The sequence below is a fragment of the Suillus paluster genome, assembly GCF_016628075.1.
Source record: "Suillus paluster strain FC165 chromosome Unknown EDB91scaffold_135, whole genome shotgun sequence".
In the NCBI taxonomy this organism is placed as follows: Eukaryota; Fungi; Basidiomycota; class Agaricomycetes; order Boletales; family Suillaceae; genus Suillus; species Suillus paluster.
The window spans coordinates 1-71,915 of record NW_024537695.1 but is presented as its reverse complement, the minus strand read 5'-3'; the positions used below and the strand labels follow the sequence as shown (position 1 = coordinate 71,915).

General features: G+C 43.5%; 12 protein-coding genes across 12 annotated transcripts in view; 8 read left to right on the top strand and 4 right to left on the bottom strand.

Annotated features, from left to right (window-relative positions):
• EDB91DRAFT_1340097 (uncharacterized protein) overlaps positions 1–991 on the bottom strand; it is a gene marked incomplete at its 5' end in the record, with an annotated part of 1,101 nt that extends 110 nt beyond the window's left edge. Inside the window, 4 exons of the mRNA XM_041325701.1 lie at positions 28–184; positions 256–348; positions 677–688; positions 964–991. Coding sequence (XP_041170396.1) covers positions 28–184; positions 256–348; positions 677–688; positions 964–991 — 290 coding nt within the window. The remainder of the gene's footprint in view (positions 1–27; positions 185–255; positions 349–676; positions 689–963) is intronic.
• A 4,988-nt stretch (positions 992–5,979) lies between these two features.
• EDB91DRAFT_1087536 (uncharacterized protein) lies at positions 5,980–9,032 on the top strand (the record flags this gene model as incomplete). Its single annotated transcript, XM_041316235.1, has 11 exons — positions 5,980–6,001; positions 6,071–6,459; positions 6,675–6,707; positions 6,763–6,942; positions 7,011–7,049; positions 7,272–7,471; positions 7,733–7,829; positions 7,880–8,059; positions 8,107–8,304; positions 8,363–8,698; positions 8,751–9,032. The coding sequence occupies 11 exons, from the start codon at positions 5,980–5,982 to the stop codon at positions 9,030–9,032; spliced, it is 1,956 nt and encodes a 651-aa protein (XP_041170395.1).
• A 2,428-nt stretch (positions 9,033–11,460) lies between these two features.
• EDB91DRAFT_1062927 (uncharacterized protein) lies at positions 11,461–12,340 on the top strand (the record flags this gene model as incomplete). The annotated part of the gene is made up of 3 exons (XM_041314573.1): positions 11,461–11,547; positions 11,596–11,730; positions 11,789–12,340. 3 exons carry the CDS (start codon positions 11,461–11,463, stop codon positions 12,338–12,340), a joined length of 774 nt encoding a protein of 257 aa, XP_041170394.1.
• A 3,319-nt stretch (positions 12,341–15,659) lies between these two features.
• On the top strand, positions 15,660–15,899 carry EDB91DRAFT_1062930 (uncharacterized protein; the record flags this gene model as incomplete). Its single annotated transcript, XM_041314574.1, has 2 exons — positions 15,660–15,765; positions 15,811–15,899. Coding segments are annotated over 2 exons (195 nt in total), but the record flags the coding sequence as incomplete, so codon positions are not given.
• An 18,612-nt stretch (positions 15,900–34,511) lies between these two features.
• On the top strand, positions 34,512–34,883 carry EDB91DRAFT_1255324 (uncharacterized protein; the record flags this gene model as incomplete). The annotated part of the gene is made up of 1 exon (XM_041323960.1): positions 34,512–34,883. One exon carries the CDS (start codon positions 34,512–34,514, stop codon positions 34,881–34,883), a length of 372 nt encoding a protein of 123 aa, XP_041170392.1.
• A 12,370-nt stretch (positions 34,884–47,253) lies between these two features.
• On the top strand, positions 47,254–47,583 carry EDB91DRAFT_1062933 (uncharacterized protein; the record flags this gene model as incomplete). The annotated part of the gene is made up of 1 exon (XM_041314575.1): positions 47,254–47,583. The coding sequence occupies one exon, from the start codon at positions 47,254–47,256 to the stop codon at positions 47,581–47,583; it is 330 nt and encodes a 109-aa protein (XP_041170391.1).
• A 5,833-nt stretch (positions 47,584–53,416) lies between these two features.
• On the top strand, positions 53,417–54,356 carry EDB91DRAFT_1087533 (uncharacterized protein; the record flags this gene model as incomplete). Its single annotated transcript, XM_041316234.1, has 3 exons — positions 53,417–53,525; positions 53,737–53,874; positions 53,935–54,356. The coding sequence occupies 3 exons, from the start codon at positions 53,417–53,419 to the stop codon at positions 54,354–54,356; spliced, it is 669 nt and encodes a 222-aa protein (XP_041170390.1).
• A 1,468-nt stretch (positions 54,357–55,824) lies between these two features.
• EDB91DRAFT_1255321 (uncharacterized protein) lies at positions 55,825–56,959 on the top strand (the record flags this gene model as incomplete). Its single annotated transcript, XM_041323959.1, has 3 exons — positions 55,825–55,950; positions 55,997–56,291; positions 56,355–56,959. 3 exons carry the CDS (start codon positions 55,825–55,827, stop codon positions 56,957–56,959), a joined length of 1,026 nt encoding a protein of 341 aa, XP_041170389.1.
• A 42-nt stretch (positions 56,960–57,001) lies between these two features.
• Positions 57,002–57,595, top strand: EDB91DRAFT_1255320 (uncharacterized protein; the record flags this gene model as incomplete). The annotated part of the gene is made up of 1 exon (XM_041323958.1): positions 57,002–57,595. The coding sequence occupies one exon, from the start codon at positions 57,002–57,004 to the stop codon at positions 57,593–57,595; it is 594 nt and encodes a 197-aa protein (XP_041170388.1).
• A 348-nt stretch (positions 57,596–57,943) lies between these two features.
• Positions 57,944–58,528, bottom strand: EDB91DRAFT_1062922 (uncharacterized protein; the record flags this gene model as incomplete). Its single annotated transcript, XM_041314572.1, has 1 exon — positions 57,944–58,528. One exon carries the CDS (start codon positions 58,526–58,528, stop codon positions 57,944–57,946), a length of 585 nt encoding a protein of 194 aa, XP_041170387.1.
• Positions 58,529–63,045: 4,517 nt separating this feature from the next.
• EDB91DRAFT_1087530 (uncharacterized protein) lies at positions 63,046–63,596 on the bottom strand (the record flags this gene model as incomplete). The annotated part of the gene is made up of 3 exons (XM_041316233.1): positions 63,046–63,173; positions 63,207–63,462; positions 63,549–63,596. 3 exons carry the CDS (start codon positions 63,594–63,596, stop codon positions 63,046–63,048), a joined length of 432 nt encoding a protein of 143 aa, XP_041170386.1.
• A 7,030-nt stretch (positions 63,597–70,626) lies between these two features.
• EDB91DRAFT_1087529 (uncharacterized protein) lies at positions 70,627–71,192 on the bottom strand (the record flags this gene model as incomplete). Its single annotated transcript, XM_041316232.1, has 4 exons — positions 70,627–70,686; positions 70,739–70,765; positions 70,830–70,929; positions 70,996–71,192. 4 exons carry the CDS (start codon positions 71,190–71,192, stop codon positions 70,627–70,629), a joined length of 384 nt encoding a protein of 127 aa, XP_041170385.1.
• Positions 71,193–71,915: the final 723 nt, after the last annotated feature.

Below are 71,915 nucleotides of genomic sequence, written 5' to 3'. Positions count from 1 at the left end.
GGAAGAATCAGAGAGGAAAGAACTTACCAAATAGTGAAAATTGCGAAAATTCTTGAGGGAAGAGGAGGGAAGGGAGCTAGAAGGAGAGGATTAGACAGGAGGAAGTGAGAGTCAGAGAAAAGACTTGCCAAATGGTCAAAAATGCGAAAATAGTTGGGGGGAGGAGGAGCAGGAGGGAAGAGAGCTAGAAGGAGAGGGTTAGAAAAAAGATTAGTCAAATAGTCAAAAATGCGAAAATTATGGAGGGAGACTTACCAGAGTTCAAAGCACCAGCACCAGTACCAGCACCAACAACATCAACACCAAGAGAAGGATAGAGAAGCAAGAAGAAGAGAAGAGAGGCAAAAACTCGAAAATTGTAAGAGAAATATGGAAGATAATCTAATGAGGGGGCAGTGGGGGGGAAGGAAAGAGTGGGAAAAGACTTGTTGGTTGACCGCATTTTTGCTTACATAAGCAGTGCCAAACAAAGCCACAACACAAGACTTGGTGAATTTTCGAGTTTTTGCTTATTAGGACTAGGATTATGACAGTAAGAAAAAGACAATGAAATTGACTGTTAGCATTAGGATTTTGAATACACATAAGGTGAATTTTCGCATTTTTGCTTACATAAATAAGGTGTACCTTAACACTTTTGAACCCTTCAATTCCAAGTATTTTCCTTATAACTCACTAAGATCTTGACCTATTGAAGTCATTAGACTATGGATAGACTTCCCTTGACAAGGACTACAACTTTGATTTAATCGAAAAAGGTTCCCACGGTCAAGTTGCTTTCTTGAACCCTTCGATTTCGAGTATTTTCCTTGTAACTCACTAGGATCTTAACCTATTGAAGTCATTAGACTATGGATAGACTTCCCTTGACAAGGACTACAACTTTGGTTTTCATCGAAAAAAGTTCCCACAGTCTACTGGGGTCTATAGTTGTTGAAATGTTTTACTTCTAAATACACTTACCAAACTTTATGGTAATATAGACTTTCATGATGTCTATACTGGTCTATAGTGCTGTGATAGCTTGTGATAGACTGTATAGAGCTGTGGTGTGCTATCGGGGCTATATAGAGGATGGTCCTCTATATAGAGATACAGTTTTTCCTGATGGAGAAGTAGTCCTAAGGTTTAACCCCTAAGACTTGGAGGTGGACAAGAGATGAGACTCAAGTCCGGAGATTGCAGGAATGAGCAGAACTAAGATGATATTCAAACTGAGGAGTTCCGGAGTATTGCAGGGGTTTATATACTGTAGGTATCATGTAAGTAAATCAGTCAGCAAAGGTAAGGGCTATGTACAAAGCATGTGGAAAGTCTATTACTAAGTATAATGGATCAAAGCAGTGAAGTCAGAAATGAAGTAAGAATGGACGGATCAGTAAGCATAGCGGAATAGGACATAACTGGTAACCAGAGCAATAGTTAATCTAAAAGGAGTTAGGGGTGAGTGCGGAGATGAAGGTGGAGCGCCAGGTGGAATAGTAAGACGGAGGAATGGACTTCAATGAAGTAGATCCGGAATTCCGGATCCGGAGGTATGGGATATGACAGTCAGCAAAGTAAAAGCTATGCCCGAAGCATGTGGAAAGTCTATTAGTAAGTGTATAATGGATCAAAGCAATGAAGTCAGAAATGAAGTACAAACAGACAGGTCAGTAAGCAAAGCAGAAAGGTATACAACTGGTAGCCGGAGAGCAGTATGCTAAAAGGAGATAGGAGTAAGTCCAGAGATGAAAGTGGAGTGCTGAACGGAGAATAGCATGAAGACCTGGAGTTTCATAGGGGAGCATCCAGAATTCTGGGTCCAGAGGTGAGGGATATGACAGTGCATTTGTTGGAGAAGGAGGGATGGAGCAGATGGGGAAACAGGGGGTCAGACCAGCAGTAGGGATGTCCACAGGTAGTATTGGAGATGCTTAGACCCGGTATATGACACCATGGATGTCTGAGCATGATGTCTTTACCTCCAAGAGACATAATAAGGAAAGTGGCAGACATGGTGCAGCCACCAGCTGAGAAGAACAGGTTACATGCTTTAGAAATAGTTCTTGCTTTGTTCTTTGTTCCATCCACATTCTGGACTTCAATTTGTGAAGGGAGATTGTGAGTACTGAAATTGTTCTTTCAAATGTACTTCCAGTCAATGAAGGTTCCTGCAGCACCTGAATAGATAAGGGTGGCTGCTTCAGTAGTTTTATTGGCCTTGTAGGATTTAATTGAAATAGGAATGCACATAGAATTTGAATTGCCTACAGAAGATACAATGAGTCCAATAGAAGTACTAGGGGTTTCTGACACTAGTCTGGTCTCCCCATTTAGAAAGGAATCTTTTTCCTAACCAGGATTGCTTCTTGAACTTCCTTTTTCAAATCTTGTTGGAAGCACACTGCTTTGACGTCTTCATCAATTACGGTTGCTTCCACAGAGACTTGTTGGAAGTACAAAATGTATGTCAATATGGAGCCAGTTTGTCTTGCTTTTATAAGCAATTGGATGGCATTGAGAATGTGATTCTTTGGGTAGAACACATTCTTGAATGTGCTTCCAAAGTCTTCCCATTTGCCTAATGGGTCTTCCTCAGTGTACATCTTGCTCAACCATGCAGTTGCCCATTGTAGACCATGTCCTTTCTGCATGAATGTCATATCCCATAGCTCTGTACCTGGAATTCCAGACTCTCCCCTATGAAAGTCCAGGTCTCTGTCCTGTTCTCCATCCGGTGCTCCATTTTTCGTCTCTGGACTCACATCTATCTCCTTTTAGAATACTACTCTCCGGCTACTGGTTGTACACCTTTCTGCCTTACTTACTAATAGACTTTCCATATGCTTCAGGTATAGCTTTTCACTTTGCTGACTGATTACTTACATGATATCTACAGTATATAAACTCTCATAAAACTCTGTACCTCCTTAGTTTGAATATCATCTTAGTTCCTGCTCATTCCTGTTTCTTTGGACTTGAGTCTGATCTCTTGTCCACCTCCAAGTCTTGGGTTTATTCCTTAAGACTATATATCTGGTTCTACCTTAGGGTAGTCTATCTCTGTTCCATTTCTACTCTGGACTTGTCCGAAGTAGCCTTACTCTATTTACTCCTAGCCTTCTGGAGTTCTGCCGAACTCCCCCTGTGTCTGACCTCCAGACTTACCCAGACTGCCATTAGACTCCCCTTCTGCCCCTCAAAAATTAAGGGCACATACTTGGGTAAGGGGTGCAGCACACAAGCTGAAGCCAAGCCCTTTGAGTTACTCTTCCCTTGAGCATGACCTTAACAATGAAGGACATGGCAAAGGCAATGCACTTTGCATTGGTGTTGTAGCTGTTGTTGTTATTGGTGACATAGGTGGTTACTGCCATAAAAAAGGCTTTGGCATTCTTCTGTTTTCTGTTAAACAGAAGTGGTTTATTTAAGTTAAGTTCTCCCATTTCATTGTCTGTGTCTGTGTTGGAAGAGTTATTGGGTGGTAATGGTGTAGCTAGAGCTGAGGGAGTGTCTGGTCTGAATCCAGGTAAAAATTCTGATCTGTTGCTACCTTTGGGGTAGTATTCTGCCAGTTTCCTATAGGCTAGGATGTCTAAAAACTATGGAGGTAGTTGTTAGAGACCATGCTCAGACAGAGAAGTGAAGGGGTTGGGGCTTGGCTTCAGCTCTTCCGCTGTGCCCTTAGCTGAGTATGTGCCCTGAATTTGGAGCAGGTCCAATGATGTCCAACGATAGGACAAGTGGACCGCTTAGGTCTGCTTTGTTGGGTCAGGAAGTAAGTGCTGCTAGTGGTAAGCTGACTAGAAGCAGAGCAGAGGAGATAGAGGAAGTTTACTGGGACGGAGGGGAGTAAGGGGATTGATTCATTGAGTCGGAGAAGTAAGAGTGAATACTTAGAGTGCGGCTCTAAGTCAGAGTGGAGGGTCAGAGGTGACAACAAGGTATACTTGTGTCCGGAGAGGGAGCAAAGTCCTACAGAGAATTCCCACTAGTAGAGACAGTGGGAAGACAAGTAATATTAAGACTGGGGAGTAGCTAAGTACAGGATATGTTTTATATACTTCTATGTAGGAGGCAGTGACTAGTTAGTCCTTGGTATGAGGCTATGTAACAAGTATACAATTTGTAAGTGAACACAGGCGAAAAACATAAGTTGGGGCGGATATTAATATGTACATGTCAGATCAGCTAGTTGAGCAGTTATAGGAAGTACCGGTGATCTGGGAAGTAAGTACTATGTGCAAATGGGGAAAGTATATACCCAGATGGGGAAAGGAGATCTACAGTAGAATGGATGGTGTGGAAGGCAACCGATGAGGCGGTCGAGCAGAGCCATAGGAGCGGATGTGGGAGTCGACTGGGATGAGCAGAGGGCAGACGGAGCGGAGGGGGTAGAAAAGTGGGGGAAGTGTGATTGTTGGGTGGAGTGGATATCAATAAGTGGAGCAGTCAGATCAGGTATATGACAGTAGTGTCAATTGTAAGAGAGCTTAACCTGTTGTTACACCAAGTGTAACACAGACAAAAAATCAATAACAAGACAGTCAGTCTTGTGATACGTTCTAGACAGTAGTCTTTAAGAACATCCAAAGTCAAAGTAATAGCTAAGAACCAAAGAAGTATCTTAGAATCAAGTTATAGATGTCAAAGGAAAATTGGCATAGGTTAAGCTGAAGAATCAGCATTACCCAGCTATGGTTTATATAGTATACAAGGTACAGGGTATGACATAATAATAGGTAATGATTAGTAAGCAACATGTGTAGGCAATGATGTGTCTGAGTCACACCAAACTAAATATAGGCTGATAAGAGACATGCCTAGTAAGCATAGATCAAAGGTAAAAGAAGAAAAGAAGTCCATGTAACACAGCTGTAACAGAATGTCTGTTTGAGTCTGCCCATGACATTGACAAAGCAAATGAGGTGTTGAGTAGCATCTGGGTCAGAGAGGAGATAGGGAAGTGATGATGCTTTCCATCCTAGGGTGCTGTCATATCCATGATCCATACAAGTCCCTTCCACTCTCAGTTATTGTCCTCCACCCTCAGTCATAGTCCTCCACCTTCATCTATACTCTTCTGTCTCTAAATATGGACCTCTGATGTCAGGTACATTCCTCTGCCCATGACTCAATCAAGGTATGAGGTACACGTCAGTCCATTCTAAGTTCCCTTTATATATTCCACTTTCTGTCTAGTCCTAGTACCTTGTATCATCTGACTCTCCATTCCAATTAAGCTTGTTATATACTATGGTTTGTTGTCCCTTTTATTATTACTGTGTACTCCACTACATTGTGCCATATAGCCCAGATTCCTATAGTATATAAACCTCATGTATTCTGGTAGTGTTTCTACAATATGAATATAGACTCTAACCTATCCTAACTACCTCTGACTTGACTTGAGTCTTCCTCATTGTCTACTCCAACCTCAAGACTATGTCAGAAATTTGCGAGATTGGTTGCAATGGGCTGCTGTTAAGATGTTGTTGACATGTATATTGAAATGATATGATAAAATTTTGCGTGGAGTTTCAATGGGTTGCAACACCTTGCAACTGGCCTTTTCCTGCCTGTGCACTGATTCTCAACAATAAGAGGTAGCACTTCACTTTTTTCTGTTCATATCATACCCACAATACCTCTATGTACCCCTTATTCATATCCTTGTATATTTGTGTCTCAAAATGGCCCCAGAGTGGATGAAACTTTGTGATATATGTGGGCAAGAAATCTGACCACACAGCTGGAGCACTCACTGAAAGGCCTGTGAGAGAAACCTAGAAAAAAACTTCGAGACAAAGCTATTGCAAGTGCCATTTGAGCGAAGGGTATGTTGACTTGCATAGAGCTGAATTACTTGCAATAATATCTGCAGCAGGGGCTAATTCTGAATCAGCACTTTGACATGCAACATCTCAGACTGTCCATGCAGCAGGTTCATTGAGGCAGCACCAGCCTGAGCATGAACCATCATCTCGTGAATGGAGCATGCATGACAATGTATTTATTGGTATGTGACAACATCTCATAGTGCTACCTGTCTTGCTACTAATAATGCTGATATGTCATCGGCTTACAGATCCCTCGCACCCAGAACCCAAACCCTCAGTAGACGAAGATCATATGTTTGTGGAGGATGACATCAAGGTCGAACATCACCCAAACAGTGGCATCAAGACCAAGGTTTATGCATTTGAGGAGTTCCAGTGTCGTCCAGTGGTAGCAACTTCTGATCCCCCGCCTAACAAGAAGCCATGGCTTCCATTCAAATCTCGACTAGAATTTGAAGTCACCCAGATAGCTCTCGAGGCTGCGCTGAACAATGAGCAAACCAATCGGCTCATCAAAATCTGCTGCCGGTGTACTTTTGGGAAAGACAAATTCACCTTCAAAAACCACAAGGACATTCACAAGAAATGGGATGCAGCATCTCAACATGTCACAGGGGTGGTTCAATTTCTTCTAATGGTGTCCACGTGTCTGACTTGTGTAGTTTAGTTCACGAAAGAAGTGATTTGATGACATATGAGGATAAATCATGGGATTTTGAAGTACATTATCAGGACCTTTGGGAGTGGGCTGCTGACCTTCTTCGAGACCCGCGTCTTTTCCTGCATATGACATTCAATGCACAGCGCCTATCAAAATTTGATGGCGAAAACTTTGTATGATTTATGGATGAGCCTTACACTGCAGAAGCCTTCTGGGACTTTCAAGTATGTATTTGAGTGGTTTTGACTATGTAATGTTTTCAAATGTCATGTTTACCAGTCGCAACTGCCTGAAGGTGCTAAGCCACTGACTTTCATACTGTATGCCGACAAGACCAAGTTGTCAAGTTCCAGTGCTGCAAAAGCCTATCCTGTCATTGCTCGGTTAGTGAACTTGCCTACAGACATATGCAATGGAGAGGGTATAGGTAGTGGTTATGTTGTTGGCTGGCTACCAATTGTATGCCAGGATCTTTGCCACTATAAGAATGTGCAATGTTGTACTGACATTAGCTTATTTGTTAATAGGTGAAGGAGGACAAAGAATTTGCAAAAAAGCCTGGTTGGGTTAATTTTAAAAATAAAGTTTGGCACGAGGCGTTTTCAAGAATCCTCTCATAATTAACGTCAAAATCAAAAATGGGACAATGGTTTGAATGCTTAGACCGTCTCTCGCACTGGTTCTTCCCATCAATTCTTATTTTGTCAGCTGATTACAAGGAACAGTAGGTATCGATAACTATAGCTATTTCTTTGTCACTGACAGACCATGGTTACTGAAAATTATAGATGTGTGATGTTGTTGATTTGAGGAGTACAAAGTCTGTGGCTATGCCCTATTTGCCTGGTCCCTCGAGACCCGCTCTTGGATGCATCAAAGAGATATCCTCTTTGAACAAGCAAAGGCTCACAGGCAATCGTCAACTTAGCATGAATGAAGCACACTTTGGAGGAGAGAGAGAAAGGAGTATGGACTTTGTGACATGGATGTGAGCATTTCTCAACCTTCCTGAATCTTCCTTTTGACTACATATATTGACAGAACTCACTGTGGCTAATACACCACACAGATGTTCACTGAGCACTGTCATATGATAAGCTTCATTTCCGTGATGGTGGCCTTTTTGATGACCATCTTTGGGTTGAGTTCCAGAAGTTCCTGAATGGCCTTGGGAGAGACACCGTTTCTCAGATTGACAAGAGGTTTGGAATTCATTCTTGCAACTTATTAAAGCTGACATGTCTTGCAGGTTTAAAGAATTTCCGCGCTGGCGTAATCAGAAGCACCCAAATCAGGTCATGGACATTGCATTTACCGACAGCTCCATACCTGAGAACATTTCAAAGGTTTGCGATCTTATGACTGTTCTGTTTGAATGGTGCTGATGACTAGCCAGATGATACCATATGCTGCGCATGATGTCATGACAGAGGAGGACTGTCCGCTTGGTTACCTGCTTCTTCAGTGCATATGTCTGTATATTGAAGTTGACATGTATGCATCGTTAGAAGTTCACACGTCAAATACAATTTGTGAAGGGAGAAATGTAGTTGAGGTACTCTCTGTGTTCTTAAAGGTATGTTTCTGGCATTCTGACATCACATATTATTGACATATATACAGCAATATATTGACAAAACAGTGGATATTGAGGATAAGGGTTGGAACTTCCCAAAACTCGATATGGATGTGCATCTGTTTGATGACATTGAAGCGAAAGGAGTCACATGGAACTACAACATGAAGCCAAATGAGAAGATGCATGGACCATTGAAGGATTCATATTTGCTGCAGACTAACTTCCAAAATGTTGCTGAGCAGGTCATGCTATTTTTTCATTGTACAATGTAACACTCTCTGAACTTGTATTTAATTACAGATTCTGCATGTAAATCACTGGCAACTGGTCACAGACGATATTCATTGTTGTCTTTCAGACTTTGATGAATATCATCGCTCACAAGCACAAAATCAATCCGCTGATGATGCACTTGACGCTGCAGACGACCTGATTCCACTGACAGGTGTTCTCCATGTGAAAGTTGGGTCGAAACAACCCCCACAGACTTTTGACTCGGTTGAGAATGTTTACTGTAGTGACAACACATTTTCAAACTTCCACACCAGACTCAATGACTTTTTGAACGACTTCTTACCTGCTTCCAATATACCTCTACCACAAGGGAAACAGATTCACCTCCGAGCAAGTGATGAGGTACAATTGTTTCGTTCAGCGCTGTTATTTGCTACACTGATTTATGGCAAAGATAACAGAATTTTGCTTTTTGAAAGTCAACTATGAATCAATGGTTGATTGGCGGCAGTACACTGATTATCTTCGCTGCAGTCCACAATTCTTCAGCACACCACATTTTGACTGTGTTTTCATTCAGATGACTCCAAAGAAAGTGATTTTTGGCCGCCTTCTCTTTGTGTTCAAGTGTACAGTTGGGAAACATACTTTTCCTCTTGCCTTGGTGCACCCATTTGACGCTCCTACTAGTGTACACCTTCGCAAGGATAAGAACTTCAATTTATTCAGAGTTTGAGCACACGCACGAGCACAGTCACAATTTTTCTCGGTCAGGTCAATAATATGTGGAGCACTTCTGGTTCCAGATGGACCATTTGACCATCTGGTGGTTGACACCATGGACACTGATATGTTTGTTTGTATGAGGGAGATGCACTTGGAGGCAGGGCATCTGGTGCATGCTTGATGGATTTTGATGATTGGAACAGCGAGGTGCAGCACCTTCACACCAATATCAGTATATTTTCATGTTCATTGACATGACCTCTGTAGGGATCTACCAATTGGTGCTACGAGGCTATGTGACTCCACCATGCTTCTCCATCTGTATTCTGCATCATTGCTTGGTGTTGGTTGTTCTCCTGACAAGCTCCACCAACATATACCTTGCCATCAAACAATTTGGCAATGTTCGCATTGGTCCTTGCCATCAAACAATTTGGTGATGTTCACGCTGATCCCCGCCATCAAACAATTTGGTGATGTTCATGCTGGTTCTCACCATCAAACAATTTGGCGAGATTCATGCTGATCCTCGCCATCAAACAATTTGGTGAGATTCATGCTGGTCCCTGCCATCAAACAATTCAGCAACGTTCACACTGGTCCTCACCATCAAACAATTCAGCCACATTCACGTTGGTCCTTGCCATCAAACAATTTGGTGACATTCACGTACTCTTATGTGACTCCACCGTGCTTCTCCACCCTCCAATGCTTCACTACCTCCAGTGCTTCTTCATCCAACTACACCCTTCAGCACTCCCCATCATGTGGTTGTGCTTTGGTGAACATTGATGTGTTAACAGCGGTCATGTAAGCAGGCCCACCTTAACTGCTTCATCTCAGTGCTTACAACTGCATTCTCATCCTCTAGCACTTCCCCATCAAATACAAAACACTCTGGGCACATGCAGTTGCCAATGATACCCTTTACATGTGAAGGTTTGCGCCCATACCTCTCTTTTTGGTCTAGCCGCTTACTACCAGCATACCTCATTACATGTATGTGATCACTCAAGTTTACCACAATGTAATATGACTGATGGTGTTTGTTATTAGGCGGCACTGGACTCTGTCATAAAAAGTCATGTAGGTGGCTAAATTCTCCTTGCACTCCCCTTCCTGAAACTTATGACAACCTGATGTAGGAAGCCAATTGCTACTGAGCTAGTATCCCCTATCTTTCCAATCCTCTCCGACCCACTTTCCTGTGCTGCCGCTCCACATCGATGTCGGCCAACAATCGGCCCAGTCGGTCATGATCGATCCAAGTCAGACATCATCTGCACACACAATTGGTCACTGTCCATTGTCTCATGTTATTGGCCCGTCGTCTACTGGTACGTATATCTCTGACTTTGATCGCTTTCCATCCCCATTTGCATAATCAGACCACTTATCAGCCTTTTATCTCCCTACCTCACACCTTATTACATGGACACAGAGAAACAAGTATTTAGCGATCCATGGGGCATCTTAAGCGACCCGAAGTTTCCCTTCATCGCTTAGTCTCATTTACTACATATTCCACCCATGTTCTTAGTAGTTTCTCTAGCAAATTCTCACTTGGAATGATTTCTTGTGTGATTTCTCATTGAGTCGTCAGTCAACTCTCTTAAATGTTCGCTCATTGTACTACACATGCACCTCCTCTATTCCACTCATTTACCACTCAGGTCCACTCAGGGCCGCTCTCTCTTTGCTCAACTTCACTCGGCCGAGTTGGCATTGGCATACTGGGACGGTCCCGATGTTGCTTTGATCCCTGGACCTAGTGCATCAAAAGGAGAGCTTTTAGATGTAAGTGATGATCGAATTTGGCGTGCACTGAATGACAGTTATATTTTAGGCCCTCAAAGCACTGCAAATTGATGTTCAGAAGCTCCGTGAAGAAAATAGGGCTCTCAAGGAAGAGAACAAAGTTCTGCTTGCAGAGAAGCCCAAGCGCAAACGGAAGGCTAATGCAGCGCCTCCTGAAGAACTCATTGCCCATGAGACAGTGATTGTCATCAATGCTCGCAAGTATGGAATGATGATGGAGATGTTTCCTTCCAAAGACCTTCTCAATAAGCTTCTGCCTTCATCTCCAACTCCTTTTGACAGTGTAGATCGATACAAGACTGTGCTCACACAAGAATCAGCATTCTTGGATGAGCTGTACCATGGCTTTCCAGTGCAGGTGCACATAGTTATGGAGAGCTCTTATTTTGCTGAGCTGGTGAGTAGTTTTCTTTGCTGGACTTATGTGCTTATTTATACTATGGTAGGTACTTAAAAGTATCATGGACACCCACTCAAGTGAGATCAAGAAGCTACAGAACGTTGCTGGCATGATCTTTGACCTTCCCTCAAAATATTTTACCGACATTAGTTATGATCGTGCTGGTGTCCCTGAAATCCAAGAGTTGCTTGGAGTCATGTCTGCAACCAACCTGACATATATGGCATTCCCACCAGTTCTTTTTCCCGACTTGATCAAAGACAAGTCTCTCAAGACTGTGTTCGGAAATTGGAAACTGTTAGTGCAGGTAAGACAGTTGTTCTCTTCTCATTCGCATGTCTCACAACACACTCAGATATTGAAAGCGGCATTGCATGGTGTTACATCACTTCACCAGGGTAGCAGTCATGGTGGTGACGCTCACACAAATTCGCAGAAGTGGGATATCTACCAAGTCATGCCAGGATTGATTGCATGGGCAGCCGTCATTGTACAACAGAGTTATCTTGTCCTTGCTGTTGGATTCTCTCACTGACATAATGACACAGACAATATTTTTCCTCTCACCTGACACTGAGTTTTCTGGTTCAGGTGTGGGGAAGAAATCCAACATCAACTACAAGGAGCTTTTCTGCAACTATAAGAGAGTTCTTGTCACAAAGTGGAAGAGTAAGCGCATCAAGGAGATCATGACTAAGATCAACAACTATGTTTTCAGCACCACCACACAAACTTCAACCATTAATGCTGATCATGAAGATCATACTGATGCTATCAATCAGGCCATGGTGGCACTTGATGTGGATAGTGACGACAAGTCAGTGGACACACCCACTCATGGCACACCCAATACAGTTGCAGCTGCAGAGCCTGCCTCCGTACCGCAGCTCATTGAGAGTATCTTGGGGATGTCTGCCCTTAGCAACATTGATGAGAGTGGAACTGATATTGGGCCAGACACAGAGATTGATCCTGTCATTCAGGAATTACAGGCTGTGGGAGGAGGTGAAGGCAGGGGAAGGGGAAGGGGAAGAAAGAAGAAGGCTGCTGCTGCATCTTCTGGAATCACAGCGACTCGTGCGACTCATTCTCACAAATAGTACTATTATATCAGTTTCATTTGAATTGTGTCTTGTAATTGTTCCATAGTTACTTTGATTACACCACACTTTTGGTATTACAAGTATTAGGACTCAATTGCTATTCATATACAACCAGGGTTTACCTATATACAAGGCCCTATGGTGTAGCAGAAACTATGCTCAAGGTAAGTACCAAATGTCGCTATAATAAGGAAATATTAACTTGGATAAGTCTTAGGCCTTGAGTTCGAACCTCGATAACAACAAAGTCTAAATGGTCGCAATAGGTCAGGTAACAAGGTAAGCTAGCTAAGATAAGATAATGGTACCCAAGGTAAGATAAGTTAATTGAAAGTTGACTCACCTCCTAACAAGATAACAGTAGAAATTGCAATATTCTATTTTTGTTACAATGCTTGCGGGCTATTTCAAGTCATTTTAAGCCATTTACATCAGCAACCCAAATGAGTGATCCCAAGTTGACTAAGGTCAGTTGCAATACATTGCAACCATTGTAACTGTTATTTACATAAGCATTTCAAGGACAACCTCTGTTAATACAAGTCATTTAAAGGTCCGCTCCCGCTTTAGATGTTGCAAGGCACTGCAAGGCCCTGAAATTCAAATCAGGAATTTGTGACATAGTCTCACTAATCTCCGCCTCTGTCTTCCAATAGTCCTTGTATTACTTTCTACATTGGACTTAGTCCCTCATAGCCTTACCTTTGTTGGAGTGTGTCAGATGTAGTCCCCCACAACTGTACCCCTGTTGGAGCATGTTGGAGTTGACCTTTGGCAAGCCCCTATCCATCCTCTGAAGTTAAGGGCACTGTACTTGCATAAGAAGTGCAGCACATAAGCTGAAGCTAAGCCCCTCTATAACCTCCTTCCTACCCATTAGGCACAGTTATGATAGGCACAATTGAGGATGTGATATTGGTGTCGGTAGTGCTAACAGTCCAGAAGGAAATGAGAGACTGTCTCATCAATATCTGGACAGTGGGGGTAGTGTGGGGATGGGTCTTTGTCAATGCAGTGCAGGTGCTGGCATAGGGGGATATGTTGAGAGCAAAGAGCCATATAGAGGCCAGTGAGATGCTTTGGGAAGTTGGCTGTGAGTTTACCAAAGGAACATTGGAGTAGCTTGAGATCGAGACAATTGATTCTGTTAAATCAAAGGGATTTCCAGCAAATTCTGCCCCATCTAGTGGGTGTTGCTTGAGAGTAAGCTGCTTTGAGATTGCCCCATCTCATTTATCACTTCAAGTCTATTCAAACCCTTGTCTTTGCAGCTATGAGTTTAAATCACAAGAAGTTCATCAACTTCACTGCTTATGCACAATGGCTATGCTAGGAAGAACCTCACTCCAATGCATTACCCAACATTTTAAAGGTCATCATTGTCTACATCGACCTCAAGCTGGTGGACCACCTGCCTGGTGAGCCATTTGTATTATTGTAACCCTCAGGACACTCATCATTATCTAGCTGTTTCTCAATAATTGTTGTCTAGTTCATTAGTTGGGTCCCCACATTTATACTGCACCCACATTTGCACTGGTACTTGCACTTGTGGCTGCACTTGCACTTGCAGCTGTATTTGCACCTACAGCAGGACCTGTACTGGTAGTTGTAATAAACCTTACTACTTGTAAATTTTGATACATATTTCACACAAGCAATTATAAACTGTCATATCATATTAGTATTAGAGATATCCATTATCACATGACAATTTCCCATATTAATATGTCTTTTATGTCTTACTCTGTACTGTAGTTAACTCCTATATGCACTTAACCTTGGGCTGTTGGTTTGCCTTTACATTCATTTTATGCGCTCAAATGCCTCCTTAATGCTATGTTTCATGTGCTCATGTGCCAGACCAAGCAGTAATAGCCAATTTCCTATATTGCCCCCCTCTCAATATTGCACCAGTAGATATGTCCAATTTAAATGCAGAGCAGAAGGGATGGTATGGGCATGTTCATTAGTGGCGATGTTGGTGCATATCCTATTCATTATGGTATACTACACTCTGATGATGTAATTGCAGGCACTGGAGAAACTTACCTTATGCAGTTTATCATTGACAGCCTTCACCTCAAGTACAATAGTTCCAACACTGTAAGTATCATGTCTAACACTAGTGTTTTGGCGTTGAAGATTGGCAGTAAGTCCTTTTGCTACCACCCTGAAAATTCTCATAATACATCAGGGTAAACTTAAGTCTGTCAAAGACATGGTCAAGAAGATAGAGTGCAGAGACATCATTAAGGGGAGGTGGCTGTTAATCAAGGCATTTGTTATAGATGAACGTATGCCCTCCTCTTCTTCACTCATTTAGATTCTCAATCATAAATTAGTTCCCATGATTCCAGCAGAATACATCAACATGTTAGATGTATTAGCACATAAACTTAAAGCTAATGACATACCATTTAGAGGCATGCAGGTTGGTCTTTCTTATGCACTATGATTTACCCTAATGTCATATTAGATCATTAGGGTTAGAGATTTTCTGCAGCTCCCTCCAGTACTATACCCCAGGCTCAAATTAATGTTTCAAGCCAACTGCTAGAACACAATATTTCCTGCTGTGGTTCATCTAGCTACTGTGCAACATTAGTTCAATTATGGTGAGGACCTTCACTACTCTCATATCCATTTCTAATGTCTTTCATAGACTTTGTGAACACCTTGAACAAGTGCTGAACTGGCCAACTGGATGACCAAAGTGTTGCCTTTTTTAGATCCCTGCAAAGACCAATACATTCAATCTTCCTGCCTCACATTGAGCTAATCTACCTATTTCCTACATGCAAGGAAGTCTTCTAGCTGAACACTCATTGCCTCCATGAACTCAGGGGTGCCTCATGGATATTCTCTGCCCTTGACAACTTCCTGAGGGGGATGAATAAGTGAATCTTCAATGACTTTCCTGTTGAAGTGAAGATCCATTTGAAAATGGGAGCACAAGTGATGCTACTATAAAATGTTGGTGATGGTCTGGCCAATGGTTCTACCAGTCATGTGGTTGGGTTCTTTAAACCTGGACAAGCTGACTACCACCATGCTGGTCACAGAATGGGATTTCTCAGAAATATTAGGGTCAATGCCAATGATTACCCTGATGACTGCAACATTGTGTCTCCAGCTGAACTTGCAGACATCAAGAATTTATACCCCTTAGTCAAGTTCTCCACTATGTATGGCCCAGAGTGGGTGCTCATGTTGTCTAGTGAGTTTAGTTTCAAGATCAAGGACAAGACAGTGGCCAGGTGCTTCCAGGTATATGTGGTTTAACTTGTCAGAATTATTGCTAAGATCAACCTAGATACCTTTGTGCCTGGCCTGGGCTCTTACTGTACACAAGAGTCAAAGTCAGAGTCTCAATAAAGTCATCATGGATCTGGACAAAGCTTTCATGAATGGCATGTACAGTCATGTCATCTAACACAAATATTAGTTTTTTTAACTAGGGTAAGTATATGTAACATTGTCTTGGACTAAGTCCAAAGAAGGCCTTGAAATCAGGCACTTCAAGGAAGCTAGAGGAAGTGTAATAGGTCATTGAATCTCATTTTATTCACTATTGGACAGGTCAAAACCAACAAAGAGGTGGCTGATTGGTATTTGACCACCCTATGGGTCCTTTGATTAAGTTCATTCTTTATTATTTTAGTAGCTTTCATGATTTGCCATACACACTAATACCACATTTCCAATAAGGGGTTCATACTACCAAATTATGAATATGCCCCCTATATTGGGTAAGATATAACTCACTTTTGATTAAGGTATGTTCAGTGGTTGTAACTTTGAAGCCCAACTTAAACTGTCATGCCAACATCAACTATGTATGACTTGCACTCCATTGCCACTGAATTTCTGTGTCCCCTGCACAAGACCTTGCCCAACAGCATGTTATCATGCACCCTTAACAGTCCCATCATCCTCAAACTTATTAATGACCCTCTCATCATTCCTAGGTCCTTGTAAACCACAGGTAACTTCAATAAGTGTAAGCATACCCAAGAATCTGATTACTGACTTGCAGCCAGCCCCTGGTACACTTACATTCCAGTTAATGATTCTTTCCCCCAAAATGATGTCAAGTCATGGGTGTTCCAAGGTTCAATCCCCCCTTTGGAGTTGTTGGCTCCCACCTTCAGACCTGGTGGTCACATTATGTCAAGCTTTTTATAGAAAGTGGAAAATGTTATAGGGGACATCATCCACTGGTTACCCATGGTGTACACCATCTGCAGTCCTTCCTGTCCTATCCTGACCCTTCAACCATCTGATGTGGAACCACTCAAGTCTTTTTGCAGCTCCTACAATAATCCATCTATGGTACAATGGACAGTCCACCATTCTATGTTGATTGCTTGGGGGTACATAATCTACAATCTCAGCATCATGTAGGATTGGCAGAAAAATAGCATCCTCAATAAAGATTTCATACCAGAGATCATATTGTCTGAGCTGTTGTATCTACCTCACCAAGGGCTCATCATCAATGCCTAGGATCTGCTGCCTTTTTCAGATGTCCTTCCATATCTCTGGCATAAAGTCCCTATCTTCTATTATTGGAAACCTGGCTGCATATGCTAGCTGAACCCTACAGTCATGCACTCTGTGGGACTCTTTCCAGAGTCCACCAGCAGTGTTCTTGTATATGATGGTGGGGTAGATGAACAGGAAGTCATCCAAGAAGATCATCTACTGTCAAATCATAAGTTTGTTTAGTACATTTCATAAATCTCCCAGCTTACCATATTGACTGCAGCTCTAGAGTCTGCCTCCCCTCATTCTCCTGCCCCAAGCTATCCCTCTTCCCCCATCTCATCATTTCCCTTCAAATTTGTTCCTAGCGTTCATGTCATAGATCATTTCAAAACTATGGTTGCCATTGATGATGACAAGACACAATGGATCCTACAGGCCTTCAACATGCTGCACACATCATTTAATGCAAGCTTTCACACTTCCAGAGTTCCCCTCCCTGACCACCTCACCTTCATCATGAGTGGAAAGCTAGCAGTTTCTAAAAGAACTGAGGTCAGACACCATTTATGATGAACCTAGTATCCTACCATAACAAAGGGTACCTGTTACAGTTCTTCTTTCCCCTATCTTGTTTGCTTACTAAACCTTCCATGACATTCTATATCATTCTATCATACGATTCCTTCATCTCTTTTCTCATTTGCAGTCGTATTATTGTATGACTTTCTTTTCTTTTATCTTATTTGAAGCTCCGCTTCAATACCTCTATTTAAACCATCATCTCTTACCTTGTATACTTAACTTGACCTACGCAGACCAGGGCCTGCAATCTACTGCTTAACTCGCACGACTAGACACTAGGGTGTCTCTAGAACTTTCAACTACTTTTGTTTACTAAAAGACGTCTGACAACGTTGAGCATAACAAAAGGTCAAGTTATCTTTCAGAACCACTGCTCCTAGAGTAGGCGACCCATCAGATCACCACGGATCCCAACAGAAACTTTCCAGGCTTTACCTGGAACGAAGAACGACAAACATTTGTCAAAGCCGCCTCTAATGGTAACGTCTATACCATCCACGAGTGGACAGACTCCTACAGAGCTAACCCTGAACCAGACCATCACTCAGACTTTACCATCAACAGCTGGGTACATAACAACATCCCCAAATCATCCCTAAACACCCCTGTCGTTCCAACCCCACCACTTCCCCCAGTAGAACCAGTTAACCAAGAAGTTGATATCAACTCAGACTCAGACCCAGACTCAGACGACAAAGACAACATGCCTAAAGTCATCGGAAACACCCCCTCCCCTTTCTCTGGCGATACTCGCACTGTACAAGGATGGCTCCTCCAAGTCGAAGCCTACTTGGATATTAACGATGGAGTATACGTCATGAACAAACAGAAGATCGTATTCATACTTTCTTTGATGACGAAGGGCGAGGCTGCCAAATAGGCAGAAGGTGTCTTTAAGAAGGCAGTGGCCAAAGAACCTAACAATTACGGACTGTGCAGCACCTTCTTCCCCAATAATGTTAACAAATCTGCCCTCCGTCGACTCTCCACCCTTAAGCAGACAGGCAGCATTGCTGCTTACACTTCCATCTTCCACACCATCATCGCCGACACAGACGTAGACCAAGAATCAATCAAGATTATGTTCTTCAAGAACGGTCTCAAGAGAGAAATCATCAACACCATCATGGCTTTCCAGACTCTCCCAGATATGTTAGAAAGCTGGCTAACGAACGCCCTTGAAGTAGAATCATGCCGCTTCATCACGAACCCCTCCTCCAACCATCGCTTGCGTGACTCTAACATGATGGATATCGACCGTATTGAGATAGAAGAAGGAGTAGACGAAGAAAGGCAGGTGAAGAAGACTTACCTATCTCCCCAAGAACGGGAATGCAGGCACAAGAACGGCCTCTGCTTCAAATGCGGCAAGAAGGGTCTTATCAAAGACTGCCTGAACCATCCTGCCTTTATGCCAAGGCCGCCACAGACTGCCGCCAAGAAGACAAGCAAAGACGATGAAGACGACTACAAGGAGTTCTTGGAGTGGAAGGCGTTTAAAGCGCGCCAGGCTAAGAAAAGCAAGGATAAGGATTTTGCGTAGAGGAGACTGAACTGGCATCAGCATCTCCTAGAATCGGACTAGTAGTACAATCAATTGGTGACTCAAATTCTATGCGTTTGCCATTAACTTTTGACTCTAGCCCCAATATCGCCAAAGCCGCAGCTCTAATAGACTGTGGAGCAGAGGGGGAATTTATTGACTGGATGTTCATCTGTCGAAATTCCATCCCTACCAAACAACTCCCAAGAAAAATCAAAGTCTGAAATGTAGATGGAATACTTAATAAGCAAGGTCAGATCACACATGCTTGCACTTTATCCTTTTATATCAAAGGAATTCCCATGAAAACACACTTCCTTATCACCTCTCTAGGAGGCGAGGACGTAATTCTGGGAATATCCTGGCTAAAGAAAGAAAACCCTCAGATTAATTGGACGAAAGAAGAAGTAACCCTTAGAGAATGAAGCACCTATATCGAAGACATCAAAGAAGAAGACTCCTTCTTCGATGCACAGGAATCCCTCGAAGACGAATGGGATCCCACTGCAGAAAGTATTCCATATTCCTCCGACATCCCTAAACTCCTTGACCCTGAACCCACTGACGAAACAGAAGAAGAATTAGACCCTGATGAATTTCTGATCACATACTGCAAAGGCGATCACATCATAGGGACTTATGAAACTTTCAAATCCCCTCTTACTAACGAACATATCCCCACTGACCACAGATACTTCTCGATTCATGGAACCTTAGTCAGGAAAACAGACAACATCTCCCAAACCTTAGCCCAAGATGCCACCAAACCGAAGAAAACCTTCAAAGAACTCGTACCTGAGATCTTCCGGAAGTATAAGGACGTATTCGGAGAAGTAGCTAACAGAACTCTCCCACCAGAATGCAAGTTTGATCATAAGATCAATCTCAAAGACACCTTCGAACCATGTAAATGTAAAATTTACCTGCTTAACCCCGCGGAAGAGAAGGCCATGAACGATTTCATTGACGAAAACCTTGCTAAAGGCACCATTATCCCCTCCAAATCACCGCAATCATCCCCATTCTTCTTCGTCGGTAAGAAAGACGGCTCCCTTAGACCCTGCCAAGACTATTGCTATCTGAACGAACACACGGTTAAGAATAACTACCCACTTCTGCTAATCTCAGACCTTATAGATAAGCTAAAGAACGCGAAGATCTTTACCAAAATGGACATCCGATGGGGATACAACAACGTCTGACTCAAGAAAACTGATCAGTGGAAAGCCGCTTTTGTGACAGCTAGAGGACTCTTCGAACCCATGGTAATGTTCTTCGGCATGTGTAATTCACCCGCCACCTTCCAATTTATGATGAACAATATGTTCGGATATATGATCCAAGAAGGGTGGCTTATCATTTATATGGACGATATACTGATCTTCTCAGACAATTACGATACCCACCAGAAGCGTACTCACTGCGTTCTAGAACAACTCCACAAACACCACCTATACCTCAAACCGGAGAAATGCACCTTCAATGTCGAAGAAATCGAATATCTCGGTATGATTATTAAACCAGGATTGGTAGCTATGGACCCAGCTAAACTAAAGGGAATCTCCAAATGGGAAACCCCAAAGAAAGTCAAAGAAATCTGCTCTTTCCTCGGATTTGCTAATTTCTATCACTGTTTTATTGCTGACTATTCCACGATTGCCCGCCCCTTGATAGATCTCACGAAGAAAGATATGCCGTTCGAATGGAACGAAGAACGCGACTCCGCATTTCGGAGATTGAAATCAATCTTTACTTCAGCCCCCATCCTTCAGATTCCTGACTGCCTTTCCCCCTTCACCATAGCCACAGACGCCTCCTTATATGCCACCGGTGCAGTATTCCTCCAAAAATATCCTAATGGTGAATGGCTTCCCTGCTCATATCTTTCCCAATCCTTCACCCCCACCGAATGCAACTACCAGATCTATGACCGAGAACTCCTCGCCGTCATCCGCGCACTCAAAGCATGGCGCCACTATCTTCTCGGCTCCCCCTTCCCGGTCGAAGTTCAAACTGACCATAAGAACCTCACCTACTTCCATGACGTACAAGATCTCAATAGACGCCAAGCACGCTGGCAAACTTTCCTCTCTCAGTTTGATATTCATTTTAAATTTGTACCAGGCAAAGACTTAACTATCCCGGATGCCCTTTCCCGTAGATTGGATCACCTTCCGGACGATAGTGTCAAAAAGGACAACTCTAGTATTCAACTTCTCCCAGATTATATGTTCATCAACTCTGTTTCTCTCTCTGAACAATTATGTATCTCTTCCTCCATTGACCCAGTAGTACAAATAGCACTCAACATGCTCCAGAATCCCTCTATTCCCCCTCCTCTTCATTCTGCTTTATCTGACTGGAAACTCACTGACGGTATTCTTACCTACAAAGGACTTACTTATGTACCCCCAGGTGACCTTTGTCGCAGCATCACCTCCCTTCATCATGACTCACCCACCACCGGCCATCCGGGACACTATAAAACCCAGGAACTTCTCTCACGAGACTACTGGTGGTCGGGCCTTTCTATGTTCATCAAGAACTTTGTTGATGGCTGTAGCATCTGCCAACAGAACAAAGTCAACACGCACCCATCAACCCCTCCTCTCTGCCCTATCCCCACCCCCATCTCTAACCGCCCCTTTGCTCACTGTTCCACTGATCTCATATGTGACCTACCACCATCTAACGGCTATGATAGCATCATGGTTGTGGTAGACCATGGCCTTTTGAAGGGGATAATTCTCACTCCATGTAACAAAACGATAGACGCTGAAGGCATAGCAAACGTTTTCTTTTCCAAAGTATTCTCTAGATACGGACTTTATAATAAGATTATCTCTGACTGTGGACCCCAATTTGCCTCTAGATTCCAGATCAAACTCAGAAAACTCCTCGGATACAAGAACTACCTTTCCACTGTGTTCCATCCCCAGAGTGATGGAGAGACCGAACGAGTTAACCAAGAACTTGAAGTCTACCTCCAGATCTTCTGCGCTAACGACACGACCAGCTGGGCATCCATGCTCCCTCTCGCTGAGTTTGTCTATAACTCACGTCATCATTCTGCTTGTGGCACATTGCCGTTCTACCTCATGATGGGATACCATCCCAAACACCTCCCTGATCTCCATCCAAAGAGCGATATTCCCAACGTCAAACAACAACTCATTATCCTGAACAAGGCACATGATGAAGCCTTAGCCGCTCATGAACTAGTGCGCAATACCATGAGACAACACATCACATCCAAATTTATCCCATTCTCTAAAGGCGATAAGGTTTGGCTCAAATCTAAAAACCTTCATCTTGGATACCCTAATTGTAAACTCGCACCCAAATGAGAAGGACCATTTGTCATCTCTGAGGTCTTATCCCCAGTCACCTATTGCCTTTCCCTACCCGCGCAATGGTGCATTCATCCTGTATTCCACACCGCCCTCCTATCCCCTTTCAAAGAAAACAATACTCATGGTCCTAACTTCGTCGCACCACCACCTGACCTTATTAATGGTGAAGAAGAATAAGAGATAGAGGCCATTGTCAGTCATCGAGGCTCAGCCTCATGCAGATCTTACAACATTAAGTGGAAGGGATTCCCAAGTTCCAAGAACGAGTGGATGACCAAGAAACAAATGGATAACGCTTCTGACATTCTTCTTTCTCACAAACGCACACATCATCTTTAATTTCCCTTTTCTTTTGTAGTATTCGTGGTCTACTACCCTTACAACAGGGGTAATGTTATGGTTCTTCTTTCCCCTATCTTGTTTGCTTACTAAACCTTCCATGACATTCTATATCATTCTATCATATGATTCCTTCATCTCTTTTCTCATTTGCAGTCGTATTATTGTATGACTTTCTTTTCTTTTATCTTATTTGAAGCTCCGCTTCAATACCTCTATTTAAACCATCATCTCTTACCTTGTATACTTAACTTGACCTACGCAGACCAGGGCCTGCAATCTACTGCTTAACTCACACAACTAGACACTAGGGTGTCTCTAGAACTTTTGACTACTTTTGTTTACTAAGAGATGTCTGACAATGCTGAGCGTAACAGTACCTCGCTTCTTGTTGATTATGTCTGTCATGTTCAAACCCTCCTGCAGCAGCCCCACACATGTCACTTCCTCACTATAGGTAGCATTGTCTGGTGCATTACATTATGGACCAGTGGGCTTCTTCACAATGGCAATCTCTGGGTCATCCATCAATACAGTACTGCACCTACATTTTGATGAAGGAGGCAATCACACAATTGTCAATGACTGCATCAGTGAAGGCAAAATCTCCCTCTTACTAGGCATGACTGAGAATAGTAGCATCTGGCCTACCCTTGATGTTTGGGAGAGGAATGAGTACTGGTCTGGGGAATGGAATACAAAAGCTGAGAGATAGTTTCCCTTCTTACGAGGAAGCAATGGAAAGCTATAATTTGACATCACACAGCGGCTATGTTCAGTAACTTCAGAACTGTTGGCACTGAGGCTCATGCACTGTAGGTGTGCCTCAAATTAGATGAGTTATTCCCTCTGCCAGAGCCCATGATATACATTTAACTACCTGTTTGTATATTTGGTGTCTTTTTGAGGCAGGTAGGTGCTGTTGCCCTTGGTACATTGATCACCATATGGCTTGAGAACTTCTTGAATTCGTGTTTAGAACATCATCCCAGAGCAGCACATTTGTTCATTTTTGAAGCTGTAGTCTAACTATTGTTAAGTTTCTTTACTTCACTTAAATGTGTTACATACATATAAACTACTTGAAGTTCATTATCAATCAAAGTTTAGCGTATTTAAGATTATTGAAGTAGAAAGAGGACCTGCAAATGCAAAGGTTAGCATTTTATAGGGATGACCAATTTGGGAAGCTTAGCAAATACCAGTTTTCACAGTGGCTGTTGCTAGTGAATCCTAGTGGGGCTTTAATGGTATTGGTCATCCCTATATTAGCATAATCTGCACACTTCATTACATTTACACACTGTAGTCTTTGCTTTACAGTTTGCACATTATTACTTTTATTGTTATATGTATTGTTACTTACAAAATCTTAGAAAAGATGTTCATTATGCTCTTGACCCATGTCTCAGTCTAAGATCAGCCATTGTGTGTATTCCTTGTAAGTATTTACAGTATTTTTGCTTACCAACTGTGCACCAGGTTCCAAGTGCATGTCTTGTCAGTTACCCCTAGTGTACACTTAGTGTTATATATTCTCATTAGCATACATACATACATTGTTACAGCTGCCTTTGATCTATGCTTACTCATTAGTACCCAACAATTGATACTTAGCACTTCATGGATGTAGGTGTGTTGCAAGTTGAATGCTTGAAACAAATATGCTCCCCAAGGGCAAGTGCTGTGGATGATCTACTTCCAGGCAAGTATATTTTGATAGTGCTTCAAAGCAGATATCAACTAAAGTGTATTACTAGGAACCTCTCCCAGACCTCATAAGGAACAAACCAAGGCCAATGAGGTGTGTTTTCAGTCTGTCATCTCCATACCCACCAACTAACACATATTCTATCATACCACCAGCACTTGTCAGTAGCAACCAACAACCGTCTAAGAAGGGCTATCTTATGACCTGTTTAGGCAGTGTGAGCCCATGGGCGCAAATACATTGTTAGGTTTCATTTGCCTCTATCGGGATATGATCTGTAATTGAGTGTCCAACAAGTCTTCCAAGGAGGTGATCATAGATCTATCTATTGGCCCAAGCTCAAACACTCAGGACAACTATTTTCTCTGTCAATGAGTGCCAACACCTGGGCCACTCTTCATCTCTTGTCAATAAGCATCAATGCTTGTTCATTTGCATTCAATAAGACTGTGCTCAGGGGTAAGGCGGGGTCTGAGGAGCTTGGCTTCAGCTCATGCGTTGTGCCCCTAATGTCGGATGTAGTCTGACAAGATATCTATGAGTTCCAACAGGACATTGGAGTGGAGGCTCTCTGAAGAAGGGCCAATGGACTACTAGATGAGTGTGGTGTGAGAAAGGAATCCTAAGTAGGTACTAGTGAGCTGGTAAGATATTTCTTTGAGAGTGGGTATTGCTAGTCATCCCAAGGGGGTTGCTACTGAGAGGTAATCTTCTGTATATTTGTGCGAAGGGGAATATGAGTGAATGGACTTGTGAATGATGTGGACACTTGCAGCGGAGTTGTGGGTGAGACACAGAATGAGGATGGGTTGCAGGTGAAGATGTGGACACACAGTGCAGTGTAGGCAGCCAATCGCTACTGAGCTAGTATCCCCTATCTTTCTGATCCTCTCTGACCCACTTTCCTGCACTGCTGCTCCACATTGACATCGGCTAATGATCGGCCAAGTCAGTCACAATCAATCCAAGTCAGACATTGTCCACACACACAATCAGCCACCGTCCATTGTCTCATGTCATTGGCCCATCGTCTACTGGTATGTATATCTCTTACTTTGATCGCTTTCCATCCCCATTCACATAATCAGACTGCTTATTGGCCTTTTATTGCCCCATCTCACACCTTATTACATGGACACAGACAAATGAGTATTTAGCAATTCATGAGGCATCTTAAGCGACCTGAATTTTGCCTTCATCGCTTAGTCTCATTTACTATATATTCTGCCCATGTTCTTAGTAGTTTCTCTAGCAAATTCTCACTTGGAACGATTTCTTGTGTGATTTCTCATTGAGTCATTGGCCGACTCTCTTAATGCTTGCTCATTGTACTATGCATGCTCCTCCTCTATCCCGTTCATTCATCTCTCAGGACTGCTCAGGACTGCTCCACTTCGCTTAGTTTCACTCTCCCTTTGCTCCACTTCAATCGGCCAAGTTAGCATCAGCATTGGCATTGACTATTAGGTTGGATAATATGACTTGTTACTAGTGGTTTGCATTGGTCTGCTTCCCCTTAAGGGTCGGACGCACTTGTCTCAAGCATAGCAGCTGGGCATAGCAAGACCCAACATATAGTATTGTTCAGGAGCGGCCGCTCGAGCTGATTCTGCTTAGTGCATTGTTGTACCCACAGCAGTGTGGTAAGACAGGGGAATGGTGTGGATCCGATGTGGGGTGTATATAGTGTGGTATGAGGTAAATGGGGGATGGGTATGACAAGGTAATGGGTTTCAATGAGGTATGCAGGACTATGCAAAGTTCGCTGGGATCTGTTTCAGAACTCACAACAATGTAAAAGCTATAGGAACTACCACGCACTAATCATGCTAAGGGATTCAAATCACTCACACAAGATAAGTGGAATGGGAATCAATTGCACAAAGATAAAGAACAATGTAACTAGTGATAGTGACTCCGGACACCGACTCAGACAGAAAGGATATAGAGAAGTAAGGAATAGTGAGTCTGTGGCAGGTTTATATCATAGTCCATAACATATTGGAACATCATAGGTAGTACCGTAATACAAAAGTGAGAGTGCTGCGGGATAGTATGTAACAAGCCTTTACCGGCCTTGTGTATGTGAATGCATATGTAAAGGACCTGCAGGTGGTCAAAGACAAATGAAACCAAGGTAATAATGCACTAATGGGGATAGATGGATGACAGATGGACATGATAGGATGAGCTGGGCGACCGCAACAGGATGCATACACATTGTGGACCAGAACCAAGTATGTGGAGTGCGCAGGTGCAAGTGAAACTGTCTACAAGGTAGCCAGAACACCTCGGAATGTGAGTAGAGCTTGTCGGACAAGTATGGGAAATAATGGGGATACAGGCCTACAGTGAGAACAATCCTCACAGCAGGAAAGTCAGGTGGGGATTAGACTGCCTGACAGGGAAGAAGCAGGGACTACTACAGTCAGAACCAACAGCAGAAGCAGAGCAGACAAGGCTACTTGGACAAAGTCCAAAGCAGAAAGGAAACAATAGGGACAGAATGACTAGAGCTCTAGGCTCAAGTCTGAAGGATGGGAAAGTTGGCCAACAGGTGGGAAGTCCAACAGGTGGAAAAGGTGGCCAAACTAGGGAGTCAATCCCCAGGCCAAAAAACAGGAGTTGATAAGGGCAAGCCTAAGTTCAAGAACAGAAGAGCAGGGCTTAGGCAAGGTAATATTCAGACTGAGCATCTACAGACAATGTACATATGTTTATATACTCTATGTAAATAGCATAGCATAGCATAGCAGAAGGCTATGTGCTGAGTGTACAGTATTACAAGAAGGATGACTGAGACATATGAGTTGGAGGCTCAGAGAACAATATGTATGTAACAGATCAATAATTGTTTGGGTATAGGAAATACTGGTAATCCGAAAGGAGAAACTATAATACCAAAAGGAGATAGGACCAGTTGAGTGGTTCCTTGTCTAGAAGTGGACCGGTCAGGCTGTCAGGCAGACTGATAGTTGGGTGGGTTAATATGAGGGGAACTAAAGGAACAGAAGGGGTCAGAAGAGCAGAAATGGTGGGGGAAATAGGAGTGGGGTTGGTCAGAGTGACAGAGCGGAGGAGCGGAGCTCTTGGTAGGGTCAAATGGTATGAACATAGAGTTGGATGGATAGGGGTAGAGTCGGAGGTAGGAGCAGAAATTGGGGTAGAGGTAGCAGGGCTAGTCCTGTTGAGATGCACTGCATGCATTGTCAGAGAAGAGGTATGGAGTGGACAGGGAAACAGGGGGTCAGACCAGCAGTGGTGATGTCTATAGATGGTATTGGAGGTGCTTTGATCTGGTATATGACAGTATGTCCATATTTCATTTTCACATCATATTACATTTTCGGTGATCTAACTCATCTACAGCAATCCCAACAATAATGTTGATGTCCTGGCTTTCATTATCAGGCCATCCAATCTGTGTTCACTCATTTCAGGTATGTATCTCATCTATACTTTCCTTTGGTTCAGCTTATACCCAAGTCAGTGTTCCTATACATCAAAAACAATGGGTTTGTACATGTTCTCATCGCCAGCTCTGTCAGTAAATACAGGTTGTTGATTTAACATTTAATTAGGACATATGGTCCATTAGACAATACATCAATGAGAAGGTAGGTAGACTGCCAGAGCTGATATTAGCTAGATGTCATGAATTATCATTGTCAGTATTTACCAGTGTCCTCAACACTAAATGAGAATCAATTAATTTGCATAGGTACAGGTATGCAAAAGTTCTCTCTATGCCTGCACAAATCAATTAATTTACCTAACCCTGGGTGTAGCTACTACTTCTTAAAGTTGTTGACCATTTAAGATAGCATCATGAAGTCCACCATTGTGATGGGTTGCTGTCTATCAATTTTACAAAAGCTGGAGCACACTGACATTGTAAGTTAGGGATTGGGTTAGTTATTAAATTTGTCCACTAAAATTGAGAATACATAGATTGAGAATCACATTGGCAGGGGGTCTGAAGAACAGATGACTGTTTCTGGCACAGGGTCCACAGTGTAAGTGTTCAACCGAAATTAATGAGGAAATGTTCTCTCATACTATGAAAGCCTCCCACTGCTGACACTAGAGCCTACTGCTGATCATACTGAAAATATGGGCCACAGAGATCTACAAAGACCTGTATCACAAACTAAGATTATGTTGCAGGCAGAAGTTTCCATATCATCAAGCAGCATGGGTTGTGATCTTATATGGTAAACATTTCTTATGCTTTTGTGTTCCAGGGTTTGTCAACAACAAAAATAGCAGTGCACCACAGAAAGCAACCTGCTGGAACTGTCATATACCAGATCCGAGCACCTCCAAACACATCCCTACTATTGGTCCAACCCCCTGTTTCCCCATCCGCTCCATCCTTCCTTCTCTGACAATGCACGAAGTGCATTTCAGCAGGACTAGCCCTGCTACTTCCACCCAACTCTGCTCCGCTCCTCCAACACTACCCCTATATCCTCCAACACTATATCCCTACCATCCGACCATACCTGGAGCTCCACTGCTCCACCCTATCAATCTGCCTGACCCTACTCCTACTCCCTCCACCATCTCCACTTTTCCGACACACTTGGTTCCTTCAGTTTCTCTTGTGTTGCTCCACCCGACTATTTGTCTGCCCGACTGCCTCACTGGTCCACTCCTAGACCAGGAACCACTCAACTGGTCCTATCTCCTTTTAGTATCATAGTTCCTCCTTTCAGATCACCGGTAATCCTTATACCCTGAGTGATTATTGATCCATCGTGTATATACTGTTCTCCGAACCCCTTTCTTGTACGTCTCAGTCATCTTTCTAATAATTCTGTACACTCAGCACATAGCCTTCTGCTATGCTATGCTACTTACTTAGAGTATATAAACATATGTACATTTGTCTATAGATCTTTAGTCTGAATATTACCTTTTCTAAGCCCTGCTCTCTTATTCTTGTTCTTGGGCAAAACCCTTGATAACTCCTGTCTGCCGGCCTAGGGGATTGACTTCCTAGGTCAGCCACCTCCTCCGCTCATCTGACTTCCTGCACCTCCGCTGCGTTTCCTGAGTGTTGAACTTATGGCTAATACTCTCATACCTCTGTCCTCTGTGTTTCCATTCTGCCTTGGACTTCGTCCGAGCAGTCTCCTCCACTCCACTCCACTCCTACTGCTAAGTTCCGACTGCAGTAGCCCCCTGACCCTCCCCTGTAGGGCGGACCAATCTCTGCCTGACATTCCCACGCTTACCTAGTAGTCCGTCGGTCCTCCTTTGGAGGACCTCCGCTCCAACGTCCTGTCAGAGCTTGTAGAACTCGAGTTGGACTACAATCCAAAATTAGGGGCATGTACTCAGGTAAGGGGCGTAGCGCACGAGCTGAAGCCAAGCCCCTCAAACTCAGCTTTACCCCTGAGCATGGTCTTAACAGGAACACAGGAAGTGTTATCATAAGTCCAACTTTTTTCATAAATTGCAAATATGAAAATGCAAGATACAGAGTGGCCTTTGAAGTGGATCTGGCTGCAGTTCAATTCACGTCTGTCACAAATTCCTTCACATTTTCCCTAACTTTCCTTCAGTCACTTGCAATTACCAATCTAGTCACATGACTTTGTTACCTTTCACATCTTCACATATCACACCTTCATTCTCTCACAAGTGTCAGAACTGTGCCTAATGGGTAGAAAGGAGTTTATAAAGGGGCTTAGCTTCAGCTTGTGCACTGCACTTCTTATGTGAGTATGGTGCCCTTAACTTCAAAGGATAGATAGGGGCTTGCCAAAGGTCAACTTCAACATGCTCCAACAGGGGTATGGTTGTAAGGGACTACATCTAACACACTCCAACAGAGGTAAGGCTATGAGGGACTAAGTCTAATGTAGAAAGTAATACAAGGACTGTTAGAAGACAGAGGTGGACATCAGTGAGACTAGTCTTGAGGTTGGAGTAGACAATGAGGAAGACTCAAGTCAAGTAAGAGGTAATTAGGATAGGTTTGAGTCTATATATATTGTAGAAACACTACTAGAATACATGAGGTTTATATACTATAGGAATCTGGCCTATGCGGCACAGCACAGTGGAGTACACAGTAATAATAAAAGGGACAATGAACCATAGTATATAACAAGCTTAATTGGAATGGAGAGTCAGATCATACAAGGTACTGGGACTAGATGGAAAGCAGAATGTACAAAGGGAACTTAGAATAGACTGACATGTACCTTGTACCTTGATTGAGTTATGGGCAGAGGAATGTACCTAACATTGGAGATACATATTTAGTAGCAGAGGAGCATAGATAAGGTGGAGGACTATGAATGAGGGTGGAAGACACTAACTGAGGGTGGAGGAGACTTGTATGGATTATGGATATGTGTCATATCCATGAATTATACAAGTCTCCTCCACCCTCAGTTATTGTTCTCCGCCCTCATCTATACTTCTCCACCTCTCAAAATGTATCTCCAACATCAAGTACATTCCTCCACCCCTGACTTAATCAAGGTATAAGGTACAAGTTAACCCATTCCAAGCCCCCTTTGTACATTCTGCTTTCCATCTAGTCCTGGTACCTTGTATGATCTGACTCTCCATTCCAATTAAGCTTGTTATATACTATGGTGCATTGTACCTTTTATTATTACTTTGTACTCTGCTGTGCTATGCTGCATAGCCCAGATTCCTATGGTATATAAACCTCATGTATTCTGGTAGTGTTTCTACAATATGAATATAGACTTGAACCTATCCAACTTGACTTGAGTCTTACTCATTGTCTACTCCAACCTTGAGACTAGTCTCACCAACCTCTACCTCTGTCTTCCAACAGTCCTTGTATTACCTTCTATGTTGAACTTAGTCCCTTGTAGCCTTACCTCTGTTAGAGTGTGTTGGACATAGTTCCCTGTGACCATACCCCTGTTGGAGCACATCAGAGTTGACCTTTGGCAAGCCCCTATCCATCCTCTGAAGTTAAGGGCACGGTACTTGCATAAGGAACACAGCACACAAGCTGAAGCTAAGCCCCTCCATGACCTCCTTCCATACCCATTAGGCACAGTTCTGACAATATGATAACAAGTGTCAACCAGTCACAAAGGCACCTAAACCATATGTCCATGTCAACCTGTACATCACCAATAACATCTCTTCCTTCACATTGTCAATTCCATCTCCAATTAACATACTAATCATTCATTTTTAAATCTCACTCCCGTGTCTGACTAAGCTCTGGAGATCGCTGAGGAGCTAGGTCTCTGGTCTACTGTCTTAGGATCCCTGGTCTATGCACCCCCCTAAAAAAAAACAACTGGTGCCACCCTTAACACCATTTCTGATCTCCACTATCTTTTTATCTTCTTATCTTCTTTCATCCATCTTCCTCTAGGTTTTCATTAACTTCTTCATCTGCTTCTTTAACTTCTTAATTATCTTCCTCTGTCTCTCCCTCTTTCTCTTTACTATTCTCTTTTTCTCTGCTTTTGTGTTCATGCTCCTTCTGATCTCTTGCTAGTTGTGTTCCCGACCATGGGGTGAATGCTCATAGACACCTCATGCTGAAGTCTCCTTGGATAATTGCTCTGCTCAGCATTTCCGATGAGTAAGAGTTCAATGCTCACACTTGTATTCTCCTTGGGACTGACCACTTTGATATCAACTTTTGCTCTACTTTGAAGGTATAATCTACATTGTTGCGGTAAACTTGTACTAATTGACTAATTTTGAATATAACCTTACCAGGGGCTTGTTGTAGCAATTTCTTGTTGAATGTCACTTTTCACTTGATTGCTTGCCTTACAATTTCATCATACCCATCTAATTGTTGTTGTTCCACATATGCTACTTGTGCTAGAATGTCCACAGTGTGAAGATTTGATGTACATTCTTCTATACTTGTTGTTGGTGTGTTGATGATGAGTCCTAGAAGCAATTCCTTTAGAGAAAATTTCAGCACTGGTAACAATCAATAATTAAGGGCATGGACTGCATTGTTGATGTGGTCTGGCTACGACTTCAGTAATTTGTTCCAGGCTATCTCTTGTTGTTGATCTTCTCTAAGTTCTGGTGCGCATAGTGTTTTCAAGACATAGAGTAGTAGTTTATTTGTCCCTTCTACTAGGTCGTTGACCCATGGGGAATACACTGCAACTGTGTGCAGTTTGCATTTTCTTGATTTGCAAAATGTCTGCACTGCATCATTGTTGAAATGTTTACCCCCATCTGCCATGAATGTCTCTGATGGTGTGAATGCATTGAAGATGCCATTGAGGCTGGCTATTGTTGTTTTTGTGCTGCCTGCCACTTTGTACTTGAATACCCATGTGTGCTAAGAGAATGTGTCCAGGTATACTCCAAGCATGCTATATCCACCTTTTCCTTTTAGAAGAGTAAGATAATTGCCTACTAATAACTTAAATGGATGCCTCCTGGTGATTGATTTGAATAGTGAGTGTATAACTGCTTGACCCCTATTTTCATGGACATGACACTTGCTTGTAGGTAGCACACAGAAGCCAGATTTTGTGACTATTCAGGCAGACACATCAATTGGGAATGTCCAGAATGCAGGTGGAAAATGTATCATGTGTGCTACCACAAGTCCAGTACCTGATCATTTACCAGCTATATTGAGGAACAGTCAACAGTGTCACTATAGAAGGCAGCAGAATGGCTGAGCAGGAGAATAATACATAGCAGAAGAAGCTATGTTGGCCACACAAATAACAACCCAAGACAGGAATTTCACAACTGGGCATCTGGATATCTGTCCTGCACAACTAAATGACCCTTGAATTGAATGAGTGGCTCAAGACAGTAGTGGTACACATTTATTTCTCCCATATGTGGTGTGAGATGCTGGGTAGATCACATGTGAGATACATAGACTTGTATACAGCAATAGCGAATGTCATTGGGGATGAAGAACTGGAGCACTTCAGGAGGACCCATTTCTTGCATCATGATGGCACATATGCTATGACCCCTATTGGATTCATAATGCATCACTCCTATTATTTCTTTGTGGTCATTTTTGACTATCAGCGATGTATAGTGCATGTCTTGGGTCACCATATTTTGGAACATGCAATGGATGTTGATGGAGTGGATCCACACAACTGGAATGATTGGAGATGACTGGAAAATTGAAGGAAAATTGGAGCCCTGCATGGCTGGAGCACAGAGGATGTCACTGATGTTTCCATCATGCCCAAGGATTGGGTGCAATATGGAGTTGACTGTGATCCCATCACTTGCTCTGTGCTTAAGCAATGTCTGAAGTCAGGCAAAGTAACTTACTGGTCTTTGAAGTTCAATGTGGCCACAGACTGCACATTTACATGCTATGTGTAATTGCTGGGTGTGTCAAGATCTGTGTTAGCAACTACCTGATGCTCCTAAATGGCCCATGAGATGACTGACAAGAAGATGAGCTACCCAATGAGGATGTCATCAATGTGATCTAGAATGAACAGCACCAGGCTGAATATCTCAAGCTCCTGCAGAAGTTGACTATTGTAAGTGCCATCTGCTCAATGTGTCAATGTCCTATGCTCCACCAGGATGGTGAACATCCCTCACACAATGATGAGAATGTATATGGAACTACAGCAGATTAGGATGGTTTAGACACTGAATGAAGTGAGAGTGAGAATGCTCTAGACACAGCCTTAAATGCAGTTGGCAAAGTGAACCTTGCAAAGCTTTTTTAAAGCAAACAAACAGCTGGCTGGATGTTGGGATCACAATTCTATAGTCCCTCATGCCATTGGAATGCACCTTCAACTTAAGCCAGATATTCCATCTGATATTCATGGTACTGTTGACTAACAACACTCTATATCTGCCTCAGTGTCTTATAGGCAAGTGAAAAACTGACATCTTGGAAGCAACAAATAATTTCCATGTCCCATTGCACCACTCCCCTTAGCTACATATGTAGGTAGGAGATGGCTCTAGGATGATTGTACATTTAATAATTATAAGGGTGGACCTACAATCAAGATGATGCTGACTCCTAGGGATGTCAATCTGACAATGACATTCCAGGTTGGAGGAATACAGATCTCCATTGCTTGAGTGGACTGTGTTGATTATAGCTACTGCATTACCTGAAGTTCATTCCATATATTCTATTAATGTTACCCCATAGCCACTATGGACCATATCATGCCTATTGACACAACCAACTCCCATGATCCTTTAAATCAGGTTTCAGATTGTGCAACAGGTGCATACAGCCTGAAATGGCTAGGCTCCACTCAGGGAGAACAGCACACAAAGGTTACAGATGTCAAGATCCTTTTTGCTTCTGAATTCATCAGCTCTGTCCAGTATGATCCCCCACTACATGATGAATGTAGATTTAGACACAATGCCTTTGTGTATGGCTGCACCAGTCATTATTATGGTGGTGACCCTGTCTTGTATGTTGACCTTGAACAAGATGTGGTTGCACTCTTGAAAGATGAGATAGAGATCTCAGTGGACATAGGACTACAAAGATGTTCTGATGCAGGGGGTCTGTAGGTATCTATGTTGTTCCTCCATTTTAAACAAAACCCAGCATATTCAAGCACAATCACACATCTGTCAAGATTATAATACCATAGTCAGAAGAAGATGCCAATACATCTGGTGGGAGAATGGAATGGCTGTCCAAAAGGCTTCCCATGTCTACCATCCCTCACACCTATATTGGGTGCATACCTTCTACATCATCACTGCTCAATCTATATATCACATTCCTAAGGATGATCTGTTAAGGTCATGCTTAAGGGGAGGAGAACTCAAAGGGCTTGTCTTCAGCTCATGTGTTGCACCCCTTACCCAAGTACATGCCCTTAATTTCCAAGAGGTAGAAAAGAAGTCTGATGGAAGTCTGGGTAAGTCTGGAGGTCAGACACAGGGGGAGTTTGATGGAACTCTGGAGGGTCAGGAGTAACTAGAGTAGGACTACTATGGACAAGTGCAGAGTAGAAACAGTTCCAAAGTTGAGTTTACCACCCCTACCATGCTGCCTCCCCTCAAGATTGATTTTTCTGGCCTTCATATGACTTGCCAGGGTATGGTAATATAATAGGGCTACAGGGACATGTCTAAATCCCTTGTATCCAGGCTCAAATTTGAGGTATGCAGTGTGGGAAAGTGATGTTATGGAATGGAGATATGGCTATTCTAATTTATCATAGAATTAGATCACATACACATCATGTGACTAATGACACATGTCTTAGAATATCATATGGGATGTGAAAGTATCAAAATAATAAAAATAAAGCCAAACATCAACCTTTTTTGGCATCTTTTATCACTGAGTATACAAAATTAATTTAACCAAATTTTTATAGAATATCTCACATTCTATTTTTGACCACTAAAGTATTATAAATAAAACTTACTATGGACACTATACAAGCCTTCAGAAGTTCATTGGTAATCATCATTCTATGCTTTTTACCTCTACTATTAAGTATGCTATGGTCATATACCTGATCCAACCACTCCAACGATATTGATATCCACTCTGCTTGACCTTATACCCCTCCCACTTTCCTATCACCTCTGCTCTGTCTGCCCTCCGCTTGACCCAGTCAGCTCCCACATCCACTCCTACACTCCCGCTCAACTGCCACATCAGTTACCTTCCATATCATCTCCATTCCACTGTAACCTCTTTCCCCATTTAGGTATACACTTGCCCCATTGACACATAAAACTTACTTCCCAGATCACTGGTCCTTCCTTTAACCGCTTAACTACTGATTTGATGCGTACATATCAATATCTGCTCCAACTTATGTTTTCACCTGTGTTAATACTTACAAATTGTATACTCGGCACATAGCCTCATACCAAGGACAACTGGTCACTGCCTCCTACTTAGAAGTATATAAAAACATACCATGTATTTAGCTACTCCTTAGTCTTAATATTACTTGTCTTCCCACAGTCTCTACTAGTGGGAATATTCTGTAGGACTCTGCTCTCTCCGGACACAAGTTTACCTTCTTGTCACCTCTGATCCTCTGCTCCATCTTAGAGCAGTGCTCTAAAGTATTCATTCTCACTTCTCCGACCTAACCATCCAATCCTCTTACTCCCCTTCACCCCAACACATTTTCCCCACTTCACCCACTCCGCTTCTAGTCAGACCACCACTAGTAGCTATTACCTCCCGACCCGCAAAGCAGACCAAAGTGGTCTGCCCATCCTATCATTGGACATTGTCGGTCCCGCTCCAAATTCAGGGCATGTACTCAGCTAAGGGCGCAGTGCAAGAGCTGAAGCCAAGCCCCAACCCCTCCGCTTCTCCACCCGAGCACAGTTCCTAACAGCTATTTGCTTAAACAGTACTGACAAGCCTGCAAGTGCTGCTCAAGTGACAAAAAGACTGTATAATATCTAGAAACAGCTTATTATATCTCAGACACCATGTTGTGACTTAGGGGTAAATGATATCAAGGCTAGAATTAGGCAAAAACATTTCTTTCTTTTCTAGCATTACAGAAGAGGAGATCATAAGCTTTACTATTGTCATCCATCTGGCTTCAGATGATTAATTCTAGTTCTATCTGCCAATACCCTTTCTTATCTAGCACGATAGAAGTAAGAGTAAATATTGCTATGTATCACTAGTGCTGTACTATGAATAGCTGAACAAAAATTATACTATTAGCAGATAGAACTAGAATTAATCATTGAAGGCCAAATGGATGGCAATCATGTTTGTGAGGGAGTGCTGCATGTGGGTTTGATCAGTACTATGACTGGCATGATTCTAGGGGAGTGCTGCATGTCTGTCATTGATTGGACCTGCAGAATATTGATGTTGTGCAGCAGACTCTGGGGAGAATTTCAGGTGTTCTAAGTAGTATGTACTATGTAGCATGTCATGGACAGACAGGATGGTAGTATACAGTACTTAGAAAGTTTCATATGGATGACAGACTACAATTGTACAAAATAGATTGGAAGAATGAATTACAATGTTCTTCTCCTCTTCTTATGGTGAGTCTTTTGAGCTTCTTCAGCTTTTACATAGTTGAAGTCTAATGTATTGCTGTCATATACCTGATCTGACCTCTCCAATATTGATATCCACTCCACTTTCTGACCCCCTCCGCTCCATCCATCCTCCGCCCCATCCAACCACAAGTCCGCATTCCTCCCCTATGCTTCCGCTCAACCGCTCAACCAGTCCCCTTCCATAAACCTCTCCATTCAACTGGACCTCTTTCCCCTTTTAGATATATACTTCCCCCTTTAGTACATAGACCTTACTTCCGGACGACCAGTAATTCCTATTACCACTCAATCACTGATCCGACGCGTACATATTGATATCCGCTCCAACTTATGTCTTTGCCTATGTAAAATACTTACAAACTATATCCTTGATACATAGCTTTATTACATAGTTATCCTGATCACTGCCTCATACATAGAAGTATATAACATATCCTGTGCTTAGATATTTTCCTCAGTCTTAATATTACTTGTCTTCTCGCAGTTACATCTTGTGAGAATTCTCAGTAGGACCTTGCCTCCTCTGGACACAAGTCTCAACTTGTTGTCACCTCCGACCCTCCAACCCTCCACTCTGACTTAGAGCCGTGCTCTAAGTCTTTCCCTTATACTCCGCCCCTATCAACTATTCTCCCTTGTCCCTCCACATTATCCTCCACCTTTCCTGCCCCTACCCAACATTCCCCCTGCTCCTATCTATCCTCCACATCAGTCCCCGCCTTCTCCACTCTGCTTCTAGTCGGCCCGCCACTAGTAGCTCTTACTCCCCAACCCTCAAAGTGGACCAAAGCGGTCCACTCGTCCTACTGTCAGACAACGTTGGACCCGCTCCAAATTCGGGGCACGTACTTGGCTAAGGGCGCAGCACAAGAGCTGAAGCCAAGCCCTGACCCCTCTGCTTCCTGAGTTGGCACGGTACCTAACAATTGCAAATATTCCCACCAATGGTCCTCCTTCCGTAAAGCCAGGGTTTTCCCTCTAGTGCTTGTAGACTTATTTCAGAAAAGAACAAGACAGTATTGACCCACCCAGTAGAAATACATTTATCAGTAAGTGCTTGAGAAACCAGAGCTGGAAACCATTCACTGACATGATGGTACAAGGTGCCCAACATGAAGATTAAGATATCTCTAGGTTAATAACTATTAATGTAATCAACAAAGTGTTCTAGGAAAATGAGACAAGCACTAATGCCAATTTTGCCTCTATCATAGGAAGTGTCTCCCCACCAGACAAAAATCACATTAGGAAGCTAGCACAAGGCCCTACATTCAAGCCATCAGTATGCATGTAGACTTAAAGTTTATAACAATAGCATGTCCCAACCATGGGCCCGGATCAGACATCAACCATACATCAGTGTCAAAAGCCTTGTGGTACTTTTGATAGAAATTGGGAAAGCATAAGAGAATATGCTGGCCAATGCATAAAAGTACCAGTCAACAGCTTGAGACTGAGTTCTGGATTTTCTAGTCATATCTACCAAGGGGGTCATACTAAACTGAGGTTGGAGAGTCAGCTATGAGATTATATGGATGTGCAGAGAACAAATTGCCTTCTAGGCTGGGCATCCTTAAGCTTGCCAGAGGTGGATGAGGTGAGTAGCTTCTTGATGTTTGATAAATTCAACTTCAGACATGACCTCTACTGTAGGCCAGTGTTCATTGAAATGGGTATCACTGGCCACTAGCCACTCAGAAATAGTTATAGGACATTGTAATAGAAGAGTCAAGAGTCTGAAGCCTGGAAGTCCTCTGGCCCTTTGTCCTTCAGATGGAGGCATATGTCACAGCAACTGAAAGCCAGTTGACAAAATGATAATAGCATCTGCATTACCTTGAGCATCTGTTGGCATGTTTGAGGCTGAAATTAATGTTAGTTCGTGGGAGAGTAAGAAGGTCAACTTCAAACTTACCAGTAAACCATATATAACTCTTTATAGGGGTTCATGGAATAAAAATCCTCAAGGGTCTCACCATGTAAATGTTGCTTGTTGAGTGGATGGCTGCAATTCAATGCATTCTGCAGACATCACTCAAATGAGCAGCCCAACAAGTGAAAACAAGTATCTCCTACCATATCAGGTTCTTCAATGGTCTTGTTTTCAGCCATATCATTCTTATCTGCCTCATCCTCTCCTTCATCTTTATCCATCCCACCCTTACCTTGGCAGTTATCATCATCATCATTGTGTAAGTGAGATGATAAATAGAACACAAGTGGAACACCATTTTCATCCACCCAGTAGGCAGAACTGTAATAGGTAAGTCAGCCAGCCAGTGAATCTGCCATGTCTTGGGCACTCTTGATGTTACAATCATCATTCTTCAACCGAGATTCTAATTCCTAAATCATAGTAAGAGCCCTGAAGACAGGTGCTGCAGACATATATTATTAGGCCTGATAGGCAGATTGGTTAAAATTTATATTGTCAATCACCACTTCAGGTCAAAATTTGATAGATCTAGAAGCTGCCGAGGTAAGGAGGAGCTCTGGCTGGACCACTAAAGAAGATGCAGCCAAGCAATAAAGCTAAAGATGACATTCAAGCAGTGCAGGACATTAAGGAACACCAACACATCTTTGGCTGGGTCTTGGACTTGTTCTTGTGTTTTGCATTTGACATTATAGGTGGGAGTGTTTAAAAGGTGGCCTGTGGTTGCAGCTCAGAAGCATATTATAATTATTTGCATTATCAGCGAGATCAGCCAGGTACAATTGCCTGCAGAAGGGTGACTCCATGAAACACTTTAACATGCTGAGCCAAAACTACATTTGATGCAACATTAGAACCCTATCATATAGCGGATGTGAGCACCTCTAATACCACCTATGAACATTCCTACTGCTGGTCTGACCCCCTGTTTCCCCATCTGCTCCATCCCTCCTTCTCCAACAATGTACAGTCATTGACCGTCATTTGCGTTTTCACCGTCATTTGCGTTTGCCTTGTAGGACACTCAAATCTGATACTATCCCGTGTAACTTTTTTGCTCTATTGTATGAGTTACATGTGTAACTATATATTGGCAGTAATCATAGGCATAAAAGACCTTGAACAATTGTGCGATGTTATGTTTTGTTACCAAATTTTCACTATTTTATGTCCCTGAAAGCAAAACAACTAGAATCAGATTTTTAAATTGAAGAAATACATGCGCACAACCTCCAAGTACATCACTGTTCTATTCCGCGAGGGAGCTGATGAGTGTGTATGTTGCCAGAATGTTGCCGGTGGAGGGTGTCTCAATAGCATCTTATCAGTGTCACCAAAGCAAAATAAGTGAGATCCGATAAACACGAACTTGATATATGACACCTCAGGCAGTACTTCTCGGTGCCTATAAAGGGTCTAAGACTTAACATTGGGGCCTTGTTGATACCTTCTTCATGGTGGTATGTCCTTCTATTCTTACCTCCACGATGTCTTCCTCGACACTTCCCACTCAGCAAAGCTCAGTTCACATCTTCAGGGCTAGGCAACCACTTTGTGAGCCTGACAAAGGCTCGAGACAAATGAAAAACACAAACATTAGTCAATATACCGGGCGCAGAGGCAAAGCGTCACTGACTTCTAGCTGAAATGCAGCAACTTATGCAGCCTCAACACTCACCCATATTGACGAGGAAGAGGATGAGTTAGATGATGATAGCGAGGAAGAATATTAATGTTAATACAAGGTGGTGTATCTTATCTGCGCGACTGGGGAACAAATCTGCCTTTTTGGGTGAACTCAAATGATGGTCAACGTATGATAACACCAAGAATTACACACTTTTCATTGCGGAATAACATCTCGTTTGATGTTCTTCAAAATTTTGTACGAAGTAGATTAGTTATCTATCATGACATCCCCAAAAGCGATTTTCGAGATTGCATCTGGTTGTGTTGTGGTAGACATCCGAAAATTTCAAACTCAAATGACAGTCAATGACTGTATGAAGTGCATTTCAGCAGGACTAGCCCTGCTACCTCCACCTGACTCTATTCCGCTCCTCTGACACTACCCCTATTTCTCCAACACTATATCCCTACCATCCTATCCTATCTGGAGCTCCACTCCTCCACTCTGTTGGTCCGACCGATCCCACTCCTACTCCCTCCACCATCTCTGCTTTTCCGACCCACTTGGCTCCTCCAGTTTCTCTTGTATCAGTCCACCCAACAATTAGTCTGCCTAACCACCTCATCCATCCACTTCTAGACTAGGAACCACTCAACTGGTCCTATCTCCTTTTGGTATCATAGTTCCTCCTTTTGGATCACCAGTAATCCCTATACCCAAGTGATTATTAATCTGTCGCATACATACTGTTCTCCTAGCCTCTTTCTCATATGCCTCAGTCATCTTTCTAGTAATTCTTTACACTCAGCACATAGCCTTCTGCTATGCTATGCTCTGCTACTTACTTGGAGTATATAAACATATGTACATTTGTCTGTAGATCTTTAGTCTGAATATTACCCTTTCTAAGCCCTGCTCTTGTGCCCTTTGACTTGAGCTTGATCCTAGTCAACTCTTGTTTGACAGCCTAGGGGATTGACTCCCTAGGTTGGTGTTAAGACAGTGCTCAGGGGTAAGACAGTCTGAGGGGCTTGGCTTCAGCTCATACGCTGCGCCCCTTACCCAAGTACATGCCCCTAATTTTGGGTTGTAGTCCAACATGAGCTTCTATGAGCTCCGACAGGACGTTGGAGCGGAGGTCCTCCAAAGAAGGACTGACGGACTACTAGATAAGCATGGGAACGTCGGGCAGAGATTGGTCTGCACTACAGGGGAGAGTCGGAGGGCTACTACAGTCGGAGCTAACAGTAGGAATGGAGCAGGGGAGACTGCTCGGACAAAGTCCAAAGTAGAATGGAAATGCAGATGACAGAGGTACAAGAGTATCAGCCACAAGTCCAACGTGTGGGAAGGATGGCAGCAACACAGAAAGTCAGACGAGCAGAGAAGGCAGCTGACCTAGGGATTTCATCCCCTAGGCCAGCAAACAGGAGTTGACTTGGGTTAAGCCTAAGTCAAAGGACAGAAGAGCAGGGCATAGGAAAGGTAATATTCAGACTAAAGATCTACAGACAGATGTACATATGTTCATATACTCTAAGTAAGTAGCATAGCATAGCAGAAGGCTATGTGCTGAGTGTACAGGATTACAAGAAAGATGACTAAGACATACAAGAAAGACGCTCGGAGAATAGTATGTGACAAAACTTTGAGTGAAGCGGATGCGATCCGTTAGTACCCTAAGTGATGCGGATCGGGTCCATGGATACACCTAAGTAAAGCGGATGGAATCCGCACTCAGCCACTGCCAAAGGAGGCGATAGAAACGACTGAGGGAAAGTATATACCAAAGCACCTCTAATATATGGGCAAAAACCCGCTTGCTAACCAACCATGCGTATTGCCTATGAGTCCATGACTTGTATCGAACGCACTCACTATTACATGTACACCCGAAACATTCCGAAACAATCCGATGCACCTTATTACGTATCCGAGCGCATGCACTTGCATCCGACCACGCATGCGAGTGACGGATCATCCATGCGTGCATGGGCAAGCATCGGATAGGAGACAGATACCTGCGGATGGGTTTAGGATGGGTCGGATGGATGTGGAATATCATCTGGTTTTGTCAGTATGTACACGATGGATCAATAATCACTTGGGTATAGGGATTACCGGTGATCCAAAAGGAGTCACTATGATACTAAACAGAGATAGGACCAGTTGAGTGGTTCCTAGTCTAGGAGCGGACCAGTGAGGTGATTGGGTGGACTAATAGTCGGGTGGGGCAACATGAGTGGAATTGAAGGAACCAAGTGGGTTAGAAAAGCGGAGATGGTGGAGGGAGTAGGAGTAGGATCAGGTGGACTGATAGGGCGGAGGAGTAGAGCTCCAAATAGGGTCGGATGGAAGGGGTATAATGTTGGAGGAAATAGGGGTAGTGTCGGAGGAGCAGAGCAGAGTTGGGCAGAGGTAGCAGGGCTAGTTCTGCTGAGATGCACTTCATGCATTGTCAGAGAGAAATGGAGCAGATGGGGAAACAGGGGGTCAGACCAGCAGTAGGGATGCTCACAGGTGGTATTGGAGGTGCTCAGATCCAGTATATGACAGTCGGCCGCCTTCTCCACTTGTCCAACTTCCCGCACCTAGGCCACCCTTCTAGCACATCAGACTTATGACCAATACTCTTGTACATCTGTCCTCCTTGTTTCCATTCTGCTTCAGACTTCGTCCGAGCAGTCTCCTCCACTCTACTTCTACTGTTAGCTCCAACTGCAGTAGTCAGACTCTCTCCTGTCGGGCGGACTACCTTTCACCCGATGTTCCCACGCCCACCTAGTAGTTTGTTGACCATCCTTCGGAGGGCCTCCATCTGATGTCCTGTCGGAGCTCGTAGAACTCAAATCGGACTACAATCTGAAATTAGGGGCACATACTCAGGTAAGGGGTGCAGCGCATGAGCTGAAGCCAAGCCCCTCAGACTCTTCCTTACCCCTGAGCATGATCTTAACAAACCCTAAAGATATCAGAAAAGATACTATCAATACTGACCTACCTAAATATCCAGCCAGTCTACAGGCCTTCAAGCACTGGGGACATCTACACTCCTGCAGATGCTGACAACAGAAAGATAGGTGATACACCTACTGATCAGGCAGATGCTGACCAACAGAATCAGTCTACTTGCATTAATGAGGATAAGCATCATAACAAGACACCTAATACAGCAGGCCAAAATGCTATTAATGTGGAGCTGCCTAACCTCATGACTATGGTCACACAGAAGATCTTGGTCCAGCATGATGTTGGAATATAAATGCCTGTACAATCAGGGCCAATCCAAAAGGGTCTCAGCAAGTCAATTTGCTTAAGTATCCCTGTTAAGTGTGAGGGAGACTCCACTCTCTCAAGTGTACACTATAAGTTCAAAGATGAAGAAGTAATAATGTGTTAGAGAGCAATAGCAATGGAGAATGATCCTAAATCACTGATAGTGATCTTCAGATTGACTAACATCAATATCAACTCAGCTGAGTGAAGTTGGGCAAAGAAGAGAAAAAAAAGAGAGTTGAGAATGATTCAAATGACAAGGGAGAGGGATAAAGAGCAAATGGTAAATGAAGGAGTGTGTGTTGTGTGATGTGTAAATGAATGTTAAGAGAGTTGAATGAAGACTATTAGGTACTGTGCTTGGGTGGAGAAGCAGAGGGTTGGGGCTTGGCTTCAGCTCTTGTGCTGTACCCTTAGCTGAGTATGTGCCCCGAATTTGGAGTGGGACTGATGTTGTCCGACAATAGGACCAGGGGACCACTGTGGTCTGCTTGGTGGTTGGGGAAGTAAAGGCTTCTAGCAGCTGGCTGATGGGGCGGAGGAAGTAAGTCAGAGGTGGAAGGGATCAAGGGGATTGAAGGTAGGGTTTATTGGATAGAGGGAAACAGAGGTGAGAACTTAGAGCACAGCTCTAAGTTGGAGTGGGGGAGTGGAGGCGACAACAAGCTGAAACTTGTGTCTAGAGTTGAGTAAAGTCCTACAGAGAATTCCCACAGTAGAAACTAGAGAAGACAAGTAATATTAAGACTGAGGATGCTAGACTAAGTACAAGAATGTATTTCAAGAAAAGAAGTAAAAATATTAGCAGATCAAGCTCATATGAAAGGAGGACACTGGGGAAGAGACTTAATCAAGATGGCCCTCTTGGATAGGATATGCAGCCCGAAGCTAGATGCATCAATCCTAGAAACAATCAAAAACTGTGCTAAGTGTGAAAATTTCAGTCCAATGCATGTACCTACAATGCTGCACAACTCAGTTTCTTGGCCTGCCTTATCGTTCTTTATTTGTTTCAACACAATCCCTGCTTGGATCCTATGATTTTACAATTATCTATGGCTGCTAACAGTCCTCTGAGATTGTCATCAGTATTCCATCCATCCTCTAATGTATTTTTGGCTGCATATCCATGGGTCCATATGATTCTTGAGCCTTGTGGGCCACAGTCCAGAATCTTGGACTTCATGATTTCCTATTGAATATCACCAACATCATGTTCCTCTATCACACTGTAAGTATGTGTTGTACTTAAGTCTGAGATCCCCCCTGGCAGCATCCTAGAGTTCACACATTATTGTCATATACCAGATCTGACTGCTTCCAACATCACTCACATCCACTCCACCCAACCCTACATTGTCCCACTTTCCCCTCACTTCCACTTGTCTCCACCCCAACCCAGTCATACCAGATCAACTAGTGCCCCCACTTGACCACCTCAGTCAGTTTACTTCCCTTATAGTTTCTCCTTTCAGTACATAGCCATCCCTTTCAGATGGACACAAGTCTTGCTTTATTGTCACATCCACTCCTCCACTCCAACTTAGAGCTATACTCCGAGTCTTCACCTCTTGTCCCCTCCATCCCACAAAGTCCCTCTTGATCCTCTCCACCTCCAACTTACTTCCCCACCTCATCTGCCTGCCTACTTGTTAGCCCACCACTAGTAGCATAATTAGGGTCTTATGCTGGCACTTGTATCTTACAATCCCTTTTGTTGCTGATCAGCTAATCTCATTGCTCCAACGCTGGGAGACTCATTTTCTGTGGATACTCAACCTTTCTTATATCACTTTAGTCGACCACTCAAAAGGACCTAGTGGGTGTGTTCTAGGATGGTACTCCCATTATTTTACCCTATATACTAGGATATCCCAGTCCACACTGAAGCAAGTATCTGGGCTATCCCAAGTACCTATTTTTGATCTTTCCCAATCCCAACTGAGATCACTCTAGCATGTCTCTGGGATATCCCAGTGCATTTATTAGGTGGGCTTTCCCATTATAAATATGAGTGATGATCACTACTTGGTCTCACACCAAGTGGTACCCCAACTAGGACCTCAAAAAAACCTCTAGTCAACAACACGCCCAACAGCATCCACACTGCCCTACAGCATTACAAATGCCTCAAACCATCCAAAAACCACTTTACCACAAAATTCCATTTAAATATATTCGCAACCAAAAGAAGAAGTGCCAGCATGGGTCCCAGAGGACCCAACTCCCACACTACATCTCCAGCCCAAGGCACTACAACCTGTTCCACTAAACAAATAATGCTCCAATGCAGTAATGGATCATACTAGTGCTGAGCAATACCTCTCCTCAAACCTTCTCTGTCATTTGGGTGAACCCTTTACACTAACTCACTTAATTTCAGTTCTATTCCACATCACGCAGCTGCCCAAAACTTCATTACCTGTTGTCGCAGCACTCAGAGCTACAGCATTTATTCTGAAGAAACATGCAGCTAATGAAATTGCAGACATGGTCGCACAACAGCTCTCAGATACCCTGACTCTCAAGATTGTTGATCATGTGATCACCTCAATTGTGCTGCAGGTAGCCAAAGACCTGAAGGCCTCAACCACCTTGGAAAGCACTGTTTGGGAGGTAGAACAGATATGACAGGCCATCAATTATGAGTAAGAGGAAACAGTAGATGGAGTCAAGATAGTCGCGGAACATATTGAGGAAGCGGCCAATGCCTTCTACACATCAGTTGAGATCTGCAACGAATCCCTGCAGCTCCTAACCCCCTCTCTTGATGTCACTCAAACCTGTCTCAACAAACTCTTGACTCAACTCTCTGCCTGACCCATCCTACTGAATCCTTGTAGCAACCCCCCACCCAACCATCATTCAGCTCCATTGTAGCAGCTCACCTCCCTCCCACCATAGACCAAGTGGTAGCTAGAGCGGCAATCAGAGCCAGACAAATACTTCTGGACCCCCTCCCAGGAGGCCATATGTTTCCACCAGAGACCAACCACACAGACATTGTCAAGTGAATCAAGGAAGCTGTGATGAACATCAGTAATGACACCACTCCAACTGGAGGAGTACGAGCAGTAACAACCTTCCACAATGGAAGCATAGCTGTTGAACTCGATAGTGAAAACCTGGCAACATGGCTCAGAGATCTGGTGGGAAGACCTGCTCTAGCTGCGCAACTGGGACCCTCTGTATTGTTCCACAGTCATACTTTTGCCCTCGTCATAGAATACTTACCAATCCAGATGCAGATTGACTCTGACAGATTTTTAAGAGATATTGAGAAGGAGAATGACCTACTGGAGGACTCTCTCCCCTCCATCCGATGGATTAAGCTGTTAACCCGCAGGACCCAGGAATAGTGGAAGGCATTTACTCTTCTTCAGGCTGTTGATGCTCCTATGGATGTCATGGGATAATGTTGTGCCAGTAAGTGAGTGCCTAAAGTGCATCATCCAAACCTTAATCTGCAACAACTGAGTCCATAGGTCTAGGCAGAGTCTCACCCTGACAGACCTTAAGGATGACTTGAGTTGCAAGGTGCACTGACACCCAAGGCCCTTCATGGGTTATAAGCTATGAAGATATTTCAAAAAAAAAAAAAAAAAAAGTGGGTTGTCAAGTGAATATGGTGGAAGTACCTCCAGTACTGTCACACTAAAGGTATAGACATCATACACCATTGTACATTTCCCTCCACTCCTGCATAGCTCAGCAGGGCACCATCTTAGAGACTCCTGATTAAGGGTGCTGCCATTGCTGACATCGAAGTAGCTCATGATCTCCTCCTTGAGCTATATTGGTTTAAGAAGTCAGAACGCAGTGATCGACATGAGTGGACATGTTACCCTTGCAAAACCAAAGTTGGAAAGCAGTGGTCTACAGTCTGGGCTGATGGCAATGTTGATCTACAAAGGGTCTTGATGAGGCAGCATCAGGATATTGTTTACAAAACAAGTGTGACATGTCACAATTGTGACTTTGTAATAATTAGTGATTGTCCAAATCAGGACTCATCAGCTTTGAATGTTGCAAACTCAAGTGCTTGATATTCAATCAATTGAAATCTATCAACTTTTGAAATGGAGCGGATGGAAACGGAAATGGACAAGCAAACAATATTGGCCAGGTGTGTCATCAACTGATTAAGGTAGATGAATCCATGCTGACCCCAGGCTGATGTCATTGCAGGATTGCAATCACCAGGTAGGCCATGTTAGCCCCATCATGGAGTGCACACCAACAAATCATAGCATCAGCATTTGAACCGCTTACCAAACTCTTGCATCATATTGTTCACTATCCCAGATGGGCAGCTAGTGAGTGAAAATATATACATTTGAAAAACAAAGTAATTTTCTAGAAAATTCTTTATGGGACATGGCCGATGGCGCAAGTGCATGTGCACCAACAACTCTATCACCTGGAGCAACCAATTGTGCTGGTCCCACAGCCACTGCTCTAGAGAGAAGAAATGTGTGCGATGATGGTGCTGTAGATTGCGAGAGAGCATTGTTTATTTGAGTCGGAAATGATGGAACTCCAGTACCTTCTGGGACTTAGAGGACCACATTAGCATTTTATAGTCTGGATGTACAAGTTTATGAACTTACCACAGAGAAGTGTTGCATCACACATGCAGTACAAGTTTGAGGAAGGATATTTGAGTTGTTACAAAACTGTGGCCAGCTCTACCGAATGTCAGATTGCTTGAGATAGTTTCAGAGTATATCTCAAAGACAGGAGAAGTTCTTTCCAAGATGTAGCAGCACTTGTCCAGTTCCTGTCATATACCTGATCCAACTGCTCCGACAATATTAATATCTGCTTCACCCGACCTCATACTTTCCCTGCTTTCCTACCACCTCTGCTCTGTCTGCCCTCCGCTCAACCACCTCTTCGGTTACCTTCTGCATCGTTTCCACTCTACTGTAAACTCCTTCCCCATTTAGGTATATACTTTCCCTATTTGCACATAACACTTACTTCCCGGATCACCGGTACTTTCTATAACAGCTCAACTAACTGATCCAATACATACATATGGATATCCGCTCCGACTTATGTTTTTCACTTGTGTCTACTTACAAATTATGCTTGGTACATAGCCTCATACCAAGGACTAACTAGTCACTGCCTCCTACATAGAAGTATATAAAAACATATCCTATACTTAGCTACTCCCCAGTCTTAATATTACTTATCTTCCCACTGACTCTACTAGTGGGAATTCTCCATAGGACTTTGCTCCCTCTCTGGACACAAGTTTACACCTCCGACCTTCTGCTCCGACTTAGAGCTGTGCTCTAAGTATTTACTCTTACCTCTCCAACCCCATCAATCAAATCCCTTACTACCCTCCGCCCCAATAAACTTCCTCCACCTCCCTCCTAGTCAGATTACCACTAGTAGCACCTACCTCCTGACCCACACAGTGGACCAAAGTGGTCTGCCTGTCCTATCGTCAGACCCGCTCCAAATTTGGGGCATGTACTCGGCTAAGGGCACAGCACAAGAGCTGAAGCCAAGCCCTGACCCCTTTTCTTCTCCATCCAAGCACGATCTCTAACAGTTCCACACTCAACAAGTTCTGAGGCTCATCAGTCAGTAAAGCCCAGGGTAAAATGCTAATGAAGTACCTGGTAAGAAGAGAGGCAGCAAAGCAATGCAGAACAGAGACAATACAGCACTTGATCCAATTGAAGATGGGAATGAGGTTGTAGCACCCAAAATCCTACTGACCACCAAGCACATCGCCCTAGCATCAACTTGACAGATCACGAGCTGCTTGTTCAGAGTTCTGATGAAGAGCATTATGATTTGTCAGGAATGCACATCAAATGCGTGATACATTGGGACTCACGAATGACCATGAACACCTGGATCAAGTAAATGACCAGGAGATTGGTAATGTGGAAACCAGGGTGTCCACAGAAGGTCAAGAAGTAACCAATGGGCAGTGTCATATCCTGTGCCTCCAGATCCGAAATTCCAGATCTCCCCTACTAAAGTCTGGATTCTCTGTCATTTTGTCCACCCAGCACTCTGCCTTCATCTCTGCACTCTCAACTATCTCCTTTTAGAATAACTATTTCTCTGGCTACCAGTTATGTCCTTTCTGCTTTGCTTACTGATCTGTCCATTTGTACTTCATTTCTGACTTCACTGCTTTGATCTGTTATACACTTACTAATAGACTTTCCACATGCTTCATACATAGCTTCTACTTTGCTGACTGATTTACTTACATGATACCTACAGTATATAAACTCCTGTAATACTCTGGTACTCCTTAGTTCGAATAATATTCTCTGAGAAGATGTCGCAATGATGGAGAGAATGCAAACGATCACAGGGACCTGCAAGGTGGTTGTGTTCATCCAGCTCTCAACATGTGCAATGTACACCATTGGACCGCCTGCAAAGTGTGGCCAGGAGCATGATCAGTGTGGCAACTGCGCCTCTGAGGGCAGTCGCAGACCAGATATTGCTGGGTGAAGGGAATTGTGAATTTGGAGATGTGCATACCCTGGGGGAGTTGAATGGAGTGCAGAACCAGTATATTTCAATGTAGAGCTGATAAGTAGATGCATGGTGGAACACTTCTCCTTGTAGGTCTTGAAGAAGACTTTGCTCCAGTCTACATGCCGCAAGTTCATGTAGTGCTTGGTGGGTGAGATGTCCACAAGGTGAGGCAAGACTGGGGAGTATATTGGCTTGACACCAGCTGTATGGGGAAATTACCTACATGGTTTTCAAGATCAATCGTAGCCAGACCCTCAAGATACAAGAAAAGCTGGTTAATGTTGTCATATACAATGATCTTATCACCAAAAACAGAGGGACGCAGACCACACCCCTGGTGGATCACTTCACATGTGACCTTCTTAGAGGTCACCATGATCTGAGCGGATGACATTGGGTTTAATTATCTATAGAATGTCTGGGTGTTATTTTCTGCCCATTTCTTCCCAGAATCTTTCAGGAATGTCAGCTGTTGTCTTTGAAGGGAGTACTACCTACCATAGTGGGATGCAGCATTGATTAGCACCTTGCTTTTTTTACTGCTGGGACAAGAAGGGAGTGATATCCTTCGACAATTTTGATTATCTTCATCATATACTGAGGGTCCAATAGGCTGCAATGCGGGCTGTGAACACTCAGGGTGAGTATCCAGAGTATCCTAGGAGTTAGTTAGTAATTGACATTTTGATTGACAAACAATGATCAGCCCCACCTTGGTGATTGGGAAAAAACCCTCAACTTTGCCTGAGTCACCATCAGTGAACCAATGAGCATATTGAAATATCATATTATACCATACTCAACACCCTCATCTTCCAGGACCACCTTCCTATAATACCATTGTATTTCGAGCCATATATCCTATCATAGGGTATTTGAATCAATAAGGTACACTGGAATTGCAAATGTACTTGCCTGAACTTGACGACAAGTCTTCAGGTAAATCTTGGACACCTTACCATACCAATATGACATCACTGGAAAACTCCCATCTTGCATTGGAACAGCCCATTCATCTGATGGAAATATTGCAACGCTGCAGGAATTAATAGGTACCATATAGCTGTTATGTATGCCATAAAATTGCGTGTATTGGACAAATGCATCAAGTAAAATGCATTACAAGGTACAAGTGTTGTCCTTATGGCATGCCAAGAAGTATTACATCATATGATGGATTAGATCCGACCACAGTGAATTAAATGCAGAACAGGGTCAGTAAATAAATGGGTTTTGTGTATGGCGGAGGCAACCTTAAGATACCAGAGCAATTCAGAGGTGATTGAACGACAGGGTCAGTAAATAAACGGGGATTGTGTATGGCGGAAGTGACCACTCATGAAATGTGCATTTTCCATTCTATCAAACTGAAACTTTAACATACTGGAGCAATTCAGAGGTGATTGCAGGACAGGGTCAGCAAACAAATGGAGATCGTGTATAACAGAAGCGACCGCCCATGCGTTCCACGCAATCCATAGTTTGAAATGTGCATTTTATATTCTATTAAACCAAAACCTTAAGATACAGGAGAAATTCAGAGGCGATTGTAGGACAGGGTCAGTAAATAAATGGGGATTTTGCATAGAGAGAGTGACCGCCAAGGTGTTTTGTCGACTCAATATTGTATGTACTTGTAGCACATGAACATTCTAGGTTAAATATAATCAGGATGTTTTCAGGGTGTGATCTGTTACTCACACATCAGCATACGGCGTCTGATAGATGAAGAGGATTCCATCAATATTCTGCAGCAAATACTCAAATCAAGGATCCTGGATTGAAACCCACAGGGTTCGAGGATCTCAGGGACTAATGTTCAGACAGCTGAGAGGAGTGCATCTGAGGACAGATTGAATCCTGATGACAATATTGGAGTACTATCTGCAGGTATGGAAAAATGCAACATCTTGGACCAAGAGGATGTCGAGGTCCAAGAAAACAAGCCAAAGCTGAGGGAGGCCAAGAAAGCGAGTTGTGCAACGTCGTGAGTCTATGAACTTAAGTCATATTTACATGTCAAGTTGAGACTCTGGTCAAGGTGGCAAGCTGGTTACCATACTTCCAACTGATAGATCAACTCGGAATATCCAGAATACCAATGCACAACACATACATGCTACACTTAGCCCTGTCCCTGAGCATTTCTCACCCAATGATGTGGTTCATCATGGCCAGACATATAATCACCTCACGAGCACAATATACAATGAGGACCAGCGAAGGAAGGAGGCTGAGGATGAAGAGTTGGATACAGCTGATATCCTGCAGCAGATCATGACATCTGGCATCCTGGATTGGAACCCACAGGGGTCATTGGCTGCAACGCGTATAGGAGATGATAGCTTAAATAGTGATGAAGATATGAGGGCACAGTCGATGGAAAGAGATGTGAGGAGCATAACTGAACATAAGGATCACTCAAAGGCACAGAAACCATGCCAGTCCATGTGGACGACCAGCTAGAAAACCAACCACACATCATGAGCTCCTATACTTGACCTCTACCCAGATCTACATGATCATGTGCATAGGACAAAAACACAGGACAATGGCATCCACGGATAGGAATATCATCACCCAAGGAGCTGGGAAATCATAATTCCAGACCCATCATCCGTGCTATGAGCAATCCAGTGCAGGAACACCAGCCTGAAAATGCGGTCCACTATGACGGTGATCTATGCATGGAGGAGGGCGAAGCCAGCAAAACTCCATCCACTAATAGGCAACATAGGGGACATCCAAAAAAGCTGCACTGTGTATGCAAGAGTTACTGGTCAGTGATGTTGGAAATCTTCATTAAAGCTAAATGTGAATCACATCGAATATACAGCATCCAAACAATCCAAATGTCATGTAGTTCATCAACCACATTCAAGTACTATTCCATTGGACGACTGGGACGATGAATACATGCCAGAACCAGCACACCATAAGTATCTTACATCGTTTGACTGCTGCGAACATGTATTAATATCTTTCATAAGTGATCAAAGAGCTCTCGCCCAGAAGAATATCAGATGATGAGTACAGGCCATCCCCTCCACCACAGGTTACTGTACGGTCGCTTTCACCTGATGTCTCACCACCTACGATACCTGAACTGATGGCCGAGGAAATTGCTTGTGGGTTCATAATTATTTATACATAGGATGAAACACTAATTGTATTCTGCCCAATCACAGCTCATGCAATGGCCCAACCAGGTGTTTGGACATCTGTTTTAGACACCTGGGCGACCCTCCAGTTGAATGAGTGGCTTGAAGCAACAGTGGCAGACTTTTATTTGTCCCATGTGTGGTACGAGCTGTTGAGCAGATCACGCATGAGGTATGTGAATATGCACACAACAATGGTGAATGAGATGGAGGATGAAGAAGTCAAGCTCTTCCAGAGGAACTATTTCATCCCTCATGATGGAATATGCCCTGTTGTCCCTGTTGGATTTGTAGTCCATCACGTCAATCATTTCTTTGCAGTTGTTTTCGACTATCAGCGACACAAAGCCTATGTCCTGGGTCGTCATATTTCCGATGATGCAATGGATGTCGATGGAGTGGATCCGGACGACTGGAATGAGTGGAGAGGACCGAAATATTGGAAGTGAATTGGTGCCCTTCATGGCTGGAGCACGGGGGATGTCAATGGTGTATCTGTGATATCGGTAGATTGGAAGCAAAATGGAGTGGATTGTGGTCCAATTGCTTGCTCCGTGCTTGGGCAATGTCTTAACTCTGGATTAGACGAGCATGGCAACATTCCAGCATTTCAAGTTCAGTGTGGCCACAGACTGCACATTCACATGTTGCGTGTCATTGCTGGGCGTTGTTAAGACCGTGCTCAGGGGTAAAGCGGAGTCTGAGGGGCTTGACTTCAGCTCATATGCTGCGCCCCTTACTCAAGTACGTGCCCCTAATTTTGGGGTGTAGTCCGACACGAGTTCTAGGAGTTCCGACAGGACGTTGGAATGGGGGTCCTCTGAAGGAGGACCGATGGACTACTAGGTGAGCGCAGGAAAGTTGGGCGGGGGTTGTTCCGCCCGACAGGAGGGAAGCAGGAGACTACTGCGGTCGGAACCAACAGTAGAAGCAGAGCGGAAGGGACTGCTTGGACGAAGTCCAATGCAGAGCGGAATGGAGGGGATGGATGCGAGAATCCGGGGTTTAGTTCCAACGCATGGGAAGTCGGACGAGCGGAGGAATGGAGGAACGGGGGAACAGGGGAACAGGGGAATGGAGGAACAACGGAACAACGGAACAGTGGAACGACAGAACAGCGGAACCAGCGGGACAGGAGGAATGGGGAAGCAGGGAAGCAGAGGATCGGAGGACAGCCGACCTAGGGAGTCAATCCCCTAGGCCGGGGAACAGGAGTTTGACTTGGGGTAAGCTTTAAGTCAAAGGGCAGAAGAACAGGGTTTAGAAAAGGTAATATTCCGACTGAGTATCTACAGACGAATGTACATGTTTATATACTCTAAGTGATGAGCATAGCATAGCAGAAGGCTATGTGCTGAGTGTATAGGATTACAATAGGATGACTGAGACATACGAGAATAAGGCTCGGGGAACAGTATGTACGCAACAGATCAGAATTGCTAGGGTATAGGGATTACTGGTGATCTGAAAAGCGGAACTATGATACTAAATGGGGATAGGACCAGTTGAGTGGTTCCTAGTCTAGGAGTGGACCGGTGAGGCAGTCAGATGGACTAATATTTGGGTGGGGGAATACAAGCGGAACTGAAGGATCTGTGCAGGTCGGAAAAGCGGAGGGAGTAGGAGTAGGATCGGGTGGACTGATAGGGTGGAGGAGCGGAACCCCAGATAGGGTTGGATGGAAGGGGTATGGGGTCGGGGGACATAGGGGTAGTGTCAGAAAAGCAGAATGGGGTCGGGCGGAGGTAGCAGGGCTAATCCTGCTAGATACACTTCATGCATTGTCGGGGAAGGAGGAATGGAGTGGACAGGGAAACAGGGGGTTGGACCAGGGGTAGGGATGCTTATAGGTGGTACTGGGTGTACTCGGATCCGGTATATGACAGGTGTATCAAGCTCTGCTGTAGTGACTATTTGATGCTCCTTGACACTGCGCAAGACGAATGGCAAGAGGGCGAGCTACCAGATGAGGGTGTCATCAATGTGATTTGGAATGGGCGGCACCAGGCTGAATGTCTCAAACTCCTACAGAAATTGACTGTTGTGAGTGCCACCTGCTCAACATGTCAACATCCCATACCTGCATCAGGGTGATGAACACCCCTCACACCATGGACAGAATGAAGATGGAACTCCAGTGGATCCGGACGGTTTGGAAGCTCAATGGAGTGATGATGAGGATGCCCTTGGAATGAACCTACCTGCAGATAGAAAGGTGAAGCTTGCAAAGCTTTTTAAAGCAAACAAGCTACTTACTGAATGTCAAAATTGCAATTCTATAGTCCCTCATGCCATTGGCACGCACATTCAACTCCAGCTGGACATGCCACCTGATGTCCAGGATACCACTGACTCACAACACTCTGTTTCTGCCTCAGCATCTCGTACGCGAGTAAAACACTGGCATCTTGGAAGCAACAAATGATTTCCACGTCCCACTGCCCCAGTCCCCCTGGCTGCATATGCAAGTCAGAGGTGGCTTCAGGATGACCACACATTTGACAGTTATGAAGGTGGACCAATAATTGAAATGTTAATGACTCCCAGGGAATCCAATCCAGCAATGACATTACAGGCTGGAGGAATCCAGATCTCAACTGCTTGGGTGGACTGGGTGGACCATGGCTACCACATTACCCCTAGCTCATTCCACATGTTTTATCAATGTGACCCAATAGCCACCATGGATCATATCATGCCCATTGGCACACCAGACTCCTACAATCCTTCAAATCAGGTTCCAGATTGTGTTACAGGTGCATACAGCCTGGACCGGCTAGGGTCAGAGGATGGAGAACACCACACACAGGTCACAGATGTGGAAATACTGTCTGCTGCTGAACTCATCGATTCTGCCCAATATGATCCCCCACTGCATGATGACTGCAGGTTCAGACACAATTCCTTTGTGCGTGGTCGCACCAGTAATCATTATGGTGATAGCCCAGCTTTATATTTTGATCTCGAACAAGATGCGGTTGCATTTTCAGAAGATGAGATAGAGATTTCAGTGGACATAGACAGCATAATCTGGACCACAAAGCTCTTCTGATGCAAGGGATCCATGAGTATCTATATCACTCCACCATTTCAGATGAAACCTGGCATATTCAAGCATAATCACGCTTATATCGACATCACGATTCCACAGTCAGAAGCAGATTCCAGTATGCCTGGCAGCAGGACAGAATGGCTGTCCAAACAATTTCCAATGTCTACCATCCCTCATGCATGCATTGGCCGCATATCCTCTGCTTTGTTGACACTCAATCTATATATCGCATTCCCAAGGATGATCCATCAACACCCAGTGAATGGTTGGAGAATCATGCTAATGCCAAAGGAGGTTTTGGACATCTTCTGGGACAGAGTGCTACTTCCATCCATAGGAGATTGCACTGATGTCAGTTGTGCACCTTACCTCAAGCAGACGTTGGAGGAGGCACAATACAAGGCCAGAGGTAGAGATGGATGCAAAGGTGGATGGGGACCTCCAAAGACTGTACCCCTGTCAGATGATGACTTTATGGAAGTTCAGAAATGCATGCAAGCTTGCATACGTGATGGGGAGGGCGAGCTCAGCATGTATGAGTCGCTGTTCTTCATTTTAGAAGGAAAGGGAATCAAGCTACTCACAAAGGATGGTCAGAGAGGGCGCTTTTCAGGACCGGAAGAGGCACTGTGTTGAAATCTGTCTGACCTTGACTGGCCATATATGATGAACAGGAGGCATGGGGAACTGCTGGTGGACATTGGAATTTCATTTACACCTCACTCTCCAGATGTTCCAGTCGTAGGAGTGTGGAGACTAGATGCATTAGAAGCATGATTCAGAGCAGGAGGCTACAAGAGAGGCGAGATGCATCACAACACACTTTCTATATATGGAGCACTGCAGGCTGAGATGCAACAGGAGAGATCCCAGCAGACCCATATCGCATTCAGGAGCACCTACAACCTCTACTACGAGTCAATCTGGACGAACAGTAACCAAGCAATTTTCGCTTCTGACAGTGACACATACAAGCTTACCCCATCATAAGATTCCGTCAGGTGAGCGGCACCAGCCATGCATTGCAGAGACAAAGTCTGACACCATCATAGAAACCTCTTCCCCCTTTGGACGAGGATCTATGCTGGCATCTAACTGCTTCCATCCAGAATGCCGACGGTCATTTGCATAAAAGGTAACTTCATCCTGAAACCAAGCTTCTACATGTCGTTCTCCTGGGGAAAGTGATGATTCTGATGTGATGCCATCTTTTAGCCATTTGTTAAGACGTGGTTCGATGGCCATTATTGCAGGAATGAATACTTCTTGGCGATATTGAATGACGTCGATGCGCTCGTGACCATCAACATATTGGCCCCTCTGATCACGAAGCCAGCGATAGCCAAGCTTGTGCATCCACCGCTTTGCTGTGGCATGTGAAATTCCAGATGTAAGTCCAAACTGCTTTTGAACTTCCTTGTCACTGATGTAGCTGACAAGATCTGCAGCTTTGACAAATTTTCCGATAGACTGGAGGTGGGTATGTAATTCCAATGCGAGTTCATTGTCATCAATTTTTGACAGGTGTGAAACTCCATACAGGTCAAAAGGAAGGTCATCATGATCCATGATGAAGGATCGGGTCCAACGGTGAAGTTTGTGAGCATAGGATGGTCCTTTCTGGTGTGCCTGTGCAACTGCAAGAGAAGACACTATCCACTGCGGGCTAGGCCTTGCTTCAGCTTTATTAGTGCGGTCAATGAAGACACACAAGAGCATCCGCATCTGCTCGAGCCACTCTCTCAACAATGGAGGAAAGTCCCCCCATACAAAACCAACCCCACTCTTTCTCTGAGGCTTCAGAATTAATTTGATGTCCTCCAGAGCTTTCTCAGCAGCACCGAGTGTCAGAGACAATAGATGCTGTGCATAGAACTCCCGCACAGGCTCTGTAGCATATTCTGTGTCTTCACCACCACAGTCACCTTCCACATCTAAATCCACACCATTCTTGCTGTTGATATCACCATCAGATTCATGATCAAGGTAATAGTCATCTTTATCCATGTCCTCGGCAGTTGCTGTTGATACTGTCTCTGGTTCAGGTGTGTCAACCACCATGTTACTCTCCAAGTCCAGCTCCAGAATGCAAGGTGAAGGCAGCATCTGTTCGAAGGTGGGGTTGATATTCTTTGAATTTTTGGTGCGTGCATGAGTTGATTTGCTTCGAACATGTTGCAGTGACAGCTCTACTCACATTTTCCTTCTCATGTACAAAGCTTATTCTGATATTCTTCTTTATAGCATAAGGGCCAAGGTTCTTTACCCCTGCTCTTGCTTTCTTCGATGGCCGGGGCATTTTGGATGTGGCGGAGTTTCTCCGGTGGTCAGGTGCAGTGCTAAGTGCCTTAAAATATAATTATATTTACCAAAACTTTTCAAAAGACTACAGATATTCATTACAGCTCTCTTAAATTACCATACAACTCAAATAATAACATGCATGATGCTATCCATTGTACTTGAGTTTTACTTTTTCTGTAGCACATCAGTGTAGATAGTAGTAGTATTTACAGTCCATCTGTCACACTTTTGGCGGGGGAGGATTATATAAGCTTTGTCGAGACTGTTTGAGCCCTATCTTACATGGCTGAATGCTTTGACATTGCATAGGTGGTCAATTGTTGTAAGGAGAAAACATATGGTGTCAGGGACGAGTATAGGGTCAGTGGACATGCAGCCAGAATAATACTGGATAATATAGAAGACAAGGTTGGTCATTCACACTGCATGTCTCATTGGCGTACGAGCTGAATGTCTCTAGTGATAATTTGCATGTGGGCTAGAGAATATCTGAAGTCAGATCCAATTCTGTGGATCCCATCCAAGATATGGTTTGAGCTTATCAGGAAACAGGTGCAAGAGATTCAGAGGACCCAAATATCCATCATCAAAAAGAATCCTCCAAATCTTGGTATTCTTACTGGCTTGCTAAACCACATGCTTTATTTCGACAACATCGACCCCTATCATCTATGACTTTCACATCCGTGAATCCCTCGCCCTCCTTGAATATAGAAATGTCCTCGAGACAGCAGAGATGTTTTTCTTACAGGAATTCGATCTGGACAGTGACACCTAGCCTGGAGGAGGTGCAAGCAAATCGACGACATGAATGTGCTGGCTCTCATGGGCATCAATGCTGAAAGCTCAAAGGGATAGAGCAGTAGGAAGGATGGATGCTTGGCAGGACTCCTGAGTCAGAGCTGGAGGACTATCCCCTTGGTCGGACACCATCATGGACTAGACTCAAGGCAGCCATTGCAAACTCACCTGCGATAATCATAAGACCATGGACATGGTCATCCAGGTTATCCAATACTCAACTATCTGTTAGACAGTCTGATTGTCATGTTCACGAGGCACACATGGCTTATGCTGACACCTGAAGTCTTTAAAGGCATCAGACCTCACCCAAACTCACTTCAGGAGGCAATGAAGTGCTGGATGATAACTAGCATCGATGACACCCTCGCTGCAGTCTTTTTCAAAGCATGCAATGCTGGGCTGCATAACAGCACAGGTGTAACTCCTGGTCACATGGGTCCAAGGTCAAAAACATTTGTGGACAGGTGCTCGCTATTCTTTCCTGACCATGATGCCTCCCATAAAAACAATGCTCAGTGGTCTACACTATGGGAGGGAGAAGGAATTATATCACAGAGTTTCACCGGATGATGGAGACGATGGAAGAGGATCAGCAGGAATTGCTCAAGCAAGGGTTATGTGAAGTATTTTCTGACCTGCACAGTCTTCCTGCAAGTGGTGGAAAAGTGTGGATACAAAAGCATGATGCCATAGTATTCATAACAAATCCTGTATTTTACAGGATTCACTGTATTGGAAGGGGGGCAGAGAGTCGACGGAATGCCCCAAAAGCACGTTGAACAATGAAGTTGATCAAGGGAAAGCGCATCTTTGCAGCTGACCTCATGGACTCACAGCCATTCAACACTGATGGAAATCTGAGAAGGAAGACAGATAGACAAAAGTGTCGGGAGATTCGCAAAAAGATGACCATGACCAAGAAAAACCAGAGGGTCCCCCCTCCCCCATGTCCTCACAAACCTAGGCCATTTCCTATGGACATAGGAGAATTAGTGGACAGAGATGAGGAAATGGATGTTGATTAGCTCACAATTTACATTGTATGTACGATGCCTGCCAACCAAGTGGACATAACAGCACCTTGATCAGGCAGGCATATTCTGATATTGAGTTAAGACTTGATTGCAAACTTGGTGGTTTTAGCCAAGTATCACATCAACCAGTCCTGGTGACTGCGAGCACATCAACTATCAGCTCCAGTAAGATGAGAGGCAGGGAGCACTGGATACTGAAATATGAACACCCTTCCTTATAGCAGGGAATCACTGGGCAGAACATTCACTCCTCCTGTGTGTCGTCTCAATATGCAGTGCTATTATTAATATATGTTACTCACTGGTCAAACAAATGTCTTTCCAAGTATGTATAGATTGCTAAGATCACTGGTACATGTTTCTATAGGAATATTTCGCAATCCAGCATCATTATAGCTTGATCACAAAGGATATTCCAACATATGAGATGAGCAATCTTACATTGCCAAATGGGTCCACTGGTCATGTCAACTGGGGCAAAAATCTATACTTGACTGCGATGGAATATTCGGATATTGCTTGAATATCAGACCATATCATCATAGGCAGGTAAGATTTGTCTGCCCAGGCGACCTCATATATGTGCAAAGAAGGTTTTATACTGTTGGATAGACTGGGTCAAACAATCTTCACTATATACAGAGAGGTGTCAACTGCATAGACCACCTTATGTAACTGTGATGGCACATTCTGATATTCATAGCAATCTCAGAGTATGCCATCACAGTCAGATGATGCTTTCTGTGCAATCAACACCTTTCTTCATAGAGGAAGGAGTGTCCAACCAACTCAACCCCACAGTAGAAAATCAAGCATCATTACAGCTTGAGTGTGAAGGATTTCCTGTCATCAGATATCAGATCACCACCTGCAAGGATAAGTACTTCTGTATGGCTATTGAGCCCCAGGTGAAGCGCACTAGAGTTGTTATTAATTGTAATTAGTCAACTGGGTTGTTAATTTTTTTTGTGTGGGGTTTGACAAGAGAGAGAGCAGAATATGGTTGTTCAAAAAAATCAAGTTTACTGGTCAGCAGAAGAGTTTCTTCCTATTCTTTGAGTTAGCATTCCTTAGTTACAGATTTTTCAGCCCACCAGATAGCTCCTTGACTCATATTGAGTGTCAAATGTCAAACTAACTTAAAGCGCCCATTCACTGAGCCGGTGAACTTTGATCTATTGCTTGGCACTAGTATACAGTCATTGATAAAGAGGATTAGCTGGTCAAGCTATTCCATTGTAGAATCTGCAACAGCAAGGTGAACTGAGATATCTAGTGGTTAGCATCTAGACTGTCCTGTTGGTTATGTGGATAAATAATGGAATATGACTGCATATCTGACAGAACAATGACCAGAGAATTAATGTTCAATGACATTGAATTCACTGGTTAGTATAAGGGTTACTCCCCATTACAATAGGTTGACTAACCAAGAGATAATTAGATCATGATATGAAGACGGTCATCAGGACAGACAGAGATGGAGAGGAATAGTGAGAAAAGGGATAGGGGTCTGAATCATCAATCATGATTAGGTCAAGGTGGATGAAAACAATGACCTCGCATCTTGTCATGAAGGGACAAAGAGGTAAGCCTAGTCAGAACCCATGACAGCCTGAGTCATGCAGAGCCACAGATATCCAGAGGGGAGCCAGGCAGATCCAGGTACAAACAGATTTTGGCTAAATTTTCCACAACTCATCTATAGTTACAACCACTACGTAGTACTTGCCTAGTTGTAGTGCCTATGTCACACTCGTCACTACAAAGTAGGACAACATGTGAAGCAGTTTACTGTCCGTACTTTGTAGTCCTGTTAATATAATCTATCTTGATGATGAGGATAATCAACCTACATAATTAGTTATGTTGACCAATGTTTACTCATTAAAATTAGGTCAGGGCTTCAAAATAATGATGATTTCATCTAATGAAACAAAGGGACTATGCATCCATAAGTGCCTGCAATTCTTTTTTCATCTGTCGCACAGCTTGAAAACTCTTGTCTGTCCCAGAGTGGTCATACATCCTCACATCTTCCTCCTTGATGAAATATTTCCAGTATAGTGAACCTGGAAGTGGTGGACTCAGAGTCATGAACATACGGTGATGGTCAAGACGAGTTGTGGACTCAGAGATAGGTGACACTGTAGTGATGTCATCAGATTCCGGCTCTGTGATACTCCCATCTGACTCTGGCTTAGGTACCATGAGAGAGACGGGCGGGTCATCTGATTCGGGTTCAGTGACACTAGCAGTGCTGGGGGGGGGCCTTTGAAGTCGTAGTTGGAGGAATGGGAGGAATGGTCGGACAGTCTGACTTGGGTTCAGTGACACCACCAGTGCTGACAGTGATCCATACTATACTACTCATCTCCTGATGCATCAACATGACATACACCAACAATTCTTTCAGCAAGATCCCTACAAGTATTCCAATGACAAACCTGATGCATTTGTCCCATCACCCAAGTCACATATACCCACTGGATCATTATATGATGACTTGGAAGAGTTCTCTCACAGGGGGAGGTCTACGTCACACAAATTTGACAGGTTTTACCCCAGCATGAGTTGATTGTTCTTCGTTGAGATGATACATCTAACTAGAAGTAATGCAGGATACATCTCACAGTGGAAACTCTTTTGTGGATAGCTCCTCCTCTCTGTCTCACCATACTTCTGGCAATACCCTTGGAGATATAATCTCACTAATCATTCTGGTTTTGCCTGATTTATGTATCAACCTGAGATGTAATTCAAAACCTTTCTATATGGAGTACCCTTTGGTGAGGCGGACTGATGATACTGCAGTGCACTCCCCTCAATCTCACTGATAATTCTGAAATTGCCTGATTTATGTCTCAATCTAAGATGCTATTCAAAACCTTTCCATATAAAGTGCCCTCTGGTCAGGTGGACTGATGGTACTATGGAGTAGGAAAATAGTATCTCTGATGGTGGACAGTTATCACATGTCTCCAGCATCAATGATACTAGAATTCCTGCTTTGCCACAATGGTGCCACCAACTGGCCATTAGTAGTCAACCACAGACTGAATGGCATCTATTACATCCAGAGCCATGATTTTATATGAATACCAATGTATAATGCATAAAAGTGCATTCCCATTGTTTTACAGTCATATAAATAGATTGGAGATGATCTCAGAGTCTTTTGGGCTGATGTAAGTTAACACTTAGACACTCATGCAGGGTGATACATATCAACACACAATACCTTCCCTAGCGACAATTAATCATTATAATAATGGTTTGACCCACATAGCAGGGGACACCAATAACAAAAACCTTCAAAGCGAAATTTATTGGTCTTATTAGGGTTTACTATTATTTTCATCAACAAAGATGTATTAATGGTGGTACCCCCATAGAAGGGTGAGACCAACAAAAGCTTCCAGGCCCAGAAGTAAAGTAAAGTAACAAGTAAAAAAAATCCTCAGAAGCGAAAAATGTTGGTACCATAATCAATGGTAGGACCCTCATGGAGGGTGACACCAACATAAGCCCCAGGTTCATAAGTAAAGTAAAAAGTAAAAAGTAAAAAGTAAAGATAGTGACAGGATTAAATGAGTAAGTAAATAAGTGAGTGAGTGAGAAAGAAAGAAAGAGATTTTTTTTGGTTCAAGTTGACCGCATTTTTGCTTAAATAATCAGTCTCAAACAAGACCACATCTTTTCATTTGAAGAAACTTGATGAAATTTTGCATATTTGCATATATATGCAATGTCAGGTAAAGCGAGAGGAAGAAACATGATGGCATTACACATTCTGGATTATTATTAGAAGTAGAAATTTCATAGACATGAGATTTATCTTACCTTCAGGCTGAATAATACAGTGACCAATGATAACACTCACTAGACTTCCTCTGACACCCTATATGCTACTATAGCACAAATGAAAGGATAGATCCATAGAAAATGCAGCACTTCAGGCCACCGTGTGGGTGTAGATACAGTCATAGGTACAGTCATGGGTATGTCACCCTAAATCCTTGCAATTTGGCACCAATCATTCTATGATGAGATTCAAAGGCAATATAATGGGAAGAATATAGAATATGGCAGACCATCCACTTCTTTCTTCTCTTTTTTGAGACTGATTGACCTCAAACATCTCCAGTGCTGTCTTCACTACTCCTGTCATGATGCCCCACTTCAAGCTCGAGTTTTTCAGCCTTCATCCGGCTTGTCTGACTTTAACTAGGACTCTTTTTTAAGATTATGAAGCCCTCTGAATGCACTGGTAATGCTCATTTTGTCCAAAAAAATCATGTTCGAGAGTTGACCACCACCCTTGTCGTGCTGCCCTACTCAAAGATTGATTCACTAACCCTTTATATGATAAATATGCCATTAACTAGGGCTCATTTTCAAGGTTATTGAACACTATTAATTGATTGACAGTACCAGTTTGGTCTCTGAAGATCATGTTCCAGAATTGACTGCCACACCTGTCATGGTGCCCCATCCAAAGATCAATTTACTAGCCCTTGATATGACACATTTGTCATTAACTGGGACTCATTCTTGAGGTTATTGGACCATATGAATGGATTGGTGATACCAGTTTGGTCTCTAAAAATCATGTTCCAAAGTTGAGTACCAGCCCTATCATGGTGCCCTACCCAAGGATCAAATTTTTCAGCTTTTGCATGACTTGCCTGGCTTTAGCTAGGACTCATGGTAGAGGTTATTGGATCATATGAACACGTTGGTCATGCCAGATTTTGCTCTAAAAACCATGTTTCAAAGTTGACTACCACCCCTATGATGCTCTCCTTGCTAAAGATCGATTTGTTTAGCCTTCATATGACTTGCCTGGCATTAGCTAGGATTCATTTTAGAGGTTGTTGGACCATCTGAACACGATGGTTGAGCCAGATTCCGCTCTAAAAATCATGTTCCAAAGTTGATCACCACTGCCATGCTGCCCCACTCAAAGATCAAAATTTTCAGCCTTCATATGACTTGCCTGGCTTTAGCTAGGATTCATTCTGGAGGTTATTTGACCATCTGAACACAATGGTTGAGCCAGATTTTGCTCTAAAAATCATGTTCCAAAGTTGACCACCTCTGTCATGCTGCCCCACCCAAAGATCGATTTTTACAGACTTCCCATGACTTGCCAGTGCTCCAAAAGCATTTTTCTTGGGACTCTTGATCCCTCTGAACATGATGGTTGAGCCAGATTTCCCAGAAAAATTCGTGTTCTTGAGATATACAAGGTCCTCCTTCTCCCTCCTGCCTCTTATATGTTGCTGTACTTGATTTTAACTTGAAACTGATACTGTAAAGGACTGTCCTGGGGTTTTTCAGGTGTAGGAATCGATTGGTGATGGTCCCAGACCATCCGGAGGTCAGTGTTTATGACATATGGTGGTGGGGCTAAAAGTCAGTATTTTGGCAATATCTCCATAACCGAACCACCGTTTTCTTTGATTGTTGGGTCATATCCATCCTGAAAGTACCCTCTAACATATGTACCAGCCCACCAGAAGATATGTTTTTACAACTTTGAAATGTATTTCTGAAATGACCATATAAGTGCTTGTCTTTGGTGACATGTAGGCTGAGGTCAGAATCCGTGTCTGACTTGACTTGATTTTGCTTGATTTTTGCTGGAATTTTGCTATTGTTATCTGGAGTATTGTCTGGATTGATCACTGGTATTGATCCTTATCCTTGTATGATGGTTATCGTCTCAATTTTCTTGATCATTTGACTGTCGTATTGTATCGTATTGCATCCTGTTCCTCATCTTTGTCTGATGGCCATGATATTGATTTTCTTGACTTTTTGTGTGGTGATCAATCGTATTGCATTTTGTATTTAATTCACTCCTGCATCTTCCATTCCTCATGCTATAGGTGCTCTTCACCTGACTGGTCATGTTACCAGGTGTTGATGCCCATGGTTCCCTTCCTTGTCGCAAGTGTAGTCACCCTTTACCTTGTCTTCAAGATGCATGAGATGGGTATTTGTGGTATGTCATGCTTTCTTTTTCACTTTAACTTAGCATGTTAGGGTGTTACAGCCAAGACGTAAACCCGGGATCCTAGAAACCCATACAGAATCCAGATTGCACATGAGGCACATCATTAGAAGGCAGTTTGCCTAGCTACATGGTAATGGGTGTGTTGTATTGTGTTCTTCTTTGATGAGCTAAGAGCTTATCTGATGCTTCCTTGCAGACCCTAGAACTAGATATCCCTAATGTTGGAGAATACATGATACAAAGCAGTGTTCATTGCAGGAATTTTCCATGTGAACATCATGCATAATTTATACTGCTCTCTCTGATGCTATCCTGGCTTAATTTCGGACAATGGGCATCATTCTGTTTATGTTTTTATTGCTTTCCTTACTGAATTCTGCCAGCATGACTCAGACCTCAATATGATATTCTGAGTCAGTAATACATACCTTCACACCGCGTTACTGTTTCCGCTCATGGGGGACACAGAAAACAAATACTGAACTATATGCTACTTTCAAATAGTGTATGTAATGAACGAGCAAAAAATGGCCTCATGAGAACTGAAAAAGTCCAACCGAAGTCGAGAAGGATGAAAGTACATACTGATGTATCAAGTGCATGAATAGTAGGAGCTAGAGCTGAGTAAAATACCCGTCTTCAATGGAGCTGCGCATGGCTTCAAGTACTTTCTTGACACTGAGGCCCATGGCACTGGATTTATTAGATTGACAGGATGGTATTTGATGGACTTCATCCAAGCCAAAAAGCCATTGCCCTGTAAAGAGAAAGACGAAGAAATCAATCTACACAGTGCATGTTAGACTAGAAAGCTCGCGCTTGTCAGCGCTAGCCCTGATTCCTGGTTGAGGGCTAGGAGTTTGTTCCGCGAAGAAACGACCCAACTATGGAGGAGCCACTGCGTGCCATCTGAGGGAGTTCCATCAAAAATTCTGTGGCCATGTGTACATATCTCCACTGAAGCCTTGGTCAGATTATGTCAAGAACTTCAATCAAGTACTGACTTTGAGAAGCAACTGGCAGGTCACTTGATTTCTTTGGCAGCTGTTGATTGTGAAGCAAAGTGTTGACAAGGCTGCTGCATAGCAGAGTCACAGTGGGGTTTAACAATAATTCTATGTAGCAATAAGTCAGCAACAAGTTGTGTGGAATGAGCATAATGTACCGTGTTTGTGGTCCTGAAGGTCCTTCTCAAAATTGGCCAGGTTCTGGTTCTGGTGCGCAAGTGATGGCCCACATGCTCTCGATCTCGTGGAGCTGAGCATACCGCAAGCTTGACAGAGAGGAGTGATGTTACATCTGTTAGTTGTGGTGATTGAGCACCTTATGGTGCGAGTTATTTGTGTTATGATGTTGCTTCCTCTATTGGACTCTCACTTAGCATGTGATGTGAATTCCTTACTTACTTAGGCAGTGTTTACACTTGTTTACATAGACTCGCCCATAGGTAGCAAGTCCTGTGTTGCTTGCTCTTCAGCAACTGACACTGGACTATAGGTATAGTACACTCATTAGTTTACACAACACAATAGCAACTGACACTGGACTATAGTCCTGTTCACTCTCATTAGCTCACTTGTGGCTTGGTTCACTTGGTTATTCTAACAATTGCATTGCATTATGGACCGGTGGGCTTCTTCGCAATGGCAATCTCTGGGCCATCCATCGATGCAGCGCTGCACCCACATTTTGATGAAGGAAGCGATCACACAATGGTAGACAACTGTGTCAGTAAAGGTGAAATCTCCCTCTTGCTAGGCATGACTGAGAATGGTAGCATCTGGCCTACCCTTGATGTTTAGGAGAGGAATGAGCACTGGTCTGGGGAATGGAATGCAAAAGCTGAGAGATGGTTTCAATCTCACATCTGGCAGATTGAAACTGGTTCCTCCTTCTCCCTCCTTACCAGGAAGTGATGGAAAGCTATAATTTGGTGTCACACAGCAGCCACATTCAGTAACTCCAGCACTGCTGGCACTGAGGCTCATGCAATGTGGGTGTGCCTCGAATTAGATGAGTTATTCCCCCTGTGGGAATCCATGACATACATTTAAGTACCTATTTGTATCTTGGTGTCTTTTTGAGGCGGGTAGGTGCCCTTGCCCTTGGTACATTGATCACCGCATGGCTTGAGAACTTCGTTTAGAACGTCATCCAGAGCAGCGCATTTGTTTATTTTTGAACCTGTAGTCTAACTTTCTTTCCTTCACTTAAATGTGTTACATACATATAATTAAACTACTCGAAGTTAATTATCAATCCAAGCGTAGCGTATTCAAGATTGTTGAAGTAGAAAGAGGACCTGCAAATGCGAAGGTCAGCGTTTTATAGGGATGACCTATTAGGGAAGCTTAGCAAATACCGGTTTTCACAGATCAAATTCTACATTTCAAGTCACTTCATGCGTTCTTAATCATTATTTTATGAGTAAGTACTGTACTAATTTACAAATGAAAATGATGCAGTACAATGTGAGGAGTCACAAAGGAGCGTATGAGGTCAGCAATGCAGTTCTATAGGGATGGCCAATACTAATTTGTAACTCAGCCAGCAATGTCCGTGGTGAATCCCGGCAGAGCTTTAATGACATCAGTCAACCCTATATCAGCGTAATCTGCAGGCTTCATTTTCTTCTTTCTGACTTTGATTACTTACTTTACCTTTTATTGTTTTATATGTTTTCATCTTGATGCAGCGCAGCATGACAATTTTGAACATTTCAAAGCTACTCTTTCAATGGTCTCATAGCCGTTTGGATGGGCAAGCTCTGCTTGCGCATCCACCTAGTACCTTGACGCCCAACAATGCGGAGACATGTTCGGATTTGGATAATCCTTAAGAACACCCTCAGCTAGACCATATGGAGGTGCTCAGTGAACGACCAATTGGTCACCCACGCTAAGCTCAAGCCTAGGTAAAGAACAATATGGCCAGTAGATCAAAGTACGCTTGAATCCCTCTCACTTCATTCAAAATGCTTGGCCGCCTTGTCTTCTGTATACGAGCGTTAATTCTTGTTCTCTCGACAGTGAAGCCAGCTTCCCTTGATCTTTTTGTAGGTGCATATCACTTAAATCAGCTTTTACAATCCCTAAGCAACTCACTTACAGGGTACCTCTGAGTCCCAGTGAACATCGACAAGAATGAGGTAGATAGGTGTAGATATAAGTCAAAAAATATCAGCCCTATGAAAAATATTGATGAGTTTTGATGTGTTTAGCCAAATGAGACTTTTTGAGACGGAAAAAGAAAGACCTCGAGAGAAAATTTAGACGTTTAGATACGATTCTCACTGTGTTTAGACATGTCTCTAGCCTGCAAATACATTCGTTTGGCTTGAAAAAACATATTGATATGCATCTAATGGGAGAAAATGAGATTATCGTAGGGTATCGCTATCATTATGGTGGTAACCGTAGGTATTGTGCCCTGTCCGCCGTCCCGCCCTGTCCGCCGTCCTGCCTGTCCGCCGTCCTGCCCTGTCCGCCATCCCGCCAATTCCACTACTCCTCGTCCACATCATCACCGGTACCACCCCCTCGAATGGCTCCAGATGAGTTGAGCTATAAACAGGTTGTTAGTATAAAAAGTAGTGTGATACATAGTACCACGCACCTGTAGGGCCGCTTTGTGCTTGTATACCTATAATATAGCAGTAGCAGACTCCATTAGCAGTAGAGATAATATCAATATGGAAATGATGTACCTCTTTGTCGGTGTTCGACAGACCGTTCCAGTACATTGCGAAGACACTCGCAGGATCTCTTTGATGTCCGTTCATTTGCCAGTCGAGAGCGCAAAGGTTCCTAGAATAATAATAGTGTTAGCCTTACTTGGTATTCACAATAACAAATAGAAGTTCTAGAACTCACCACGCTGTGATCTTGGTGCTCACATGCATAGGCTTCGTGCTTGGCTGGCGCTTCTTGATAGCTTCGGGCCTAGGTTTCAAGTCGATCGTGATGGGTGTGGACTTCTTATTGGCGGCCAGGAGTTCCACCTTCACAGCGAGAGAAGCAGTGTCGGTACTCGAAGGGCCGTCTGGTATAGAAACAGACTGTAGAGCCATTGGTGTTAGTTGTGGTGATTGAGCACCTTATGCATGTGATGTGAATTCCTTACTTACTTAGGCAGTGTTTACACTTGTTTACATAGACTCGCCCATAGGTAGCAAGTCCTGTGTTGGTTGCTCTTTAGCAACTGACACTGGACTATAGGTATAGTACACTCATTAGTTTACACAACACAATAGCAACTGACACTGGACTATAGTCCTGACTCTCATTAGCTCACTTGTGGCTTGGTTCACTTGGTTATTCTAACACTCCTTCCCTAGTGTATTCCATCGCATTCTACGCCCCAGGAAACCCTTATCTTTGTGTCTGAGCACCATTTGGACTGTTGGAACACCCATTGTGTTGCTTTTGAGTAGTTCAACCAAGTGGCTTTGTTGAAATTTTCCATAGCCCCTTTTGGTCATCTACCCCCTGTCGCTCTCTGTCCTATCCATTGCCTTCCTGAACGTCCTGCATCATCCTAGAACGTTCTACTTGCCACCCAATCCCTTGCTATGTCAACCATGACTATCGCTCAACTCAGCTCTTCCAACTATCTTATCTGGAGATCAGAGATGGAGTCTTACCTGCGCTCCAAGGGCTTGTGGCTGCTTGTCAGTGGCTCTGAGAAGCGTCCTGCAGACTCACAGCCTGAGGCACAGGCTGTATGGGACCTTAAGGCTGACCAAGCTGCTGGGGAACTCTATCTGGCTTGCCCATTGGAGATGAGGTCCCAG